At 41.0% G+C, this 71,749-nt stretch overlaps 3 protein-coding genes across 7 annotated transcripts; 2 read left to right on the top strand and 1 right to left on the bottom strand.

Moving 5' to 3' along the window:
- The first annotated feature begins 1,558 nt into the window (after window positions 1-1,558).
- LOC122027320 (SPX domain-containing protein 1-like) lies at window positions 1,559-3,936 on the top strand. Of its 5 annotated transcripts, none has more exons than XR_006124364.1 (5): window positions 1,568-1,919; window positions 2,029-2,214; window positions 2,542-2,750; window positions 3,565-3,635; window positions 3,745-3,936. XR_006124364.1 is itself a non-coding variant. In XM_042586264.1 (3 exons), the coding sequence occupies exons 2-3, from the start codon at window positions 2,142-2,144 to the stop codon at window positions 3,909-3,911; spliced, it is 420 nt and encodes a 139-aa protein (XP_042442198.1). In that variant the 5' UTR covers window positions 1,559-1,919; window positions 2,029-2,141; the 3' UTR covers window positions 3,912-3,936. The 5 variants fall into 5 exon arrangements, 1 of the variants encoding a protein (XP_042442198.1); XR_006124365.1 differs by having other exon boundaries at window positions 1,570-1,919; window positions 2,582-2,760; XR_006124363.1 differs by having other exon boundaries at window positions 1,574-1,919; window positions 2,681-2,750.
- Window positions 3,937-29,628: 25,692 nt separating this feature from the next.
- Window positions 29,629-37,274, bottom strand: LOC122026390. Its single transcript, XM_042585097.1, has 8 exons — window positions 36,866-37,274; window positions 35,906-36,250; window positions 35,431-35,690; window positions 33,742-33,883; window positions 33,168-33,539; window positions 32,899-33,030; window positions 32,253-32,381; window positions 29,629-32,127 (listed from the first exon to the last, which is right to left on the bottom strand). Exons 1-8 carry the CDS (start codon window positions 36,977-36,979, stop codon window positions 31,081-31,083), a joined length of 2,541 nt encoding a protein of 846 aa, XP_042441031.1. The 5' UTR covers window positions 36,980-37,274; the 3' UTR covers window positions 29,629-31,080.
- A 2,604-nt stretch (window positions 37,275-39,878) lies between these two features.
- Window positions 39,879-49,556, top strand: LOC122026860 (extra-large guanine nucleotide-binding protein 3-like). Its single transcript, XM_042585577.1, has 8 exons — window positions 39,879-40,978; window positions 41,328-41,465; window positions 44,668-44,772; window positions 44,860-45,045; window positions 47,045-47,228; window positions 47,392-47,636; window positions 48,539-48,690; window positions 48,877-49,556. Exons 1-8 carry the CDS (start codon window positions 40,049-40,051, stop codon window positions 49,454-49,456), a joined length of 2,520 nt encoding a protein of 839 aa, XP_042441511.1. The 5' UTR covers window positions 39,879-40,048; the 3' UTR covers window positions 49,457-49,556.
- The last annotated feature ends 22,193 nt before the right edge of the window (window positions 49,557-71,749 follow it).

Below are 71,749 nucleotides of genomic sequence, written 5' to 3'. Positions count from 1 at the left end.
ATGACAAAGGTTTTTAAAAAACTGTTGTCTAATGTATGTCAAAGACAACGATTTTTAAAAAATTGTTGTCTAATGTATATCAAAGACAACGGTTTTAAAAAACTGTTGTCTTTTAGCGTTGTTTGCATGATAATATACAACAGTTTTATTAAACTGTTGTCTATTGAATGTTGTTGAATCCCAAAAAAATAATAGTTTTTTTTAACTTCACAAAAAAAAACTCACGAACAAAGAGTTTTTTTGTTCGCGTGAGGTTAGGTCACTGATAATGAGCATTTTTATTAGTTATTTTGGCTCTTAGACTTAGTATTTTTACCTTCTCACAAGCTTAATTTGGTGTTTATATTATATTTTGTGAGTAGGAATTCATTTTGGACTTAATTATAAATTTTCTATAAATTGTGGAATTTAATTGCATATTTTGATGTGATTTTGTAGGAAATTCAAAGAGTCATGGATTAGGGTTGAACCGGATCAAATTTGGCTTGATTTGGAGGTCAAATGAGAAAAATCAAGCTAAATTAATGTGGACCGTTGATCAAGATCCAGTGAAATCCTGCCCCTTCATTCAGATCTAAGTGATCTAGCCTTTCATCATGATTTAAAGCGATCTGGACCGTTGATCAACTTACCCTTAACCCAAAACCCGAACCCATTAAGAAAACCCACCTCCCCTTTTCTTCCTCACGCACGGAACAGAACCCTGGAATCCCTCTTCTCGCGCAATTCTCTTCCTCGCGCCAAGCTAGGGCAGCGGCGACAACTCCCCACACCACGCCTCCTTCTTCTTTCTTCTCTCCGGTCGGCGGCTTCTCCTTTGCTTTCACTGCCGCCGGCCGGCCAGCCAATACAGTCCACTCTTTTCTTCTTCTCAGATTCCAGCGATGAGCGGCAGCAACAACTCGGCAGGGGGCAGCAACCTTCGGCGACAGATCCGACCAACTCCACCTTGCCGGAGGGGTTCTCCGGCAAGAACCTTCACCTCCGGACGTTCTTCCTTCACTCCTGCCTTCTGGGGTTCAGGCGGTAGCAAGAAGAAGGCAGCAAACGGATTCATCTCCATTTCCGATCAGGTTCCAGCAGAGGGGTTCTCGCTGGAGGATTCGTTCATCGTCCCCATTTGTGTCGAAGAGTGCAGCGACCAGCACCACCACAATAACCTCCCTAGCCCTCCGAGAGAGATATCAGATAGGGCTCGAGGGTAAGTTGTTTTTAGTGCTAGATTTGTGTGGACTTGATTGTATACATTGTTTGGGATGTTGAGTTTGGTTGTGTGATCGTTTATTACAGATCCGTCCGGCCAAAAAACATATGCTTCCTTCTCAACCGCCAGCCGCAACTCCCCCACCGCGCCCTCACCGAGAAGTACCCTGACGCCTCCTCCGCCGACGGCGAAGACGATCCCCTCCACTTCTCTGTGACTCTTCAACAGTCTTTATGCTGCCTATGCTAGAACTGATAACTTCCATTAAAATCAAATGATTTCTCCCTTTTGCAGTAACATCCATTTAGTTCTTCGCTTCTGACTGATTAATATCTTTCTAGTTCCTTTGCTTTTTGAATTTTGGTGTATATGCAAGATCCAATGATTTTAAATCACATTTTCAGATTTGACTTAATGTGTAGTGTCCATCTCCATTCAATCCCTTAGTAGATCAAGAATGTCATGCTATAGAATGTACCTCTTTTTTATTGGAGAAGATGATTCTGTTTCCATTTTGATATCAGGTTCATAAGCAGGGTGTTGCACTTGGAAGATCTGTTGACTTGACAAAGTTTGATGGTTATGACCAATTAATCGAGGAGTTAGATCAGCTATTTGAATTCAAAGGAGAATTGATGGCTCCAAATAAAAATTGGATGATTGTATTTACTGATAATGAGGATGATATGATGCTTGTTGGAGATGACCCTTGGCAGTAAGCATGCTTCTACATTCCTAATGTTCTTCTCTTATGTATATATATCTTCCATTTTCTATGTATAAAGTGGATATGTTGACAACTGGTGTTGTATAATTTTCTGCAGGGAATTTTGTGCTATGGTCCGTCAGATTTTTATATACACAAAAGAGGAGGTCCAGAAGATGGATTCAAGTACCTTGAACCCAAAAAATGAAGATTGTCCTGATATGAAAGAGAATGTCAAGGAAACAAAAGGCAGTCAATCTGCATCATCATCTAATTCAAAAAACTCATAGGCTTATCCTGCAATGTAAGTAGGAATCTCTTTTTGTTTAATATAAATTACCGTGATAATCATTTTATCCCATCATTTCCCAGGTTATTGAGATGTTTTATTTGAAAACTATGATAGGTTAGGTCCTTCTCCATTAATTCGACATTTGAAAGATAACTCCAACAGTTAATCCCCGAGTACTTCATACTCATATTACAGCTAGTCAAGTATTTATACAACATGTTATCTGTCAATGAAAATTAAACTGCATCCTTTGCAAGAAAGACTGACAACTAGAAAAATAGTTCAATATCGCTACTAGTATTTCATGTTTGGAAATTGATTTAAGCGAGAAGTTTGCAGGCTGACGACATCTTTGCCATGTGCAATTCAATCTTTGTAGGATCTTGAAGCACAAACAAAGTGATTGTTTGAGCTTTATCTAAGTGATTGTTTGAACAGTTTTATAGCATGCATCTTGACAATTAATATAATTTTGAAGATCACTATCAAGGAAGAATGTTCAAAGGAAAGTAAAGGCTAAGGAGAAGATCACGTAATTAACTACACGGGTAGGTTTCCGTAAGAATTCAACTTTTTCTTGATCTATTCTTATGTAGTCCATGGTACACATTAAAGATTTCACTGTAGCTTATTTCCAGTATTCTAACATGTAAATTAATACACTTCTGTGGATCCTCCAAACAATCTAAGTTGTGATGGATTGATATCCCTTTATGTTCCAAACCTTTGTTTTTTTTTTGGAGCTTGTAATTTTCATTGCAAACAATCCATATGGTGTATGAATTACATTCAGTCCAGTATAAACTTAGCACTTTCGCTTCAGAGGCAATTTATGGGTTTTATTCTACAATCATGTTTACTAATTGATCAGATTGATTAAGAAGAGCGTTGGAGTAGCTTGGTAAATTTGTTTTGCTAGGTTATGATAAATTAGCATTCAGCAGAATAGATGTTTGGATTTCTTCTTCAAATCACACAGTAATATTTCTCTTGTCATTGGTGAAACAATCAATCCACTCTCATTATAACTTCCACAACAGAAAATTTTATGTTATTTGCCTACTACCAATGCAGTTTAATTGATTTTACATTGACTGAACAAGGTTGATTTTATTTAGGTATCAAACTCTCCCATTTGTTTTAGATATTACATGTCTTGTTTGTTAATTTCTCCAAACCATTATTTCTCAATTTGTTAACAAGGAAACTCATGTTAGCATAGTCATGATCAGAGCCTAATTATAGTTTATAATTATCTGAGTGTTATTGATTAACTGTTCTGTCCTTTCTTTTGGTTCTTTTTTTTAAAAAAATTTGTGCACTCATTTAGATGGTTTATTATTCTCGTTGTGATGAATTCAGGTCTAGTGAAAATACTGAAGAAGTATGACAAGAGAACAGGAGCACTTATCAGGCAGCCCTTCATCGAAAAGGTGCTGCAGCAGCCAATCTTTACAACTGATCTCCTATACAAACTCGTGAAGGAGTGTGTGGCTATGCTCGACCACCTCTTCCCCAGCAACAACCTGTCAATTTCAGTAGAATGCGACGGACAAAATGGAGTGCCAAAGCCGGCACAATCAGGTGGGAGGGTTCCGGAGTTGGAGGAGATTAAATATATGCAGAGCTTATACATGAAGAGCACTGTAGCAGCGCTGCGGTCCTTGAAACAGAATAGGAGCAAAAGTTCAACAGTCAAAACAGATTAGAAAATCTCGTGTTATATTGTTCTACTTTTGCTTTAATAGTGTTATCATTTTGTTGGTTGCTTATGAAATTTTGTTGGTTGCTTATGAAATTTCTTCAGAATGTTATAGATATTATTTTTGAATGTTAGAAAATTGTATATTAAATTTTATTTTGAAATTTAGTATTTTGAATGATTTATAATATTGGAAAATTGTGTATTAATTTTTTTTTTTTTATCTAAAAAAGACAACGGTTTTTCACCGTTGTCGTAGATAGTTTAAAACTGTTGTTGAAGACCCTGTTATTAAAGGTAGACGCTCAAAGACAACGATGAAAAACTGTTGTCTTTGAAGGAAAAGACAACGGTTTTTCACCGTTGTAAAACTGTTGTCTTTGCCTTCAAAGACAACGGTTAAAAACAGTTGTCTTTGGGCACCCCTTTTAACAACACGACCTTTAACAACAGTTCGAAAGGGGCTACGACAACGGTGGAAAACCGTTGTTGTTAGGCTTTTTTCTTGTAGTGTTTATGGCTTTAATGACACAAGAGAAGGTAGAAGGATCTAAATCAGAGTTAGAACAAAAGTCAGAATATGAATCTGAGATGACGGTAGACGAGGAGGAGAATCCTAACAAGGATTCTAAAGATAAACTTGTAAATTCAAAATTCAAAATTAAGTAAGTGTCCCACCTATAAGACTCGAACCACACAACCAGAGGTAAAGGAGAAGTCTACAACCAAAGTTCAAAAAGGGAAGGAGCATATACAATGCTTCAAGTGCAAAAAGATGAGTCACTACAAATTTCAATGCCCAAAAAGAAGACCCAAGGATTTAGAGGGAGCAAAGGTTAGTAAGTTTACAATACATGACAATCCAATTTTTTCTACACATGTTAGTAAATTAGATAATTATCATTGCTCTAGTTTAGATTTACCTCAACAATTAGATATGCATGCTCAACCAAATAAATTAACCAATAAAAATCTAAACAATAATTTAGAAAACAACTCTTTAATATTTAAAATTTCATATTCAAGGTTTAGGAAATTAGAAAAAAAAATCAATCTTTTAAAAAATAAAATTCGTAAACTAGAAAAAATAATTAATAATCCCACCAAATCATTAAATCTAGACTTGAATTATAAGTCTAAACCAAATTTAAATTAAAAAAATAAGATATAATCAAGTATCTCTTGATTATGAAATTAATCAACAAATGTAATAACAAACTGAATCTAAATCAGAAACATAAATTAAAATACATAAAATCTACATTTAACTCAATTAAAATACTTAAAACTTAAATATTTAAATAAACTAAAACGAATATTCAATAATTCAGGGGAGACTTCAAATTAGTTAACACCTCCAAAATAATAAATTACCCCGGCTAGGGATGTAAATGAACCAAGCCGCTCGTGAGCTATTCGAAGCTCGATTCGATAAAAGCTCGTTTAATGAGGCTCGTTAAGATAAACAAACCAAGCTCGAGCTTCACAATACTCGGCTCGTTAGCTCGTGAACACGTTCGTTAAGCTCATTAATCAACTTTTAAATTAAAAAAATAATAATTTTGATATTAAATTTATAAATTTTATACTCTATTTATGAAAAATATAGATAAATATATTAAATTTATTTATTAGAATAAAATTATAAATTTTGATAAGAATATTATAATTTTCTCTAAATATATAATTTAATTTTTAATAAATATTTAAATTTATAATTTATACTTATTCAGCTCGTTTAGGCTCGATAAAAGCTCGAATAAGCTCGTGAGCCATGAATATATTTGTTAAATAAAGCTCGAGCTCGGCTCGATTATAAACGAGCCAAGCTCAAACATTCAACAGTTCGTCTCGGCTCGGCTCGATTACATCCCTAACCCCGGCTGGGTAATTATGACTAGTTTAAATAGAAACAATAGTTTAACTTTACAAAAGTACTGGTGAAGTTTTGGATAATAGTAAGTTAGGGAAACTCTGTCTATGCATGTCTAGGAAGAATGACTTCGACCTGGTGCATTTGATTTAGTGGAACTAACTGAAACTACCCCTTACGGATCCTAACTAGTTAGACCAAAGTTTTGTACTAAGCTCAGTAGATGAGACTATTTGGAAAACCTCGAGAGCATGGTTACTCTAATGATGTCCAAGTGACTCACCATAGCCCAGAAGTTTATCCAAAGAATATTTGTTTGTTGAACCTAAAACTAAACCTAAATCTAACACAAAGTTAAACCAAACCCTGAAATTGAACTTAATTCATCTCACAAAATTATAAGATTTCTTGATTGAAAACGTAGATGGGGGGAGATGACTAAAAACTTAAAATTTAAAATTAAACTTAAAAATTAAAAATTAAAAATTAAACTTAAATTTAAAATTTAAAATAAAAAAAATTAAAAATAAAAATTAAACTTAAAATTCAAAATTAAATTTAAAATTAAACTTAAAATTTAAATTCAAGATTAAACTTAAAATTTAAATTCAAAATTAAACATAAAATTTAAAATTAAACTTAAAACTTAAAATTAAAATTTAAAATTAAAATTAAATTTAAATTTAAAATTTAAAATTTAGAATTAAACTTAAAAATTAAAATTAAACTTAAAATTAAAAATTAAAATTAAAATTAAAATTAAAATTAAAATTAAAATTAAAAATTAAAATTAAAGTTAAAATTTATAATTAAACTTAAAATTAAAAATTAAACTTAAAATTTAAATTAGACTAAATTAAATTAAACTTAAAATTAAATTAAAAATAAATTAAAATTAAAATTAAATTTAAATTAAATTAGATAAAACCTAATATGGATTTAATCAAAACCCTGAAATCAAAATTTAATTAAACATATGTAATTAAATTATTACATAAAAATTATTTACAAATTATGCTAAAATTCTTTTAAAATTATTTTAGAAATCTTTTAAAAAATTATTTAAAAATCCTTTAAAAAAATTATTTTCTTTTAAAAAAATTGTTTTAAAAATTTCTTTATAAAAATTATTTTAAAAATTCTTTAAAACTTATTTTTATATTTAAAAACAAAAAAAAATTAAGACTTATTTTTTCTTCTTAATTTAAACTTAAATCTTAATTAAATTCAAACATAAATTATATTTAAAATTCAATAAATGTTCATCTTAGTTAATTCAAAATTTATTAACTTATATGAATTAAGTTAACTAATAATCAATTAACTCAAATTTTAATTAGTTAGTCCTAATTTAATAATTCATTTAATAATATGAATTTTAATCACTCTGATCAATTTAATCAAACTTAATTACTACTGTAAATTATTCAACTTAATGACTTTCAATAATTAATTCAATATTTACTATTAATCCAAAAATAATTATAACTTATTTATTGATTAAATTATATTAACTTATAGTTAATCTGAATTAATTGGAAATTTAGCTATTACATCAATCTTAACATAATAACTAATCAATTAATTCGCTCTAAAAATAATTTAACTAAATCATTTAATGCAAAAACTATCATAAATTTAACTTAAATATAACACAAGATTAATCTAAAATTTCATACTTAAGTAATTTTTAAAATACATGTTAAATTATCTCTCTAAACACTTAAGATTACCATGTTTGAAAATCTAGAATGGTTGAGATGTTAGGAAAAGAAAATTAAGTCAAATACTATTGCTTATATAGGTCTCAAAGACATGCAGCCAGTGTCTAAATCCTTCAAAGTCAATCGTAAACTTATAGACCCTTAGACATCTGGGTAGAATTGCCTATGGTTAACAACGATAATCAGGTTAAGGGGAGGTGTTTTTGAGAAATATGTTTGAAAAATCTTTTGAAAAATTACTTTTGTAAAAATATTTTTTAAAAATATCTATAAATACACTTGAAAATATTTTAAAAAATCTTCTCAAACTTTATTTGAAAAATATTCTTAAAATATTTCCAAAATTATTTTGCTTTTTGGCAAGTGTATTGAAAAATATTTTAAAAATTCACCTTCAAACTTAGTATTCTTTTAATTTAGATCAACCCCCTAGACACATAGGAAGTTTTACTTGTGATTAACAATAATTCCTAAGAATGTGTTAAGTTAATGGGGAGTCCTGATTGAAAGATTAAATGTAATTTTTAAAATTCATTCAAAAATTAGTTTTGCAAATCCTTGAAACTGAGTTTGAAAAATTATTTTCAAAATCTTTTATGAAATACTCTTTGTTTTACAAGTTTTTATGAAAACACCTTGAAAAATATTTTTGAAAATTCATTATAAAGAGTTACCTTGACAACCAACTCTGAAAAATCAGTTTGCAACACTCCTTTGAAAACACTCGATTTTGAAACACTTAATTATATCTTTCAAATGTTATTGTTGGTGTAAAACCCAATCAAGAGTGATCTTAAGTTTATATATTTTTTTGATGTGTGCCAAAGAGGGAGAGTAATCTTAAGTTAGAAAAGTTAAAGGGGGAAAGTGACTAATCTCTCAAATTTTGAGAGAGAACCTGGTATCGTAATATTAAGTTAGAAAAGTTAAAGGGAGAAAGTAACTAATCTCTCAAATTTTGAGATATAACCTATAAAGACTCAAGCCTAACTTAAGAAAATTGTCAAACATAAAAAAGGGAGAGATTGTTGGTACAATTGACCTCTAGGGTTTCGATGTTTGACAATGCACCTAACTCTGGTTAGTTTGACCAAGGGTTAATCCAAACAGAACTTGATGTTTGGAAGAGAGTAGTCTGGTCAAGACTAGATGACTAGCAAGGGTAAGTCCTAACCGAAGGATAGGTAAGTGAGAAGTCCTAACTAGAGGTTAGGTAAGTGGAAGTCCTGGTGAGTGAAGCCGGGCCCTAGTGAGTGAAGATAGGTAGTGGAAGTCCTGGTGAGTGAAGTCGGGCCCTAATGAGTGAAGCTAGGTGGAGAAAGTCCTTATGAGTGAAGCCAGACAATGGAAGTCCTAGTGAATGAAGGTAGACAACCCTAGGAAGGTAACCATAGGTAATATGTAACCGACTAGTTTCTGGTCGACCACAAAATATGTTGACACTATTTTACTTTACTATTTTATCTATTGTACTAACCTAGTGTGCAGGAGTTGACAGGTCTGAGGGAGTCCAGCTAGGTCAACGGACTGACTGGATAGCTGACATGAAATCCAGACAGGTCGACGGCTGACCAGATGTCTGACAAACTAGTAAGTTAAGGTAAGTTACTGAAGGAGAGTGACCAAGTGAGGACGCGTCCCGGTTAAAGGGGCATTAGACATCGGTCTAGTTTAGGTCCATTTGGGATCCCTAAACTGAGACATTGACTAGTTCCTGGTCTAGGAAGGATAGGAACTAATTACTATTCTTTAATTATAATTATGCTAACACTTGTCTTACAGATTTATTGGACTACCATTATTTTACAGGACAAAAGAAGGAAGTTGCCTTAGGGTGAACAGTGCCCGAAGGCGCCTTCCATGGCTATGGAAGGCGCCTTCACACTGTTCATAGAAGGCGCCTTCCATGGCCATGGAAGGCACCTTCTGCAAGATAAATTTGAACATCATCGCGGATAAGAGCTGAGCCGTTTGGGATAGAGTTTGACCAGTTGAAGGCGCCTTCCATAGCATATTTAAGGTTGCTCACCCAAAGCTTCTTAAACAACTGATATACAAGCTTCTACGCATCTGATTGAGGTTCCGACTACTTCGACCTACTGTTGTGACTCTGCTACGATGTTGCTGCACTTGACTACTGCTAAGGAACTAACCAACACCGAGCCTAAGCTGACAATCTTCGAAGGTGTTGGGTAACGAACTGTAATTTGCATACTTAATTATTTGAAATAGGACAAGTGCAGGGTGTTGCACTTGTTCCTTCTTTCTATGTGATTCTCTCTTCCGGAGGTACCGGAAGAGGTTTATAGTGATTTATCCATCGATAGGTCCACGGGACCTGGGTCTTGGAATAGGAGTCGCCGAAAGCTCCAAACCAAGTAAACCGACCGTGTTTTTTTGGTGTCTGCCTTCTTAATTTTCGCTGCGCATACTTGTGATTTTAAAACCGACAAAATGAGTTTTTGAAAACCACGTAATTCACCTCCCCCCTCTCACATGCGTATCAATCCAACAGTCCGGACGCCTAGACTAGGTGGTCTGGGCGCCCACCCAGACTAGTTGGTCCGAGTGCTCGGACTAGTCAACCCAGCTGACTCGTCTGGAGCCTTCTCCAATTGTTGGCTTCATCTCCGATTGCTTGGGTGATCCTGCGGCTTTTCAGAGTTGAGCTCACCCGAACTCAACTTCGTTCTTCTCCTCGAGCAATCTTTTGCTCCTGCTTCTCATCCCTCAAAAAGGTTGCCCGCATCCTTCTCATTCTACCGACGTACTCTTCTACGACTTCTCATCCCTCAGATGCACCAAGCCCGTCGACTATATTCTCATGTCATCCTTCTTGTCTGCCATGTCTTCCGCACGACTTCTTATGTTCCTAAGTCTCTGCACATTCAAATGCAAGGTATCAAATACACAGAGTCTAACTTGACTTGGTTGATCATATTAAAATCATCACAGGGTACTTATAAAATATTCTTATTATATAATTTGAAATATGATTAATAATTTAATTTCTACTCTATTTTTAGATTAAGATGTGTATAGAATAAATTATACAGTATTGAATAATGATGTTTAATTACTTGATAATAATATTTATTTTATATAATGTATATATATTCATATATTATATTACATACACGATACAGTATCATGAGTGCAAATGCATGATGATTAATATTTATTAATTAGTGTTAATGTAACCATGGCTTAAGTATTCAAATTTGATTTTGATATTCGTGCAAAAGATTTAAATTAAATTTTTTACGGTGTATTTGACATATGTGTTTAATATGTGGAGCAATGATATGCTTAAGGAAAAAAAAATTCAAGAAAAAATTTAAGAATAGACACATAAGGTCACGATCCATCATTTCATTTTTTGTGGGCCCCATCACTTTATGTGTTTATCCTTAAATTTTTTTTTGAGTTTTTGTTCTTAAACATATCATTTTTCTAATTTGGGTAGGAGTAGCCTAATGAGTTGACCAGGTCAAATGAACTCAAAGTGATGAATGATGATTTTTTAAAAAAGTAAAATAAAATAAAATTCTAATGGATTTTTAAAAAATTGAATTTTACAAAAAAAAAATTGTCATAAAAGAGAAAGTCACGTAGTGACAATGAGAATCAGTAACCATATTATATGTCTACTTTAGCATTGTGATATGTTTGATTCATTGTATTTAATTTTATTTGCCATCTTAAGTGATGGCCCTCTAGCTCATACAATCATATACATTCAATCTTAGAAATAGTAAGTTTACAATACATTTAAAATTATAATACTCACAATATGCAGTTTAAATAAATAATAATAATTTAAAATTTAGAGATAAATATTAAGGACCTAAGTTTATTTATAAGTAAATTGCAATACATTTATTTTAAAAAAAACTAATTGAATTGAATGATATAATTTTGTTGAGCCAAATTAAACATCTCGACCCCCCTTCATCTCCTTTCAACTACATACTCTTGTGGCTACCTTAGTTAGTTCATGTAAAATATTACTATCAATAAATTTGAGTATCTCAACGGATATAGATTACTCAATTTGTTGCATCAATCCCTTTTTACATATATAATTCTTTGGGGAGGAAATCCTCATGATTTACCTACAGTAGAGGCCATCCGAGCCACCGAGGTGATATTACCAACTACAATAATCTTATGCATGGGACAGTGATAAAATGGTTTGACCTTTTAAAGGATAATCAAAGACCCTAAAATTCAAGTCTTATCTCCAGTATACTGTAGGAGATTTTTATAATGAGAAGTGGATATTATTGGAGTAATATGAATATCTTATATTTTGATATTTGGATAAATATTTAAGTTAAATTTATTATTATATTTGATATGTATTGTGAGTGTGTAGGATATAAGTACAATAAAGAGAGTCCAAATGTGATATTGGCAAATGAGGAAAGTTCAAGGATGAGTTTTGACGGTGTAAATCTAAGCATATAGTTTTGGCAACGTAAGTCCAAGTGTGACTTGACAATGGATAAATCCCAGAGGTGCGGTCTCTTGGCAAAGGAAGACCCGACAACAATGACAAACCAATGGAAGCTCCAGAAGGTAAAGCGCGAAGGATGGGGAGGCATCCGAGGGACGCGAGGCTGATGGAAGAGACTAGAAAGTTAGGTCTAGGTTGTGTGGGCAAGGACGAGTGCATGAGAGACTGCACTCAGGGTAAAATTTCAAGTTACTATAGCAACTCATTATAGTGTTATTGTAGCAATCGACTGGTGTTTTCATCAGCCGACTCGTATCGAGTCATTAGTGTTGGTGCAACCTTAGGTCAAGGTTGACCTGGGTGACCCGACTCGAGTTGACCTGACTCGAGGTATATTTTGATGTTTGACAAGAATAGAGAAGTTGTATTTTGATGTTTGACAAGAATAGGAACTTGGGGGATTGTGGGTGCAACCTTTGGTCAAGGTTGACCTGGTTGACCCGACTTGAGTTGACCTGATTCGGGAAAAGTCCAAGTATGGAGACTTGGCACGGAAAGGTCCAAGCAGGGAGCTTGGCACGGGAAAAGTCCAAGCAGGGAGCTTGGCACGTGGAAAAGTCCAAGTATGAAGACTTGGCACGGAAAAGTCCAAGCAGGGAGCTTGGCACGGGAAAAGTCCAAGCAGGGAGCTTGGCACGGGGAAAAGTCCAAGTATGGAAGCTTGGCATAGGAGGTCGGAGAGGGCTCGGTAGCTCGTTCTCCGGACTAGGTCAGAGAGGGTTCGGTAGCTCGTTATCTGGACCGGACGAAGTCGGAGAGGGCTCGGTAGCTCGTTCTCCGGACTAGGTTAAAGAGGGCTCGGTAGCTCGTTCTCTGGACTGGACGTGGAAGTCGGAGAGGGCTCGGTAGCTCGTTCTCCGGATTAGGTCAGAGAGGGCTCGGTAGCTCGTTCTCTGGACCGGACGTGGAAGTCGGAGAGGGCTCGGTAGCTCATTCTTTGGACTGGATGGAGTCGGAGAGGGTTCGGTAGCTCGTTCTCTGGACCGGACGAAGTCGGAGAGGGCTCGGTAGCTCGTTCTCCGGACTATGTCAGAGAGGGCTCGGTAGCTCGTTCTCTAGACTAGGAAGACGTTAGGATTTAGGGCTGGGAAGCTCTAAAACCAACAGAGGCATTGGATCGATCTGTTGACCGATCCAGTGATACTTTGGCTGTCTGGATCGGTCTGTCGACCGATCCAGTGATACCTGAGTTATCTGATCGGTCTCGTGAATGATCAGTAACCACACAGTAGCTCTCTGTGGGTTATCTGATCGGTCTGGTGATCGATCAGTAAGAAGGGTTTAGGGTTGATTGGTCTATAGGCTGATCGGTCTGTGGACCGATCCATCTATAGGCTAATCGGTCCACAGACCGATCAAGGATCGCACCCAACTCTCTGTGAGAGTTGGGATCGGTCTGGGGACCGATCAGCGTAGGGCCTGATCGGTCCCCTGACCGATCAGATCCATCCTGGACCGATCAGGGTGGAGCCTGATCGGTCCAGGTCTAGCCGTTGAGACACAACGGCTAGATTTCTTCATTCTTTCTTCTTCTTCGCAGGTTCATATAAATCAAGGGCCTCTACAGTAGAGTTATCGTTCTGCTTGCTACTTCTTGTTCCTTGCGATCAGAGCTTTGCTGAGCTCTCCATTTCTGAAGCTTCGTGTGAGCTTCCCTCGGCTGGACTCCAACTGATCAGTTGCTGCTGTTGTTGGCGTGAAGTTGCTGCTTCATCAACAGTCGACAAGAAGGCAAGCAAACTAGTGTTTTTACATTCATATCGTTCTTGGCTTCTTTCTGTATTTCTTGTACGTTGATCTTGCTGTTGCAAGAGAGATTGTGGCGAGGTTTCTCCACCCAGAAGGAGTTTTTATTAGCCGGTTTTCCGGGGTCTCATCCACCGACGGATTGATAGGATTCGTCCACCTTACGGACACGCCGAGGAGTAGGAGTATCATATCCGAACCTCGTTATATCGTCGCGTTTGAGGTTTGATCTTCTCCATTTTCGTTTCTATCTTTTATTTCCGCTGCGCTAACTCAAATTGTAGGAAGAAACGTGAATTTGGGGTCGGCTATTCACACCCCCCCCCTCTCTAGCCGCCATCCGAAGGTCCTAACAAGTGGTATCAGAGCGAGGTCACTCTTCGTCGGATTAACACCCGGGGGAGCACGAGCTAGAGAATGGATCAACTTGGAGAAGACGTCACGATTCCACCCTTCTATGATCGCGACGACTTTGCGTATTGGAAGGTAAGAATGAAGTATTTTCTTATGACTAACCTAGTAAATTGGAATTGTGTACAAGTAGGTTTTATTCCTCCGGTGGATAAAAAAAGGAGAACCTCTCGAGAAGAAGAAGTGGACGAAGGAACAAATCCACCAATCCATAATCAACGACGAGGTAACGAAAATCTTTGAATTTTCATTACCTAATGATATCTTGTGTAAGATAGGTGGATACAACAATGCCAAGGAGTTGTGGAACAACTTGGCTAAGTTCCATGAGGAGAGCTCCAATTCAAGTCATGAAGAGGAGTCAAGTGAGCCAAGTAGCTCACATCATGGAGGTATGGAATTAGAAGTTGAGGGTTACTCAACGTCTAAGGAAGAAGAGGAGGAGAGTTCTTCTTCAAGACTGGAGCAAGAAGAAGAAGCCTCTACCTCCGGAAGGGATGAAGGGGAGAGCTTATATCCATCCTCAACCCTAGGTAACTCAAGCAACTTAATTTCAAGTAAATTACATATAATGTGCTTTGAGTGTAGGGAATATGGGCATTACAAAAGTAAATGTCCAAAGAGGATTAGGAAGACTCCACCGGCACCAAAAGTCAAGGAAGCCGGAGTCCCGATACGCAAGGGCAAGGGCAAGGAGCACGTGGTGTACTTCCAATGCAAGCAAATGGGACATTATAGGAGTCAATGTCCAAGGGAGAGGCAATCTCACAAGGACAAGAGACCAAGCACATCTATGGGGGGAGCTAAGGCAAACCCTAAGGTATCCTTTAAGGCACATTTTTGCAATTCTAATAAGACACATACTAGTAGTTTTATTGCAATTGTCAATAATGATAAGCATGATAACCATAGAAACCGATACATGTGCTTAGGTGCCAAACATGTTAGCCTAGATAACGACAATGCTAGAAATGCCAACCCTAGAGTTAACTCATCTAAGGTTAAGGAAAACCTAGATAGGAATCCCAAAACAACTAGACATATGCCTAGGAATACCTCAAAGAAAAATGGAAAATTAAAGCTTGAGGTATTAAAGAAGGAAAATTAAGTCTTGAGGTCAAGACTTGACACTTTAGAAAATGCTCTTAAGAATTTGGAAAAGTCAACTCTAGGGTCTAAGGGTCAAAAATCAAAGCCCAAGGACATGAGAGGTTTGGGTCACAAACCTAAGTCTCAAGTGGTCAAGCCCGTTTATCATAATGTTCCATTCGATTATGGAACAAGACCTAGGGCTAAGAAGACCATCACCAAGGTCACAAGGGGAGTCACCCCTAGAGTTAATCTTGATGAGTCCCAAATGACCAAGGCTTTAAAGCCTAGGAGGGTCATTAGGAGGGTTGCTAGGGAAGTCATCCATAGTGAATATTTAGTGAACCCAATGAGCTCAAATAGGTATTGGGTTCCTAGAAGCGTGATTCCTTCACGGTAGATGGTTTAGGGTGTGTCAACCTTAATTGGATAGGTAGTTAACCTACTCATGGCAAAAGGTGGCATTTTAGGAATTTTCAAGGTGTAATCAAGCCTTGAAAATGAAATTAAAAATTATTCCTAAGGTGATTAGTATGTACCAACCACATTTGAGGAGTTTTCTAGGGTCAATCTAATTGGCACATAGTAATTTAAAAATCTTTAGTATATGATTTTAGGTATATTACACTTAGGAATATAGAATTTATGGTAAAATGACCAAAATTATCAAAAATGGCAACTAAGGCTAGAATTAGGTATTTTCTATACCTTTATATGTTATTTTCCATACATTGTTTGTCATATGCCATGTCATGACATCATATTTAACTTATTATCATTTGAAATGTCATGATAATACTTAGGTTAGTTATATGTCATGCCTTATTTAAGTTTCATATTTTATGTCATGACATCATGACATTGGCACATGTTTCCACTTATGATATTATTTTTTTTATGCCATGTCATCATCTCTTGCATTTATGATCAATTAATTTGATTTAAGGATAGAAATATAATTTGATATGGAGATCAAATTGTTGTTTAGAAAATGCATGAGAACTTAGCATAAGATGACCTAAACCCATATCTCACATCAAAATTGACTTGGATGTGTTTGATACACCTTAGATGTGTGTGAGATATTAGGATTATGAGCTAGGATCAAAGTGCATAGTTCTTGTACCTAGATGAGCCTAATTCGAATTTGAGGATCATAGGGAAAACTTGTGTACAAGTCATGTACATTTAGCCCTAAGATTGTGGTCCTAAATTAAATGGTTTAAGATCATTTCAAAATTGATTTGAAAAACCTTGATGAAGCTTTTCTAGTGATAGCATTCATCATTGAGCAAGTTGATACAAAGATGGATTAACTTTGAGCTATTTCAAAGTCTTTCGAACCTTGTATCAAGATTAAAAAATGGAAGTTATTTTCATAGAAAACTATTTTTCCATGATAATATATGTTATGAGGAATGTATCCTCAAAATTTTACAATTTTTGGAATTTTCTGTAATTTTTTAGGGATTTCTTAATTTCGGGAGAAAAAAATCAGAAATCTTATCAGAGAGCCGTGGACCGATCAGAGGAGATCCTGATCGGTCCAGGGAAGACTGGATCGGCCACTGGACCGATCCAGGGCAGTGTGGATCGGTCTGGTGACCGATCCAGTGGAGGCCTGATCGGTCTGGTGACCGATCAGAGCGTGCCAAAATGCTGATTTTCGACTGTTGTCTGAAATTTCAGCTGTGGAAGTTGGTGTTTTAGATTTCTAAAGGGTTGAAACTCTCCAAGACATTGTTGGTGCAATGGTTAAGGAGGAGTTGACCTTTAGAGGGAGTTTTACCTATTGGTCAAGGGGGAGTTGACTTTTAGGGAGAGTTTTTACTCGTCAAGATTTCTGAGGATGAGTGATATGGGATTATCACTAAGTTGATTGTTGACTTTAAGTATCAAGGGGGAAATTAAGGGTTTCAATGAAAGGTATGGGACTTTCATTAGGAAGAAACTCTTGATCTTGATTCATTCTTTTTGATGTGTGTCAAAAAGGGGGAGAATGTCCAGAGAATGTTCAAGGAAGAACATTGGAGTTTGGGGAGAATGTTCAGAGAATGTTCGAGGAAGAACATTGGAGAACTATTGGAAAACCTTAGTTAGGTTATCGGGTTAACCTAACTTGATTATGTTTTTTGTCAAACTTCAAAAAGGGGGAGATTGTTGGTGCAACCTTAGGTCAAGGTTGACCTGGGTGACCTGACCGAGTTGACCTTACTCGAGGTATATTTTGATGTTTGACAAGATTAGAAAAGTTGTATTTTGATGTTTGACAAGAATAGGAACTTGGGGGATTGTGGGTGCAACCTTTGGTCAAGGTTGATCTGGTTGACCCGACTTGAGTTGACTTGATTCGGGAAAAGTCCAAGTATGGAGACTTGGCACGGAAAGGTCCAAGCAGGGAGCTTGGCACGGGAAAAGTCCAAGCAGGGAGCTTGGCACGTGGAAAAGTCCAAGTATGGAGACTTGGCACGGAAAAGTCCAAGCAGGAAGCTTGGCACGGGCAAAATCCAAGCAGGGAGCTTGGCACGGGGAAAAGTCCAAGTATGGAAGCTTGGCATGGGAGGTCGGAGAGGGCTCGGTAGCTCGTTCTCCGGACTAGGTCAGAGAGGGCTCGGTAGCTCGTTCTCTGGACTGGACGTGGAAGTCGGAGAGGGCTCGGTAGCTCGTTCTCCGGATTAGGTCAGAGAGGGCTCGGTAGCTCGTTCTCTGGACCGGACGTGGAAGTCGGAGAGGGCTCGGTAGCTCGTTCTCTGGACTGGATGGAGTCGGAGAGGGCTCGGTAGCTCGTTCTCCGGACTAGGTCAGAGAGGGCTCGGTAGCTCGTTCTCTGGACCGGACGAAGTCGGAGAGGGCTCGGTAGCTCGTTCTCTGGACTAGGTCAGAGAGGGCTCGGTAGCTCGTTCTCTAGACTAGGAAGACGTTAGGGTTTAGGGCTGGGAAGCTCTAAAACCAACAGAGGCATTGGATCGATCTTTTGACCGATCCAGTGATACTTTGGCTGTCTGGATCGATCTGTCGACCGATCCAGTGATACCTGAGTTATCTGATCGGTCTCGTGACCGATCAGTAACCACACAGTAGCTCTCTGTGGGTTATCTGATCGGTCTGGTGATCGATCAGTAAGAAGGGTTTAGGGTTGATCGGTCTATAGGCTGATCGGTCTGTGGACCGATCCATCTATAGGCTGATCGGTCCACAGACCGATCAGGGATCACACCCAACTCTCTGTGAGAGTTGGGATCGGTCTGGGGACCGATCAGCGTAGGGCCTGATCGGTCCCCTGACCGATCAGATCCATCCTGGACCGATCAGGGTGGAGCCTGATCGGTCCAGGTCTAGCCGTTGAGACACAACGGCTAGATTTCTTCTTTCTTTCTTCTTCTTCGCAGGTTCATATAAATCAAGGGCCTCTACAGTAGAGTTATCGTTCTGCTTGCTACTTCTTGTTCCTTGCGATCAGAGCTTTGCTGAGCTCTCCATTTCTGAAGCTTCGTGTGAGCTTCCCTCGGCTGGACTCCAACTGATCAGTTGCTGCTGTTGTTGGCGTGAAGTTGCTGCTTCATCAACAGTCGACAAGAAGGCAAGCAAACTAGTGTTTTTACATTCATATCGTTCTTGGCTTCTTGCTGTATTTCTTGTACGCTGATCTTGCTGTTGCAAGAGAGATTGTGGCGAGGTTTCTCCACCCAGAAGGAGTTTTTATTAGCCGATTTTCCGGGGTCTCATCCACCGACGGATTGATAGGATTCATCCACCTTACGGACACGCCGAGGAGTAGGAGTATCATATCCGAACCTCGTTATATCGTCGCGTTTGAGGTTTGATCTTCTCCATTTTCGTTTCTATCTTTTATTTCCGCTGCGCTAACTCAAATTGTAGGAAAAAACGTGAATTTGGGGTCGGCTATTCATACCCCCCCTCTCTAGCCGCCATCCGAAGGTCCTAACAATTAGCCTGTCATGGTCGAAATCCACGAAAGCCAGTCGACTGGTGGCGGGAACATTTCTTGGATGTTTGCATCCAAGCTCTATTTAATGGAGTTTGATATGGTTGAGAAAGGTGATGAAATTAGTGGCGGTTAACCCTAATTAGAGTCTCCAAGTGCTCAAGTGATCTAGTGTGGTCTCGTGTGAATTATGGTGAGGTTTCTACACCCACAAAGAGCTACGTGAGCTAGCCGGAAGTTCTCCGGGGAATCATCCACAGACGGATTGGGATCGTCCACCTTACGGATAGTCATGGAATAGGAGTAAGTGATCTCCGAACCACGTTACATAAATGTGTTAGAGGTTTGATTGTCTTAGTTATTGCCTCTAGGTTTAACTTTCTATTTGTTAGTTTTGTTTTGTATTTCGCTGTGCACTAACAAGAGTAGGAAGCGACGATTTGGGTGACGAACTATTCACCCCCTCTAGCTACGTCAAGGTCCCAACAAGTGGTATTAGAGCGAGTCACTATAGACTAATCGCCGAGGGAGCAAAATGCTAGAGGAAGATGGACTCTGAAGAACCTCTTGGATGAGATATTCGGATTCCACCCCCATACGAGAAGGATGATTTCAAGTATTAGAGGAAGCAGTTGAAGATTTGGTTCTAAATGGATTGAGACCATTAGACTGCATTAGAAGTTCTGTTTGAAGCTCCGATGGACAAGAAGGGGAAGTGTCTCCAACCTCGATATTGAACCAAGGAGCAAAGGAAACAATCGGAGACGGATAAGGAGGTAACTAGAATTGTATTAAATCAATTACCTTCTAATATTGTGTCTCGTGTAGGTCAGTATAAGTGTGCTCATGAGTTTTGGAGTAAGGTGATTGTGTTCCATGAAGATCCTATACAACTTCAAGGAGTGGAGGAACCCAAGGAGAAGGATTCATTGGTCCAAGGGAAGGACCAATCGGACGTTGAGGAGGGCTCAACATCTGAGGAGGAGAAGGAAGATGAGGAAGTGTTATCCACATCTTCAAGGGAAGAAGATGTGGAATCGTCCACATCTTCGAAGGAAGAAGAGGAAGAGAAATCCAAGGATGAGGAGGCCTTAGAAGCTCAACCCTCAATCTTAATTACCAAGAAGAGCGAGAAGAGCCACATCAAATGCTTTGAGTGTGGTAAGATGGGGCACTACAAGAGTAGGTGTCTTTCGCTCAAGAAGGTAAAGGAGGTAAACTCTAAATTCACTAAAGTTAATTTAGAAACTAATGTGAGTTGTAGAAAGAAAGAGAAGAAACATATTTGATACTTCACGTGTGGTGGATATGGTCACTACCACACTAAGTGCCCAAGGAGAGGAGAGCTCAAGAAATTGGCGCACTTGAAGAAATGGGAGAAGAAGAGGAGCTCAAGTTAAGGGGCAGCTCCAAAGGTAAAAGGGAAGATAATCTCTATTTTAAAATTTAATCCAAATTTAAATTCCTACATGTTTGTCAGAAAAAATAAAAATTATGTACCCATACATAATTATGGATTTAGGTCTAATGATAGGAATAGAGTTAACATGATAGATAACTCTAGGAAATCATGTAATAAGGTTAGACCTAATAAGACTCAAATCACTTTGCCTAAGGGAAGAAAAGTGGGTCAAAACCTAGGCATTAATCCCAAGAAGAAGAGACACATGCCTAGAAAGGGTAGGTCTAGGAATGCCCATGATGGACATGTTAATTCTAGGGTTAAAAACTTAGAATTGGAAAATCAAGCTTTAAGAGAAAAGCTTGATAAGTTAGAGAAGTCCTAGATAGGTTCATTATTGGACCTAAAGGACTTGACATGTTTTTGGATGGTCAAAAAAAAAAAATCAAATTGGATTCCTCTAAGGCCAAGGAGAAATCATATGCTAGGGTGACAATTAATAATAGTAAGGGAGAGTCATCCAAGACCAATAAAAAGAAATATACTAGGGTGACATATAATTATGGTAAGGATAAGGTATCCAAGGTTAAGGACAAGAAGAAATTAACCAAAGATAAGGTGTCTAAGGTTAAGAAAGTAAGATTTATAGGCCAAGTGTTGTTGGATCGCGTCGGTCGTCTAGAAGGGGGGTTGAATAGCCCTGAAAAAATAAAAAAGACCTTTCTCGAACTTTCAACAGAACACTTGCATAAAAATAGACAAAAAGTAATAAACAGAAAGAGGCTCACAGACTTGACTTGGTTACAATCAAGGAGGTTGTTAATCTAAGGAATGAAACGTGCACTAGAATATCTCCTTCAGGCGGAGAAGTCTCTTACAGCAGTGAAAGCACAAAAAACAGAAGCTAGATTAGAAATGAAAGTACACAAGTGTTGGATTGCTAATTCTTTTGATGATTTGAAGCTTCAGGACTAATGCTGTATTTATAGTCTTGGTCGGGACGTCTGGAAGGGTTCCAGGTGCCTGGGAGGGGATTAACTTTTATCCCCTTCACAACGGATCACGTTTGACGTGATCCTGGTCAAAATTCAACTCCGGGCGCTCGGACCATCCGGGCGCAAGGAATGGATCCGGGCGTCGGACCACTAAAGTCAACCAGGTTGACTTTTTGTCCGGGCCCTCTGCTCCGGTGCTGCTCGCCTCGGTCTGGGTCTTCCGCTCCGGCTCCGCTCGCTTGGGTGATTTCAGCCAACTGAAATAAGGCTCACCTGAACTCAATTTCGGCCTTCTCGAGCAACCTTCCGCTTCGACTTCTCGTCCCTCGGAAACGTCGCGTGCCTCTTTCTCGTCCGCCCCATACTCTTCTGCAACGCCTCGTACCTCAGACGCACTGAGCCCGTCGGCTCCCTCCCGTGCCATCCTTCTCGCTAGCTGTGTCTTTTGCTCGACTCCCTGTGGTCCTAAGCTCCTGCACACTTAGATACAAGGTTAAAATACGACAGAACCTAACTTTTGTTGATCACATCAAAACCACCTTGGGGTTCCAACAAGTGTCACCTTAGGTGCATCGAAGTGGCCTAGTCATAGTAAATGAGTCACCTAGGGAGGTGGCTAAGGTTAAGAGCTCTAGGGGAAGCTCAAAAGTCTTTGAGACCTATGGTAAATAGATCTCAAGAGGACTATGCTTGGGACTCGAGATAGATCATTAAATATGTCAAAGTGGTTTGGAAACGGACTTGATTCTCAAACCTAGGGAATTAAGACTCAATATGTAAGGAAATATGAAATTTAATTCATATTGCATAAAAATTGGTTTTAGATATATAGATGTCATATAAACTAATACAAGGGATGCATTATGGTTTAGTATTGACAGATACATCAAGAGGAAGTCAAAACTAAGACTTTAGGTCAAGCTTCAATTGAACTATTTAGATAGTTTTGAATTTTGTGTTAATCTTGGAATCCATGATCAATATATTTTTTCCAAGTAGACATTGGTAAAATAAATCTATCCACAAAATTTAGGAATTTTTCGAAGTCTATGAAATTTCTGGTGCATTTTTTAAGTTGGGTAAGAAATGTTATTTTTGACTGAAATAATGTATCAGTCGACTGATACAGTTACCAGTCGATTGGTAACACTGTTCACAGGCACAGAATGTCTCTGTAAGCTTATTTTAAAGAGGGCAGTCGACTGATATAATTATTAATCGATTGATAACACTATTCATAAGGCACAGAATGTCTTTGTAAGCTCGTTTTGAAGAGGGCAGTTGATTGATATAGTCTGAAAATATTTTTAGCATTAGAAACTGACCAAAAAGATGGTGAATATGCATGTAATCTTATGGGGGATTAATATATAATGTTTATGGTCATTAGAGGTTAACGAGTCTAATAATTAAGATATTGTTGGAGCTCTTTTTGATGTATGGTAAAAGGAGAGAAGTGTTGGATTTAAGTGGGAAACCTACACACTTTTGCAAGAAATCCTAGCTCAAGGGGGAGCAATTGCTCACTTGTTGGCAAAGAGGGAGAAGTTTAACTTTACGAGAAATTCTAGCTCAAGGGGGAGCTTAAGTGAAGGGAGAGTCTAAGGTTAGTTTTCATGACTTATGCATGTGTAGATTGCATGTTTATTGCATTGTTATTGCATTATATGTTTCCCTAACTTAAACGGGTTGCCAAACATCAAAAAGGAGAAGATTGTTAGAGCAATCTGGGTACCCTAGGTTTTGATGTTTGGACAAAGGTTTAAGTTAGGATTATTGTTGTATTTGATATGCATTGTGAGTGTGCATGATATAGGTACAACAAGGAGATCCAAGTGTGATCTTGGCAAAGAAGAAAAGTCTAAGGGTGAGTCTTCGCGGTGTAAGTCCAAGCATGTAATCTTGGTAACGTAAATCCAAGTGTGACTTGGTAATGGATGAAGTCCAGAAGGTGCGGCCTCTTGGTAAAGGAAGATCCGACAATAATGACAAGGCCGATGGAAGCTCTAGAAGGCAAGGCATGAAGGATGGGGAGGCATCCGAGGGACGCGAGGCTAATGGAGGAGGCTAAGTCTAGGTTGTGCGGGTAAGGACGAGTACATGAGAGACTCTACTCAGGGTAAAATTCCAAGTTACTGTAGCACTTATTGTAGCGTTACTGTAATAGTGGACTGGTATTTTCATCAGTCGACTGGTATCAAGCCGTTGGCCTGTAATAGTGTAACGCCCCGCCCCTTCCTGCTTAAGCTGACGGGGGTTACTTATCTTTTCTTCTTAAAACAGCGGAAGTCTTATCTATAGTATATTTTTTTTTTCTTTTTAAACTTTTCTTTTACTTTTCAAATCATCATTGCTAATTACCTATCATATGAGTCACATAACATGCTTAACATAAATTTAACCCATAATACTAAAGAGCATGATGAAGTGTCATAGAGTCATAAAAGAAACAACATGAACATAATTCTTATTAACTAGAAACAGGTGTTTCTCTTTAGCCAAGTCACTACTACACACGTCCTCCTTGCCTCCTCCTGCTGCTCCCTTAGTACATCCATTCTTTTCCCTTATCTGTGGTACAAGGAAAGTAAGCTGTGAGCACTCAAGGCTCAGTAAGATCCTTTCCTACTCACGATAACCGTATAGCATAAATAAAGCTTCAAGGCATAAAGTATAAAGACAACTCATCATATCATGTATAGAAGCATCATATCATAACATAATCATATGGTATCATGGCATATCCTAATAAAGTCATAAAGTGCATTCTAGCATAACATAATCATGATCATAACATATCATAACATAATCATAAGGTTCATCCTAACATAACATAACATAATCATAGGCATCATGGTATATCGTAACATAATCATAATGTGTTATGCGAGATGACTTTCAAAAACATGATTCATGCAATAATATATGCAGCATGGTTAGGGCCCCGGCTTGTACCACATACATAAATGCGCGCGTCCCATATAGGTCCAAGGTAGCAAGTCTTGAACCCTACAAGGCATACATACTAGGCCCGTTTCTTAGTCCATCGACCTAGGGGCACTTACGAGCACATCCCTAACGAGGCCCGTTTCTTAATCCATCGACCCCGGGGCGCTTATGGAGCCCACCCTTGGTACAAGCTATATAAAGTAAAGTAGCATGTCATGCATATCATATCATGGTTCTTATCATTTCTTGCACATCGTATTTCTTATCATATCATACCATATAGAATTTTGGGCACACAGCTCATCATAATGGTATGTAAACTTTGGGCACACAGCACATCATAATACATGCATAGTTTGGGCACACAGCTCATCATAAATAGCATGTAAACTTGGGCACACAGCTCATTATAATGGTATGTAAACTTTGGGCACACAGCACATCATAATACATGCATAGTTTGGGCACACAGCTCATCATAAATACTATGTAAACTTGGGCACACAGCTCATCACATATATCATGCGTAAATTGGGCACACAGCTCATCATAAATAACACACAGCATAGCATAAGGGTTTCCATCATGTATAGATCACAAGTGTGCATAATTAAACATAGAAGCATAGCAATCTCATAAACATGGCATATAAGATACATGGGAAACATAATTAGATTTTCTAACCCTAATGTCTTATAGGGGCCGAAACATATAGATTGGGTTTTAGGTAAAAACTCCATACCAACATGTGAACCCTAAATAAGTATCATTTCCTATACCACAAGAAAACACCATGAGCAAGTTTAGGTAGAGTTCTAGGTTTCTTAAGCTTACAACTTATCATGGCCGAAACTTATCAAACATACATTGGGTTAAAAATTATCATTCAAGCTTGTGAACCCTAAACAACTTCATAGCAATTATTTCAAGGAACAACATGAGCATAGTTGAGTTAGGTTCTAAGTTTCCTAGGCCCTTAAACATGATATGGCCGAAACTTGTAGGGCTTAAAGCTAGGGTTCAAGTGTCATAAAAGCATGAGAACCTTAAACAACTTTCATAGCAAATATTTCAAAGAACAACATGAGCATAGTCGAGTTAGGTTCTAAGTTTCCTAGGCCCTTAAACATGATATGGCCGAAACTTGTAGGGCTTAAAGTTAGGGTTCAAGTGTCATAACAGTATGAGAACCTTAAACAACTTTCATAGCAATTATTTCAAGGAACAACATGAGCATAGTTGAGTTAGGTTCTAAGTTTCCTAGGCCCTTAAACATGATATGGCCGAAACTTGTAGGACTTAAAGCTAGGGTTCAAGTGTCCTAAAAGCATGAGAACTTTAAACAACTTTCATAGCAAATATTTCAAGGAACAACATGAGCATAGTTGAGTTAGGTTCTAAGTTTCCTAGGCCCTTAAACATGATATGACCGAAACTTGTAGGACTTAAAGCTAGGGTTCAAGTGTCCTAAAAGCATGAGAACCTTAAACAACTTTCATAGCAAATATTTCAAGGAACAACATGAGCATAGTTGAGTTAGGTTCTAAGTTTCCTAGGTCTTAAAACCTTGTGTGGCCGAAAGTTGTAGGGCATGTAACCAAATTTCCATGCAACAAACAAACATAAGAACATTAAGTTAGTTTCATATCATTTCATCAAGAAGGTCATGAGCATCTTAGACTTGTTTTAAACTCTCCTAGGCCTCAAATCTAAACATGGCCGAACCTTCATAGACATGAAATAAAGTTCAACTCAACATACAATCATGGGCATATCATAATAGCTTCATATCTTATCTTAGGGAAATCATGACATGCTTAGTTTTAAATTAAAGCTCTCCTAGGCCCTTAGTTCTACCATGGCCGAATATTCATGAGCCTGAAAATAAAGTTCCAAACAACATAACAAGTAGGAGAAAATGTTAACAATACCATTATCATAGGGCACCTATCATAAGAACAAAGGAGCATGTTTTAGTTTGAGGCTTAAGCTTACCTAATCCTTTTGTTCATGCTTGGCCGAAAGTCTAGGATCATGAATCTAAGTTCTAACTAAACATTCTAGCATAGAAACATGAAATAAATCCCTACCATAAAATACATGTTACAAGAAACATATCGAGCATGTCGAAATTTAGATCTTTACATTCCCTAGGTCCTTCCTTTGGTCTTATCTTGGCCGAAATTCTTCATGAGGTTTTCTTAGATTTTTATGTAACCGAATCTTCATAGAACACACAAAAGCTATTGTACCACAGGTGAGGGAAACTTACATCCTTTCGCTTGTGGTTTTTCTTAAGGAGAAAAGTATCCTAAGTGCCAAGGAAGGGGAAAGCTTCTTCTTCTTGTACCTCCTTTTGTTTCCTTTGCTTGGAAGGGCTAGGACTTGAGGGCTTATTCACGGAAATTAGTTTTCTTGGAGAAGAACTTAACTTAGCTATTAGAGTGAGGAGAGGGAAAGGTTCTTGGTTCGGTGAGGAATGAAGAAGGAAGAAGGAGGAAGAGAGAAAAGGACTTACTCTCTTGTTTTTCTTCTCCCAAATCTATTTATTCCTTTGTTCAATGAAACATGTCTTCATTCATTCCCTCAACTCTTTTTTCCATCATTCCTTTAATTCTCACGAAAATTGAGAGAGGGAGGGAAGTAGGCAATTCCTCTTTTGCTTGCTCCTTTTCTTAACCAAGAGAAAAGAAGGTAAGCCACTTGGTTTTCTCTTGCTCTTTTGTTTAATTTTATTTTATTTCCTTCTCACCTTTAATTAAATTTTTCATTCCTTTCCATCCAAATATTACTCCTTATCCTAGTGGTTATCATGCATCAATTTATCTCCATCATTTATGGGAGGTTCAAGGTTCAATCCTTGACCTCACCTCTTCTTATTCTATATTTTTTTGTTTTTATTTTTCCTTTTCTCTTATTCTTTTCATTTCTATGCTCTAAGGAAAAATAATATTCGTATACCTATCTTATAATTTCGTGGGTGTTACAAATAGTCGAAATCTACGAAAGTCAGTCGACTGGTAAGTGTGGCAATATACTGGTGGCGGAAACACTGCTTGGATGTTTCCATCCGAGGTTTATTTAATAAAGCTCGGGATGCTTGAGCAAGGTGACGAAATTAGTGGTGGTTAACCCTAATTAGAGTCTCCAAATGCTCAAGTGATCTGGTGTGGTCTTGTGCGAATTGTGGTGAAGTTTCTCTACCTATATGGAGCTACGTAAGCTAGTCGGAAGTTCTTCGGGGAATCATCTGTTGGTGCGGTTAACACTAACGGTCTAACTCAAGTTTTGATGAATGACAAAATAGGTTAAGTTAGTTTCATTGTTATCTAACACTCTGAACGAGTGTGCAGGAGAAGCCCAGACAGGTCGACGAGCTGACCTGATGTCTGGCACGAAAGCCAACTAGGTCGACGGGCCGACTGAATAGCTGGCACGAAGTCCAAACGGGTTGATGGGCTGACCGGACGTTTAGCACGAAGTCCAGCTAGATCGACGGGCCGACCGGATAGCTGGCACGAAGCCCAGACGGGTCGAAGGTCTGACCGGACGCCTGACAGGTAAGTGAAGGTAAGTCACTGGAGGGGAGTGACTGTGAGGACCCGTTCCCGGGAAGGGAACATTAGGCGTCGATCCGACTTAGATCCATTTCGGATATCTAAGTCGAGATCGTGACTAGATTTCGGTCTCGAGGAGACGACTAATTAATATTTTATTTGATAATAAACTGTGCTAACACTTTATTTTGCAGGATATATATTTGTCTCGGACTAACATTTTCTTGCAGGAAGGAAATCGCTGGAAAACAAGGGTCCGGGCGCCTGGAAGGGATCCGAGCGCCCGGAGGTGAATTTTATCCGCAACGTCACTTCGCCACGTGGAGCGCCCTGGTTGGCTCGGTTACGTCATATTCAGGACGCCCGAAAGGATCCAGGCGCCCCGAACCTCCTATATAAGGAGGGTAAAGGCTGGAGCTAAAGAACAACTCACAATATGCTCTTCTGTGCTCCTGCGACGCTGCGAAGACTCTCCGACAAGTTCATTTTCTGTCTTATTTTTATTGTCGGTTTTTCTTTTACTAATTAATTCCTGTATTTCTTTTTGTAACAATCATTCGAATTATTAGTCATTGCCTAACGAAAGTACTCAATGAGTGTGAGCCTTGGAGTAATAGTCGACACAAGCTCCGAACCAAGTAAAAACTACTTGTGTCATTCTTTCTGCTCTCAATTTTTCCGCTGCGTACTTTCGTTAAAATTTTAATAGCTATTCACCCCCCCTAGCGAAACTTATCAATCCAACATCATCCACCGACAGATTGAGATCGTTCACCTTACAGATGGTCGTGGAGTAGAAGCAATCTCTAAATCACGTTATATAAATGTGTTGAAGTTTGATTGTCTTGGTTATTGCTTCTAGGTTTAACTTTCTATTTGTTAGTTTTGTATTTTCGCTGTGCACTAATAAGTATAGGAAACGACGATTTGAGTGATGAACTATTCACCCTCTCTAGTGACATCAAGGTCCCAACAGATATAAGGACACTAGCCATTTGAATGGGCCTCTATGAATATTTCTTAATTTACTCTAATGACTGGAAATTTTTCATAGGATCCGATGATCTCAAGTTTAATAGGTTCATAAAGTTGAATACTTGAGGCCAAATTAAAAAATAAAAAATAAAAAATAAAAACTACAGAAAGTTTGTATCCCAGCGTCGTTCAAATTTCGGATGCGTCTCTCCGCAGTCCCTCCCGTTGAGGGCTACTAATGTAGTACATATATGAATCAGACTGAACTATTTTTCACCCATCATTTTTCACAATCAAATTGGCGGAAAGGAAAGATAGCAGCATAGATAGCAAAAGGTCAAGGTGCATATCCAAATCAGTGAGAGGAAAATAGATAGCAGCATAAGCTAGAAGCCTATAACCATGTAATAAAAAATATTTACACAGTGCAACGAAAACATCTGCAAAGCATTGTCAAAGTCTATTGTAATGTCCACATGAAGAAACAAATCTTGACTCGACAACAATGCGTGAAGAAATAGGTCTAAGAATTTAAAACTCAAGTAATAAATCAATTTTCATTCACGACGGAAAACTTATCTCAATACAGTACGGGTCTGAAGGAAGAAAGCAATAAAACTATATCACTCAAAGATTTCCTTTTTACAATCCGCAACGGGAAGCATAAACTGGAAACATCAACCAATGAGGATATGCTAAAACTTAATGCGGAAGATTGTTTTTCATTGGCTACAACTGATCACGCCTTCACAACTAGAGCAGATAAGTCTAAATAGTATGCTTGAACTGCATTAGAAGAATGAAAATCTTGCATCATGTCTAGAAGAAAATAAACAATACTGTTCAACCTTTATTTCTTCTTTTGAGCAATCCTGCCCCTGAGCTGCGGTTAAATTGGAGACTATGTGTCCAGTAATTTCATCTTTCAGAGAATGTGGTATTGCATTAAATCCGGCTGTGTTCCCATCTACTGGGCCACCATAGTGGAATAAAGAGAAGGGTGGATGTTCATTGTTTGACTTGGCACAATGTTCACCAATGCAGTTTTCTGCAGGAGATTTTGATGGCACTTGTCTATTTGAAAATGACCTCTCATGGCCTATCGGCTCAATAGGAGAGTGTGATTGTTGAAACCCACAGGACTGGTGATGATTCTTTTGTTCTTGAAAGGTTCCAACATCCGTTGTGTTAGCTGTTGGATACAAGAATTCTTTGTTTGCATCAAAAACAGATAAGGCTACAGGTTGCACAGGATTGTAATGAATAGCGAAATCAGATTGCCTGTTTGTCAATGGACAACATCCTAGATGATTTGGGAGCAAATAATGGTTTGCCTGAGGATATGTCATGAATCCATTACAAGCTTGTGGCCAAGGATTGATGTTCCAGGTATGGTAGCCCAAGGCTGGAGAGGGAACATATGGCAGATTCATACTATGGTTTGCTCCTGGCAATATGTGTTTAATTGGAGGTGCTATAACATATCCAGGTTGTCCATTATAGGATTCACTGGCTACAACTGATTTTTCAATGGGATGATCACATTCCAAACAGTTCTTAGATGGGCAACCTGCAACAGAGCTTGCTAAAGAATCATCTCCATTTGTCTTACCCTTGTTATCTGGAAATCCATCTAACAATCTTTGGAAAGAATCACTATTGGGTGTCGATGAATCTCTACCAGAAGATTGTTGGGAAGCATCTTCAGAATCTGAAGTTACTGATGACTCTGCATTTTGCCCACTTGAAGAGCTAGTGCTGCTATCTCCCTCACTAGGGCATGAAAAACAGTTATCTGAACTAGAAGAGCTCCTTACTGGATCAGAAGCAGTGATCTTGGCGGGGTTGAAACTGTCCTCTATATCATTCTTTGAATAATATTCTTTCTTTATTAAGAGACCAAGTTTATCATGACAATCAACATGAGTACCAGTATGAACGTTATCTAAATTATCCTGGCAAACATGAGCATCACAATTCATCATAGTAGCTAATTTTTCTGAACTGGTAGAATGGTCAGCTGAGCATACATCGCTAACCGATTCAAGTCTAATATGCTGCTGACAACGACTTTCACCTTGTCCAAAACCTGTTTCTGTGGGCAGTTGAGAATCAGTATGGTTTCTAGAACCCTTTTTCCGTGCATCCAGTGGCTCCCAAACCTGCTTCCTGGAAATCTCTTTGGCTGGAGAATTACTAACATGTTTCCCTTTTTGAAAGGAAAAATTCTCCGGTAAATAATAACCAATACCATATTTAGCATTCTGATAGGACAACCTGGGCATATGCACTGCATGTTCTGGTTTATCTGCGTCCCTAATCTACTCACTGAATCATGATACCCAGCTTTTTCACTGTAATCCTCCAGCTGATTACAGCTAGAAGATTGGTAGTCAAATCTATCTTGATCTCTCACCTTTTTAGCATTGCAGTTTCTATGATTATGCTTTGCAAACCCTTCTTTTGACATCCTGTGCAAACTATTTGTGCCTCTGGAGGAACACAAATGAATGCCAGCTTCATCTTGTTGATTGTTAATCTCTTTGCTCTTATAGCATCGGCGTCTATCATACCATTTGGATGCCAGATCTGAAATATAATCTTTTCTTGGTCTCGGTTTCCGTCTTGATAATTTTGAGTATTCAGATGCAGAAGTCTCATCATGAACATGGAATTTTTCATCAATGTCATATTGTTCGAAAGTTTCATGATTCAAACTGATGCCTGAGGACTTCTCAACCATATTCTCACAGGAATCAGGGTTTTGAATAATAGAATTATCACCTTGTTCACCAATAGAATCCCCAGAATGCAAAATGATAAATGATTCATCATGAGAACTGATAGATGATATACTTGAATCTCCAGGCAAAGAATCATGTGACTTATATTCAGTAAGCTTCGTTTCCCTCTCCCTAACTTTTTCTTTTAGCCTCTCTTTTCTTCTAAGTTTCTTTTCCCGTTCTTTAGTTTTTTTCCTCTCCTTGCGTTCCTCTTCTTCACGTTTCTCTTTCTCTTCTTCCTCAAGAAGTTTAGTCTGAGAAATAATCAATAGTTTCAAATATAAGAACCTGAGAAATCAGTCTTTAAGCCTTGCAATATTTGGTAACAGAAAAAAGATTTAAATTCTTAACTATCTAAGATCCAGAAACAATGAATTACCTGCTTTTCTAAAGTAATAACTTCTTTGCAAGCAACATGAAGGCACTCTTCAAGCATTTTTAGGGCAAGACAAACAAATATACAATGTGCATTTTGTCGTGCGGTACCTTCTCTGAATGCTTTTTCAACCTGGAAAAGTATTGTCATTTAGTTACAGGACGAAGCTTGAATATTGTTTGTAATTTAAAAACTACATATTTTACACTGCTTCTAATTCTTTCTTACAGGGCTACTTCAAGGTTGTGATTCATTGTGATTTTAATATGGATCTGATAAGGCAAGTATGATCAGCAATAAAATTCAAAATGAGAAAACTTTTTCAAAAGAAAAGAAAGAAAAAATTAAAATGAGGAACTCATTTCACAATCAATATTATAGCTGGGTGCCAGGTAGGCTTGTGCCAAATTTTATGCAGCACAGGTTTGTCCCAACAAATTGAGGTGTGGCAGATCATGTTAGGTATATTCTCATAATACCAGTATCATCTAGATATGAAGCTCGAGAGTTATCATAGTCATTATCAGCTATATATAAAATTGCAACTCAGGAAAACTACTGTAAACATCTGTAATAAGTTCCATTGTTAACAACTAAATTATAAGTGTGATTAATGCAACAAGTAAAAGATAAATGAACCCAGAGGCACCTGTTCTTTGAATATAACAGTTGCAGCATCTAGAAGAAACTCCCTAGCCAGTTCAGGACTCTTAGCATGCTTCTGTGATCGGGAACCATCTGTGTCAAGCTCATTTCCATCTTTCTCCATTGCATCATCATCCTGTTTTAGTAAATAAATTAAGCAAAAAATAATATAAATTGATTAAAACAATTTCATGAGCAATAGTCCAAATGATCTCTTCGATGATTACATCATCCTTGTAAAGCTCATAAACAACAATTTTCAATCACAAATACCTCTTCTTCATCAGCTTCCTCAGCATGTTCAAAGAAATTTCTAACGCTAACCCCTTCTGTGACTGTCACAAAACCATCACCTACTATCAGCCTGTGATGAACACAATCTCGTCCCTTAAGTGCATGAGCCTTTACAGAGAGTTCAGTGCAACGGCCGTCAAGTTTCCAAGCTCTAAGTGTGATATAGCAAGCATCAAAACTACCAAGATCAAGTCCAGTTACTTGGACCTTTACATTCAAGCCAACATCTTCAAAGCCTAAAATGTCAGTTTGTCCTTCTCCAGTGCCAATTGCCCATTCAAAATGGTGATAAGCTCCAATTGCATCAGGAAAAGCCTGCTGCCAGTCAGCTTGAACAGAATCTTCCATTACCTGAGAGGTGAATATATCAAGGTCATCTGTTAGCTTCCACTTTGAATAGCACTCTCCATAACAGATTTACTAGCTGTTTAAAAGTAGTTCCCAATAGCTGCTGCCTTGCCACTCAACATTTTCACATTAAAAAAAATGTTAAAAACAAATTAAGACACTAAATATTGCGATATTAACACAGATAACTCTAGCATAATCAAACCTGATAATGGAAAGCTGAATCTGCAACACAAAACCATCTAGTGCAACAAGGCTCTTTGTGCAGACGCTTCAACTCCTTTAACTCTTTGAATTCACGAATAACATTTCTTCTACAATCTCTGCAAAACCGCTTGCTGTCAAACCTGCAACATTCAAACTGAATTTTACAATCATTGCAAAATATAATACATGTAACCAACTCAAGTAGTCGGGACTCGCAGCTCATTGAAATATTAGTATATAGATATGAGAAACAACAATTTCTGTAAGTTAGGCACTTAGGTGACTAAATTTTGGAAAAATACAGAGGAAAATGATTCACTTTCAATCAAAACCTTGCCATATTTCCTGGATTCAATTGATTAACATGGTTCAGATATCATGACACCACAACTATTCATTACAATTGTTCAAATGTTAAATGGGCATGAAACTCATCTTTTTCAAGCACAACAAATGAAATGAGTATTATGTGAGGGATTAATGTGCAACTTATTCTAAGAGGGATCAGAATAATGTTTGCTATGCTCGAACGTTTGTTGTGTACTGTCATATATTGGCTAAGATTCTCCATGTACATTTCTTTTGTCATAGTCTATCAGCATCCTCAACTTAGATAATTAATTGTAATGATGAACTTTAATGCAGATGATATATATTCTGTCAAATATAGCAACTACATCTTCAAATCTAATTGCACTGCCAATCACACAGTCCCTGTTAAGAGCAGTCATTCTAGTGCCACATCTCCCTCTGATCTCTATTTGAGACAACACAACAAGCACCCTTAGCTGCTCTCAGTTCTCTCGATATCATACCTCAATTTGTTATTGTAGCATTTCCTCTTACTGTCCTAATTTGTTTTTTATGAGATTCCTTTTCTTTGTTATCCTATATGCCTTGTAGAAAATCAAGCATTTCCATTTCTTTATTAGATAATATCAGATAATTATTCTCACTAATTAGTCCTAACTACCAAGATGGAAAAACACTGGAATAAAACAACTAGTTTGTGAGATTCTAGAAAATCTGCTTGTTTATTCATCTGCAGGAAAAATTACAATGCGTGCAGTATAAGAATGCATAACTAATTGTGCCCTAAACGACTGTTTGTAAAGTATAAGAAAATTTACATTGCAATGTAAATAGTTGTCTTAAAATATAATAATACAGTATAAACTTGATGGTCACTCTAGAACAAACAACCACAACTGTTAAGCAACAATCTTTCCTTTTTCATTCCCAAAATTATTACATCTATCCTATATACATGTGTTTTTTGTTGACAGGACTTTTCTTAGTAGTGTAGATGGACAGTTATTTGAATCAACATCATGCCAATCAAAGAGGCAAAAATCTCCAGCTTAGAAACTTCTTTTTCTGATAAATACAACTATAAACACACACTTAGACACTAAATAAACAAACAGACTGCAAGTTTGATTTGAAAGTTCCGTCCTTTTTCTTTTAGTTCCTATGCATCTAAGATTTTGTGATAGAAGAGTAAAGAAAGATATTCCAATAGATTTTATATGATGTGGGATTCTTCATTCTTTGCTTTGTGTTAGTTAAAATACTTAAAATGTAAAGCCCATTTTTTTTAATATTAATACTAGAATATCACCTTTATACTCTAGAAGATGTTCCTATAGAACAAGTTGACACTATGCAAAAACAAAAAAAGCTTCACCTGTATATAAGTCTCTCAATAAAATCCTCCTCCTTCATCCGTAAGAGAGATAATCTGGTTTCCTCACCTAAAGCGGACCAGAAGTCCACAAGTGTATCACAAGAATGTCGAGCAGTATGCAAAGCACATGTCTCTCTTGATCCATGTCCTTTACCATAATTAGCAATCCCTTGGCTAATCCAACCCCTGCCTCCACCTCCACAAGCATCGGGATAAAGTAATTCACGTTCGTGTTCCCTAGCTTGAGCACTATCAAACGCCTACACAATTACAAAAACTTGAAGCGTAAAACTTCAAGAAAACAACAATCAAGAAAATAATAATTAAGAAAAATAATAATGCATCAAAAGACTTATATCTATATGGACAGGAAAGCATGAGGGAAAAAAGTGAGAACGAATATGAAGAGTATAAAATGAAAAGCATGAGCATTTGAAGTCCTTGAGATATGATAACAATAGCAAGAAAAACATACATTTTGCAGTGGCTTCAGTGACCTTGCCCCAACAAAGCAGTTAAGAACTGTGAGAGCACCATGCTTAGTTGTTGTCAGACCACCCCAAGGATGCAGCGATGGATCCTGTACCTCATCTATGTCACCATGGTTCTGGGATTGGCAATTCCCAGCTCTATCTGAAAGTTGAAAATCAGAACCTTCCTGTTGCATTGACTTCCCATAGTTTACAATTTGCGAGAAGCCTTCCAGAAGCAACCCATTGCATCTGGAACAGTAGAGGTTCCTCCTAGCTTGTTCAAATAAAGTCTGTTTATCGAGCCTCAGGAACTCCTTTCGAGCATGAAGGGATAGATCACTCCAGAACTAATTCATTTACATTGTCAACAAGATTAACATTTGCCATGTTAAATCATTTGCAAGATATAAATCAATGACTATAAAAATAAAATACGCAGACTGTGAAGAACAAATGAATTAAAATGTCATTCACGGATAGACATCCATATGAACAACATTTAAATTAAGAGATTTAACATTGTACCCTTTGCATCAATCAATAAAACAAAGAATTCTGGAACCCAATTCACTTGTCGAGAGCCAATACATGCAATACAAGAAATATCACTGACCTTTGATCTAAATTTATGATTCTCAGGTAAATATGGATTAAACAGGTCAAGATATGCTGCCAAACTAATAGCTAGGCCTCAAGAATCTGCGCCAACATTTCACAGATCCAAACGAAATTGCGAAAAACACATTATATGGAAAATATTGCCGTAAATTCTGGCTAAAATCCGATTGAAACAAAATGTTTCCACTATGAGTGAACTACCGGATCTACAACCAAACAAAAGGGCTAACCTCCAAGAAAGATCAAGAAAAACAAGAAAGAAAAATTGCAAATCAATAACTATGTAGAAAAAAACGAAAAGAAACCGAATCAAGAAACTAAACCAATCCATTCCTCCAATTTACCTTCTGCAGCTGATCAAATGAGATGCTATCGCGGTGCCTGGACCAGATGCCGTCCGATGACGCGGATCGGGCGGGCGACGATAATTCAGCGCATCTTGTTAAGAGTCCAGGCATCGTGTATCACCACACTCTCACTCTCCTTGGCAACAAATCCTCGCAGATCCGCCTGCGTTCGTGTTCGTCATCCACCGCGGCGTGGAGATCAACGACGGAGCGGGGTGGAGGACGGCGATCGATGAGACGTCGGATGGGGATCGGATTGGATTCTTACAGGCGCCGGGAGCGATCGTAATCGGGAGGAAGAGGACTCGGCGAGGGTGGGAGAAGGGGGTTACGAGGGGTCGAAATGGCACGGACGGCGCGGGGGAGTCTGTTGATGCGATCAGATCTCGTCCCTTCTTCTATTCCTCCTCATTACTGGTCTTTACGTTAAATAGGCAAGGCGTAAATCCATTCCGTAAGCAGTAAATCGCAGTGACGAGCTAGTGATATTTAATATATGTAAAGGGCTTCTCTAAAAAAACATACCAGAAATGAACTCCCACAGATTTCGACACGTCTATTGTGCCGCGAACTCGTGAAGGTGGATTTGATTATCCTTAAAATTCTCTGCTCATATTTTATAAAGTGGATTTAATTAAAAATTGTAAGGATATGATATTAAAATTGGGAAAATACGATATTTAATCTATTTAAAGGGGTGTTTGTGAAAAAAAACAAATGTGATGCCATCGTGTATTCATATCCATTTAATTAATTTAAATATATCTGCAAAGTATATTTAATAGCAAAAAAAATATGTCACATAGTAATTTAAGCATCAAATTTACCATTTATATTCAAAAAAATAATTATTGTATATAATTTTGATTAGTGGGCGTCTGAAATTCGACTAAATACTTGATATATTGATAATACGAGACATTTAATTTGATACCTAATGGCACCGGATTAAATAGGTAGATATTGTCATTTCATTTGGATAAATTTGCTATGGTAAAAATTACAAATTAAAAATAAAAAAAAAATGCAAAAGACCAATCAGAATATCGCCCCCAAACATATTAAAGGGCAAATGAATATTTATTCTTTCTATATTACTAAGAAAGAATATTAAAAATTAATTAATATTTTTTATTTAAATTATCAGAGATAATGGTACCATATGGTCCATAGCTCGATCGACTCAATTCTATCCACGATTTAGTCAGTATAGTCTTCAATCTGTCTTATTTGAAAAGTCAAGATAGTGTGATTCATGTATAAATTTAAATTAGAATAGTCAACTCATAGTCAAACTTAGTTTGGGCCAATTTGAGTTACATCTAGATTGAGCTGTCAAGGACACGACTATTACACAAGTAACTAATAGTCCAATGGGATATAACCGTTACACAAATCGTCAATGATCCCAAAAGATACAATTGTTATGTAGGCCAACGATAGTCACAAAGAATATAGCAATTTACAGCAAAATACTAGTTAAAGAAGATGAGATCTTCTAGGAGAGAGGAAAAAGATTCATCCTTTAAAGATCAAGATATCACTTCATCATTTATATAAGATAGTAGTCTTTTAGGGGAGAGGGAAGAGATTCATCCTTCAAAGATTAGGACACCACTTCACCATCTATATAAGTAGAGTAATGATATGCTCAAGGAAAAAAACTCAAAGAAAAGCTCAAGGATAGACACATAAAGTCATGACCCACTATTTCACTTTTTGTGGGACTCATCACTTTGTGTGTCTATCCTTGAGCTTTTCCTTGATTTTTTGTCCTTGAATATATCATTTTTGATATAAGTAATAGTGACCGTGTTAAGAAATACACAAGGAAATAATATTTTACTATTCTCTTTTTACTACCATCTTTCTTCTTCAATTTACTTTCTCCTAATCTAATTTGAGTATCGGATAGGTACATTAATATATACTTTAGCTTTCTTCTAATATCTTTTTAATCCTTTCAAAAGTTAGCGTTGAAGATCTTTGTTCTAATCTATACGATTATTTGATGCAGCAAAAAATAACCCGACAATAATTGTCCTAACAAGAATTGATTTAGCGAAAATCAACTTGACACATAACCGTTCTACTTAAAAAATTCAACCGTAAATACGTAATGGGATGCTCTTAGCTTCTAATCTTATACCATCATATCATATATTAAATAGGTAAATTCTTATATATTATAATTTATCAAAACTTATTTATTTTTTTAAAAAAATTATGTTAGATTTTTATTGGGATAATAATATTTTGTTTAAAAAATATATTATTTTATAAAAGAATAATTCATATAAAGAATGAGAGGCCACTCCTCGTTGCCCTGCTCCGAAGACCACTCTATCGTTTGTTTAACTGCTTCTATTTATTTCATTAATTTCAATGATGTAATTTACTCGCTAAACCTCTTCTGCAACAGTCTGAAAGTAGGAACTCGGTCTCGTCACGTGCGACGACGCTGAGCTCTTTGAGTACTCAGACAATTTATGACGTCAGTGCGTTCGCCACGTCGATTCATCCTTCGAATCGAAGGGAACGAATAGCCTGCCTCATGTCTGGACCGGTCCGTCCAATCTCCCCATGAGAAACGGGACAGTCCTTCGATCTGACGACTGACGTTTTCCTGCCATTCCGTACCCACATAATTGGACGGCTCTGATTCTGTCGCCACGGACCTTCACCCCACCTCCTTGCTTTTCCACCGTCCTCCGCACGTCTGCTGGGCTCCTGCTCCAATCGCGCCGTCAACTCTCGGCAAGTAAACGGCGACACGACACGCGCGACATCTGCCACCCTCATCACTTCATCGACAGCGTATCCAAAGCTCCATTACCAATCGTGGGCTTGACATTTAAATAATTTACCAATAATTTTCGCAGCGTGAGTGCGAGAGGGTAAGGGTATTATGGTCATTATGGATGTCGATTTGTACTTTTATTAAGTGAAAAGTCGATGTCTCCTGCCGTTAGTAGCCGTTTCTGTCGAGCCTCAACGCCGTTAAATGACCATACGTTACTGCTCCAACTCCCCGCATCGGCTGCTCTGCTCGCGGCCGCGCTCGCTCGCTCGCTCGCCCGCTGGATCGTCGCACCCCCTCTCCGAGGTGCATTGATGACGCCGGCCGGCGGCCTTGGACATTAACTTTCCGCGGGACCTTCCGTAGAGACGTAAGCGCAGATGTCGCCTGCAGCGGAGGAGGTGAGGGAGGTGGAGAGTTCGTGGGAGGTGGCGCTCCGAAGGTTGATACCTCCCGGAGCGCCGATCCCCGATGAGGAACATCTGGATTACTCCATCGCCATCGGGCATGATCTACCGCCGGATCCCCGCCGCGGTCACGAGGCGGAGATTTTGGACCTTCACGGTGCGTCTGGTTCTTCCGTCTTTGATGGATTCGGCCACTCCAACGTAGGAGGGACTCGGTTTAACCGCCGTAGGAGCAGCGACCCGCCACGGCGAACGCCTGCTGACAGGAATAGGTCTTCCTCCGTCGCTTGCGCGCCGGCGGAGCCTGTCGACAGTGCTTTGCATTCCGAACCTAGGACATCCTCGGCGCGTCGTGCTGGATCCTTCTCCGGCTCCCTGATTCATCCGCCATCCGGGGAGGTCGTGCTTGGAGGGGAGACGAGTTCGGAGGAGGACGTCGCCGGCAGCGCCAAAGCTGCATCTCCAGCTCCTTCGCCGGTGAAGGAGAGGAAAAAGGGCGTTTGTTGCCGATGTGGAAAAGGTAACATTTTGAAGGACAGGGAGGCTTGCTTGGTGTGCGACGCGAGGTACTGCAGCAACTGTGTTCTCAAGGCCATGGGATCGATGCCGGAGGGGAGGAAATGCGTAGGTTGCATTGGCCAGCCGATTGACGAATCTAAGAGATCGGGTCTGGGTAAGTGCTCAAAGATGTTGTCCAAGCTTTGTGGCCCGTTGGAGATCAGGCAGGTCATGAAGGCGGAAAGGGAATGCGCCGCGAACCAGGTCAGGCCCCAACAATTGGTTGTCAATGGAAGACCCTTGCGGCAGGAGGAGCTTGATGAGGTATTGGGGTGCTCGATGCCACCGCAGAAACTCAGACCTGGGAGATATTGGTATGACAAGGATTCAGGGTTCTGGGGGAAGGTAAAGTATTTGCCCCTTATCTTGCCTTGCTACTTTATCATTAATTTATTAGAAGCTGAAACTCGAGGACTCAAGATATTACAATCTCAAGGATTAATGAATTGTGCTATGGTTTAGATCATAGTATTTCATAGCCCAGCAACCCTTTTTACCCCAAAGGGTAAGTAGAGTAGAGGATAAAGCATTAGGCCAAATATATATCTTTTTAGTTATTCTTGTCATTTTTGAACTTCCTGGTTGTAGAATGTTGCTCAGTTTGATTACTTTCAGGTTCCATTTGTGCAACTTCTCTTTCTTTTTCCTGCTGTGCATCCATTAGAAAAATACAATTTTTGTTTCTATTTGGCAGGAAGGTGAGAAACCTGACAGGATTATTAGCTCGAAACTTAATGTAGGAGGTAAGTTGCAAGTAGATGCAAGCAATGGCAACACACAAGTGTATATAAATGGCCGAGAAATCACAAAATTGGAACTGAAAGTTCTTAAGGTAAGTGTTCTCTGCCCATGTGGTCATTGAAATACAAAAGTTTTGGCCACTTTTTTTTTCTTATCCTTTTTCATGTTAATACTGACTACTTTTATCTTGCTGTTATGCTTTAGGTTAATAAGTATTTCCATATGTTGCATGGAACTAGTTGTGTCTTCATGTGTTAGATACATGGATAGACAACTACGAAAATAATTAGGGAACCAAATTAAACAAAGACTGCAAAACATTTATGTGGCTAAGTATGATGTGAATCACAAATCTCTATCAACCTTACCAAGTGACCTCAACAAGCAGTTGTTAGGGTCTTAGGTATAAATACCTATAAAACTTGTTACTGCAAAACTCAGGGCCTACTTCAAAACACAAACAAGGATCACGTGCGTGTTAATAGTAAAATGTAATGATCTGAAAATCAAATTTCTATTGTTTTACTACTCTAATAATCAAATGTGTCTGCATGCTAGTACATGCCCAGTGTAGTTCCCTTGTAGCTGTAAGTATTTCTAAGTCCAAAATTGGCCAGTGTTGAAACAAAGTATATAACTGTGAGCATGCTATATACATAATATGCTTAATGGCTAAGTGAACAAATAAAACGAATTCTACATTAAGACCTAAACTAGCTCTCTCGATAACATTATGTTAGCTAGCTCAGTCGGTAGTAAGTGTGCGAAGTACAAGCGTTATGATAGTTGTACTCACATTTGATCGAATGTGGCATACCTCCGCATAATGTTGGAGAATAGTGGAAAACCCATAAGTCCAATGATATAAGACAAGTGTAATACTATCGAAGTGATATATATGCTTAAAGATGGTTGGAAAATAATGATGAATCTATGTTGGTAAAGATCAATGTTTAGCAAATGAGCAAGGGTGAAAAATGGCAAGCTCTAGAAGCCCAACTATGAGATTTAGAGTGGCTTATAGTGATTTTAGATGGGACTTTGGCTCATTTATATGCTAGTTGAGGCTTTGGCCAAGTGTACTGGTCATGACTTCAACCCATGTACTAGATGATACACTCTTGTTGTTGGGAGTTTTGTTGAATAGATAACTTGCTTTAAAAGATAATAAACTGTGATAACCTAAAGTTTATAATTGATAACTACGTAAAGTTAATTATGATTCATATTTATGTTTAGAGAAATCTAAATTCATGCACAACTATTATTGACCCACTTATCAAATTTGTGCTTATTCCCCCTCTTTATTATTTATTTGGCCTCTAGTTACAGAATGATTACTGAGTGGCATCATTGGTTTTGTTGTCTCCTTTGAGGCATGTTGTTTAATTAAGTTATTTTGCTCTAATATTACTGATCCTGTCCGAAAACGGGAAGGTGGCTAGCTGGGGATGTGGTTACTGCGCTGACTAGAAGTAGACCGCGCCCCGCTCTGCAAAACAAGCAATGTCAGTGTCGAGCCAGGGAAGGGGTCCTCGGCGTTGGCCCTCCGACGCTCAAGTCAGTCACCGAAATTGTAGAAGAAAGTGGAGCAACAGTAGCACAAGCTCAAACCGCACGCGTACCTCCGCTGGTGTATGGACCTCTTTTATATAAAGTCCTGGTGGGCGACGTGCACGCTCTTCGAGATATGAGCACATTCTCCAATGTGTCCTATAAAAGGACATGTCAGGACAGTGTCTCTAACAGCATACCTTAATAGGGTATGCATATCCTGACAAGACAGTAGAAGCTTTCGCCGTACGATCCACTTGTTAACCATGCCTCGTGTCAGCGACACTATCTCCCAAAAGGATATTGAGAGATACGACAATGGTCCCGTCGCTTGGCCGAGCGGGGTAGCCGCTCGGCCAGGACTCCTTCGCTCGGTCGGCTTCGGCTGCTCTTCCTTGTGGTGACTGGTAGCTTGTCCCCTCCCGATCGAACAAGAGCTCCGGTCTCCTTAGCGTTCTGCAGCACCGCACTGAGTGTCTGACGATCTTACCATATTGTTCCGAGCTAGACGAGTGGTCAGTTCGGACAAACCTCCTGTCGATCGGACATTGCTTGCCCCGACCGGCCTTTGTAGTTGACCTCCGTTCGGCCACCATAGGCGAGCTCTTTGATAGACGTTGACCACCTTGACTTTGACTTCCACCTTGGTAGCTGACCTGTACCGGGCGGCCCCCCTTTATCGCCGTATCAATTACTATAGACTATGCGTCAAGCGACGTTTGCCTCCGAATGAGTCTAGTCGGAAGGCATGCAACAACATTGATATCAAAGCAAAACTAATTCTAGACATTGTAAGGCATTAGAAAATTGTACATGCATGATGGTGTAGCCACGATTGGGCCTCAGCATGCCACCGATTAAGGAGGATTCTGGGCTATAAGTTTAGAATTCTAACTTAAGTAGTGAGCTTGGTAAACATAGACGGGTTAGCTATTATTAAGTTTTGCTTAAACATTTTGGATTGGTGGATGGATCTAACAAGTTAATGAAGCAATTCTCTCATTTAAGTGAGTTGTGACTTTTTGTATGCCACTACTTAATTGATTGGTTTAATGCAAAATATTTAGAGCTACATATGGTCATTACAATAACACTACATTAAAATTGCATAATAAGGTTAATAATTTTGAGGCTCATATGTTGACCAACAAGGCTCACCAATCTAAATGTCCACAACTTCCATACTTATATTGGCGTTCTATGTCATGTTTATGAAAATCAACCAGAAGAGGGTGATTCTAATTGATGTGCTATTTGGATTTGTTGATGAATTAGTGTAGGGTAGAGGGGCTAATGCACCATCACCAGCTAGAATTCCATGGAAGTCTAGGCATGCCTTTTGAGTTCTTAGCCTGAACTGAAATTTGTGTTGTCTTTTACTTCTCTTATTATGTACGACTAGAAGTTATATTCTTGTTTAGGATCTTTCTTGAATTTAGATGATCACCTTGATCACCTGTGTCTAGCAAGAGGCTATAGTATATAGTGTGCCTTGTTGAAAACCAACACCTAACTCAACCTCATTTGAGACGCTCACGCCATCGCCTCTAGTATGGACGCTTGTTGTTTTTCTGTTTGGAATAATTATTCTTCAGTTTTTTATTCCTTCTAGGTTGATGTTTAATTGCAACACTTCAACTCCATGCTTTGTTCTTTTTTTTTTTACTTTTCTATTGATGCTTAGGCTAAGCTATGTTATATGTGAATCTTATTGGATCTTTTTTTGACTTAAAATTTAGTTGGCAAATGTGCAATGCCCGCGAGATACTCATTTCTGGGTATATGATGATGGTTCTTATGAAGAAGAGGGTCAGAATAACATTAGGGGAAAGATTTGGGAAAAGGTACTACTTTATTCAATTTGTTGTTTTTTGTACTATTGCTTGCTATCTTTTCTCCAAATAGTTTTTATATGTAACTGTACCATGTAGGCATCAACTCGTCTCTTATGTTCATTGTTCAAATTGCCTACCCCTCCTGAGAACCCTCCTGGATCCAAGGAAGTTATATCTACTTATTCAATTAGATCGGTGCCAGAGTATCTGGAGCAAAAAAGACTGCAGAAACTTTTGTTACTTGGCTTAGAGGGTTCGGGGACCAGCACTATATTTAAACAGGTATTGTTACTTGTTACCCTATTCTAAAGTTCTATAGTATATGACCTATCCTAAGTGCAGTTAGAGCAGTTTTTAATGACTATTATAATCTGGCAGGAAGCATACCCATCCTTGAATAATAGTCATCTTGTTAAAATTCATTTGCTACTTTGCTATGTTCCTAAAGTGTCAAATGTTCTCTCATGCGCTAGTCACTATTCCAAAGGCTAGTAGCCACTCGTGATTTATCTCCTCCATGTTGGCCCTGGGACAGGTTGGCAGGGCGTTGGGGGCGAGCGTAATCTCCTTTTGCCACCATAAAGTGTCAAATGTTCCTTCCTAATAATATTGTTCTCTGTATGCAATTTCTTTTGATTTTCCATAGGTGCATATCCACCTTATGTATCAAACCTTCCTTATTAATATTGCTCTTTGTAGTTTCATTTCCTTCAAAAATACTTATACCTGATCATCCATGTAATTTTGTATTTGAATATACGCAATCATGTCCAAAAACAGAAGTTCTATTAACCATGGTCATTCATACAATTAGCTCGTGCAAGTGGAATGTCACAAACAAAGGAAAACAGTTTAAATGACTATTTGTGATTCTAACTATTGTTATGGCTAATTTAATCCATTTTTATATTCATCTTCCTTTGCATTCTGCTGAGACTTGGCAGACTTTTACTTCAATGGAGGATGGAGATACATTCTGCTTATTTCAATTGTGATATCTAATTTGCAGATATTAACCCTTATGTGAACTCATACCTAAAGTTTTTTCAGATTTTGATCATGAGGGGTTTTTTGCGTTGAAGAACACAATGTGTTAGTTCTTCTTTAATTAGTTAGAATTCTACTATTTTCTTATCAAGTAGTTAGCATTTACCTTTGTTTCATCGCCAAGGAATTAACCACTTTGCCTTACTGGATACATAACCTTATTTTCTTGTTTTTACTTGTTATGATAAAATCAAATGCTTTGAATTGTATCTGACGCAGATCCAAGAAATATCTTGGAAGTATTATTCCATGCTCATATCTAATCAAGGTTGGCAGGATGAAGATCCCACCTTGGAACATGAAGAGATTAATAGAATTTCAATCATAGGGATGGAGTGTAGGAATTTAATAAAAATATTTTAGAATTATATTTGACATTTATGATTTATCCTTTTTATTATTTACAATATATAGTAGTAGTTTGAATATTTTAACACTATCCTTCAGTATAGTGAAGTGTAAATTAAAGTATTTGTATACTAAATATACGAACAAATATCATTCTTAAAGGGTTCCATGTTACAAAGTAGCAATTTTTATAAGATGAATACAATAATTAAAGAGGATTATTCTACTTAAGTGTTAAAAATAATCTTATATAACTAAAAACTTAATCAAATGATTGACATAAGAGGTATTCTTGCTGAATATCAATCATTGAAATGCCTTGTTAAATGTAAATATCTTTTATTTAATCAAGGTTGTTGGCATTAATATTCTCGGTAAGAACAGTAAGTAGGCATATGATCAGATTTGAGGTTTGTAGGATCCTAACTCAATTTAAATTTGATCTGGATCATTTAGGTTACTTTAGCTATTAGGATCATAAGATCAGACGTCCAGTTTGCATTCTAGACTTTGATGTATCTAATAATGTTTCTTTTCCCAGGACATCTTATCGATCTGAAATTAACTTAAAGAACCAAAATATTGAACTTTGATGTCACATCCCATTCTTTCTCCATTTTGTGTCTGCATGTTTCTTACTATGGGACCTCCCTGTTTTCTTAAATTATGAAGGAACCTAAAGAAAAAAGTAAGTCTTTTTTTCCATATAAAAGACTTGCATAGATGGTAAATATCAAACGAATGAATTTTTCCTGATAATGAAGTTTTTCTTTTCTGGAATGAATATGCATCATAGATTTTGACTTGTTCATTTGCATCAGTATTTTGTGTCCTTTTAAGACGCTAATTCTCTTTGACTATATAAATTTTTTTATTGGTATAATAGGCAAAGTACTTATATGAGAACCAGTTCTCTTCTGAAGAAATAGAAAATATTAAGCTGATGATTCAAAGAAGCTTGTATAGATACCTTAGCACTTTGCTTGAAGGGCGTGAGCGCTTTGAGGATGAAGCTTTAGAGCGGAATAAATCTGAATCATCAAAGTCTACTATGCCTACAGATGGTTTAGGTAACATTTTCATCTGAATTTGGGGATAGCATTAGTGTTTGTGACTATTTCCTCATCTGCATATTTGTACTAGTATTCTTTAGACTGAGAACATTTTTACAATACTTTGATTCTCGTCATCCATAAATAAACTTGTGGAATGCTCATTATGTAATGAATACAGGTGGAGGCGGAAGTCAGAAACATAACCAAAATGCATATTCAATCAACCAAAGATTAAGACATTTTTCTGATTGGCTACTTCAGATAATGGCTATGGGAGATCTAGAGGCCTTTTTTCCTGCCGCAACTCGTGAATATGCATCAGTTGTGGAGGAGGCATGGAGACATCCTGCAATACAAGCAACTTATAAGAGAAAGAATGAGTTGCCTTTTCTTCCTGATGTTGCCAGCTACTTTCTAGATCGGGTTGAGTACTTAAGTTGACCTTGAGATAGTTTTATTCCTCGTTTTCAGATCTTAATTATTCCTATTTGCTAATTTTATAACATTTACTGAAAGCCTTTTCAGAATAAAAAATTGCATTTGTTTAATCTAGTGTTTTAATTCCTGATTTAATAGTTCTTGTGCCATTTTACAGGTTTTCATATTCAAACTGTTAGCTTAACAGGCTACATTTTCTAACACAGACAATCTATAGTGTAGTTCTTAATAAACTGATGTAAATAGACTAGAATTGGTGTGTCTGCAGTATCCACTGAAACCCAAAATAGCATAGGTGGTCTTGTGGTAAGCTGCCACAAGCCAGCATGTGCAATTCGAGTACCATTGGAGTCTGATACATGAGGCCAAGTAAATTTTCATTAACCATACACTTGCTAGTTTGTTAATATAGAAATTCTTGAGGTTTGCATTGTGGGGTGGGAGAGCCATGAGGAGTAAAAGGGGTGGAATTGAATGAAGCATGATCGATCAAATTTAATGATTTCCAAGATTGTTATTTGTTTATTGTCATATGGTTGTCATGATCAAGTCATATTTGTATATAGTTAATGCATCGTCAAATAGTAGTGCTGAATTACCCGCACATCTGGTGTACCTGAACATTAGCAGTCCTACAGATACTTGGTAGTGTCTCTGCCCTTGTCATTGGAAAGGGGATTATGCTCAAACCTTATCCTCGTTCTCTGTTTTCATGGAAATATTGAATGCTTTCAGCTTGTTTCTTCATTAAACATTCAACTGCAATATAAACCATATTTACTTTAGATACTTGCTCCTTCTTTATGATTATGAATAGTTTAAACTATCCAGACATGAGATTACAATTCCTAGTCACAGTTACTTGAGAACTTTGTCTGCTTGTGCAGGCTGTGGAAATATCTAGCAATGACTATGAACCCACAGAGAAAGACATTCTGTATTCTGAAGGAATTACCCAGTGCAATGGGCTTGCTTTCATTGAGTTTTCTTTAGATGAGCCATATGCCGAGAAGTTTGATTGCTCACATCCCCAAATAAAGTAAGTTATCTGATGTTAATAACCTTTTTCCTCCAAACAAGTTGTTGAATAACAGACAATAGCCCGGTTTGACCAGATCATTCTATTACTGATCTCTATCAGTAGCAATTTCATTCATAATGATCACTTGCATTTGTTTGCATGAACTGGGTGCTCATTGAATGAGATTCAAACTCTCTATTCCAGGTATCAGTTGATTCGTGTAAGTTCAAAAGGGTTAAACGAAGGCTGCAAGTTGCTCGAAATGTTCGAGGATGTGCGTGCCATCATCTTCTGCGTCTCTCTCAGTGACTATGATCAGATGTGGCCCCAAAGCTCGGGTGAATTATGCAATAAAATGATGGCAAGTAAACACCTCCTTGAGAGTATAGCAAGCCATTCTTCTTTCAGGGAGACGCCTTTTGTTCTTCTTCTGAACAAGTATGATGCCTTTGAGGCAAAGATCAACAAGGTGCCATTAACAGTGTGCGAGTGGTTCGCAGACTTCAGCCCTGTGAAGGCGCGAGATGCACACCAGTCACTTGCTAACCAGGCATACTACTACATAGCCGTGAAGTTTAAAGACCTCTTTGCCTCCATCAGCAATCGGAAGCTATTTGTCTTTCAGATGAAGGCTCGCGAACGAGCTACTGTTGATGGGGCATTCAAATACATACGAGAGGTCTTGAAGTGGGACGATGCAAAGGATGATAATATTTATGGTGACCTAGATGAGTCAATTTACAGTACAGATTTTAGCTCATCAGTGTATTTCAAATATGGATGATGATTCTGTTCAGGAATTAGTTCTGCTTCTTCTGTAGATAGTGAGCTATTCATTGTATTCAGATGCTTGAGTATCCTATGAAATTCTAATGTTCTTATTCTATAGTTGTGCAAGAAACAGGTGTTCTGCTGCAAATTTGACGTGGATTTTGCATACCATGCCACTATTTTTTCAATAGCTAGAGATATTAGCAGATTTTTTAATTATATATATATTTTAAAAGTAAATATATTAAAGGTAGCGTCTGGGTTTGGATTTAGGAGTGATAATTCGGATCGGATTTTGATTGGCAAGTTTAGGTTGATGGGATCTGAATCTGATCTGAAATTATCACAATCAAAATCCAAGTTGAATTCAACTTGATCTGAAATAATCTATTTATAAAAATATGTTCATCCTAATCTGAACTCAATTTGAAAAGATTAATTTTATAAAAATATATTTATTTTAATATGAATTCAATCATAATTCCATTCGAATCCGACTCAAAAATATTTATAAACGAATTCATAAATTATAATCGGATAATTTCAGATTAATTTAAACTCGACCTATTTATTAATCGTGCCCTATCGGAATCTAATAAAATTGATTTTCATATCGGTAAAAAAAAAAAAAATACCACCCCTAATGGGATCCGGATCGTCGGACCCGATCTTGAAGTTATTAGATTAAACATTCAAGTAAACAAAATTCTTTAATTAATTATATTCTTTAAATTACTTTTTTTTATTTCTTTAAATATCTTAATAATTCTTTTTTTTTTTCTCGTTTCTATGACATTACGCGTCCTATCCGCTCCTCCTTTCGTTGCCTCCGCTCTTCCTTCCGCCCTCTCCGCGGCCTCATCCTTCGGCTCTGCTCATATTAGATCTACATGTGGTGATCGAGATGCTCGGGAAGACTCTCTCGAATTTCCGAGAAAAGGAAAACAAAATTGTCCGTTTGAGAGAGGAGAACGACAGAATGTCTGAAAGATTGGCGTCAACAGAGGTCAACCGCTCCACCCTCTCCGCGGCCTCCGCTCCACCTTCCGCTCTCTCCGCTGCCTCCACTCCTCCTTCCGCCCTCTCTGCTTCCTCCGCTCCTCCATCCGGCGGCTCCGCGGATACATATGGGGTGACCGAGATAGTCGAAAAGCTTGTCTCGGATTTCCGAGAACAGGACAACAAAATTGCCCGTTTGAGAGAGGAGAACGACAGAATATCTGAAATATTGGCGTCTATCAAGAGGGAAGTCATCAGCCTCTACGACCGCCTGAGAGAGGAAAACGACTGGATTTCTGAAAGCCCGACATCTATCCAGACGGAGGCTAACCGCCTTCGTAAACTCACTGGGTTGTAAGCAAGCTTGAAGCAGCTTTGTTAGAAGCCACTGAAAAGGTTGTTTAAGTTTGATTTGAACTTTTTTTTTTTAATAAGGATGAGCTTGATTTAAATTTGATTTTGTTAGAAGATTGATTTTGATTACTAATAAAGTAAATAAAGCTAAAATGGCTATTTCAATAATTTTTTTTTAGTGAATAAAAAATTAATATATAATAAAGGGTTGGTATGATATGATGGAATGGAAGTTTTGACTCGTAAATGAGTTGGATTCATGAATACTGATCTTGTCCGAAAGTTGACGAGATGGAATGCTGGGGATGTGGCACTCCTACTGACTGCATGTAGACTCTGCTTCGACCTACAACACAGCTTGCATCAGCGCCGAGCCAGGGAAGGAGTCCTCGACGTTGGCCCTCCGACGCTCAAGTCAGTCACCGACGATGAAGTAGAAGCAACAAGAATGAACAGTAGCAACAACATACTTCCGCTGATGCTTGGACCCCCTTTATATATAGCTCCTGTAGCGCGCGTGCACACCTACGAAAGCGAGCATGCTTCCCCAAGTTTTCCCTGAAAAGACATGTCAGTAAAGTGTCCCTGACACAGTACCTTAACAGACCGAGCATATCTCTGAAGTGACAGTGGAAGCTTCCGCCGTACGATCTTCTGTCTGGCCATGCTGTCTGCCAGCGACACTAACTCCCAAAAGGATGTCGATGGATGACCCTGTAGCTCCGTCGTTAGGCCGAGCGGGCACGCCGCTCGGCCTGCCCTTTAGCGAACCTGGTACACCCGTCCGCTCGGCTGGCACTCCACCGCACATGTATCTCATCTGCTCGGCCGTGACTTCGCCGCGTCTATGCCGAGTCTTGTCGCTCGGCTCGAATTTTGCATATCTTTGACGTCCTTCTTTATTGAGCGTCGACTGTTCGACGTATTACCGAATCAAAGGTGATGTTGGATCAGACACACTTTCTCCCGGTCGGGCAACATGATGGTCCGACTAGCCGATGATATCTGAGCATTGGCCGCCTTGGCCTTGACCTCCACAATGTCATGATATCCTCCGCAAGGTGGGCCCCTCCTTATCCCCGCATCGCATGTCTCCCCCTCAAGTCTAGTCAAAGGAGGCTGCAAATCCGACTGACCGGACAAAATTGTCAGTGAAGCTTTTTCACCCGATCGGCTTCGACCTTCCCTGGCCTCCGATTAGACTAACACAGCCCGGCGATCTGCTATGTGACTGCTCTTTGCCGGTCGACCTATTGAAGATTGTCGATCGGTCATAGGTCTGCTCCCTTAAGCCGATCGGCACAACGAGCGTTCGTACTTGGGAATCTTTTCTTGGGCTTCTCTGGGTGAGCGCGATCCGAGCTTACGTCACCCAGATTTATGGGAAATCGTACAAATCCCTGCACATTAAGGCTGAGCGTACCCCCATACCTCTTTAATTGCTCTCATTAAATGTTGACCTGTGGCGAAGCGCCACGTGGCTTGCCTGCTGCCGTTGCACGCTTAACATGACAGGTGGATATCCGCTGGTGATGTGACGTTTGACGGTTCAAATTCAACAACCCGATCTCTGCCTAGGTTCTTGCGACCTAGATCAGATGGCTCCGGTTGGCCGACCTCGAGGCTTATAAGCCCGTCGCGTCGCCTTCCTCCTCTATGCTATCATCTTTGAGTGCTTCCGACCTTCTGTTCCTGTGCGACCTTCTCCGGCGACACTCCGTCCTTGTTCTTCCGCGCTTCTTCTTTCTCCGTTGCTTCCCGGCGACCTCCCCAGTAAGCCCTTTTCCCCTTCGATCGCATCTTTTCACTGTTTTCTTTGTTCGTTGCGATGGCGAGTTCTTCAGCACCTCCCACCAGCGTCCCTGGGCCCTGGTACACTTCTATTGAATCCAAGTTTGATGTCGGCGATGATGAGAGCTTGAAGGCCGCCTATGAATTTCTTCCCGGCTATGAAGTTGTTCTTCCTTCTTCCGATCGACCAAATTTTCCGTCTCCCGGCTGCATTTGTTTCTTTAGTGATCAATTTACCGCCGGTCTGCGGTTCTCCATTCACCCATTCATTGTCGTCGTTTGTAAATATTTTCGCATCTCCCTACCTCAACTGGTGCTAAACTCCTTTCGGCTACTATGCGGGTTCGTTGTTTTATTCCGCCTGCACGATATTCCTCTCACTCCTCGGGTCTTCCATTATTTTTATTATCCTAAACTATCCGAGGCGGGGATTTTCCTTTTCCAATCCCGAGTAGGTTTAGTTTTCTTTGACAAGATGCCAACCTCCAACAAGCACTGGAAGGAATATTTCTTTTTCATACGCCTTCCTGAGCGGCCAGGCTTCCTGACCAGTTGGCAACTCGAAGTCGCACCTCAGCCTCCCTTAAAATAGTTCAAAAGCCGATCGAACTACCTCAATGCAGCTTTAATGTTGGCCGGTCAGAAGTATGACATCCACAAGTTGCTGTTGGAGGGTGTCCTCTACATCTTCGGCTTAAGTCCAATCTGTACCCGACTTCCGTCCAGCCTAGGTATGAAACTTCTTCACTTTTTCCTTTGATTCTAACTGATTTCTCTTCCTCTTTTGCAGCTGAAGTCATGCTACGTGCTCGTCTGGTCGGAAAGGCTAAGCTTGTGGATGCCGTGATCAATGCAGCGGCTGCTGAGGAGCTGGAGGGCCGCGACTTGCAGTCGGTCGGCTCGCAAGAAGATCCACAAGACGAGGGCGGATCAGCTCCTGTCTTGGTTGTAGGTGCAGCGAGGACCGGCAAGAGGGGGGTGAATTGCCTGCAAATAAAAGTTACCCTCCTCAAAGCGTTTCAACTCTTAAATAATGCAACACTAAATAAAAGAAAGAGAAATGAAGACAGATTTTTTTAACCTGGTTATAACCAAGAGGGTTGTTAATCCAGGGCGATGGAAAGCGCAGTAAGAAACTCCTTCTTTGAAGGCGGAGAAGCCTTTTACACTTTGAGAGCACAGAGGTTGCTTAAACAGAGATTACAAGAGTTGGGTTTCGTATGAAATCGTTGTTCTCTAAAGCTGCCCGAGACCCTCTTTATATAGGGGTTCTCGAGCTTATTAGATCACCTGATCCTTCGGGATCAGGTTTGACTCGAGAGGGATCGGTCGACCGATCCCCAGGTTTGGTCGACCGAACCTGCTGTACCTGCCCAGTCTTCCGTCCAGGTGCAGTCTCTGAGGATGAGCTTTTGTTCGGTCGACCGCTCCTTATGTTTGGTCGACCGATCGGCCAACGGTCTCCAGCTGAGTTGGCCCGATCAGTTTGCTCGACTAAGTCTGTGGATCAACTTTGGTTCGGTCGACCGATCAGGAGGTTCGGTCGACCGATCAGCTTTACCAACGGTCAGCTTCTGACGTGTCTTCTGACGTGGCATTGGCGGTTGGCTGCTGATTGACTTCGGTTAATGAAGGGTTCGGTCGACCGATCAATAGGTTCGGTCGATCGAACCGTTGACAAGTCAACTCCAGTTGACTTGCTCCGGTTCGGCTCCTTGGGTGATTCCGGCCATCCGGAATAGGGCTCACCCGAACCCAGTTCCCGGCCTTCTCCTCGAGCAGGCTTCCGTCCAGCTTCTCGTCCCTCGAACGCCGCGCACGTTCTTCTCGCTCCACCGGAGTACTCTTCCGCAGTTCTCTCGTCCTTCGGACGCACCGAGCCCGTCGGCTCCCTTCCTGTGCCGTCCTTCTCGCTAGCTGCGTCTTCTGCTTGACTTCATGCGCTCCTAAGTTCCTGCACACTTAGATACAGGGTTCAAACACAACGCAGGACCTAACTAACTTGGTTGATCACATCAAAACTACCACGGGGTCCAACAATCTCCCCCTTTTCGATGTGCATCAACCCAAGTTCAAGTTAGGATAAAACAGACACAAAAAGTAATTTTAAAGAAAAATGACTAAACTAGCATTTTAAGCATAAGATTTGCAATAACATAAAATTGCAACACTATTTAGAAAAATATTAAAAATTTAAACTTTTAATTTTCCTAACTCCCCTAACTCCCCCTAAACTTGTACTTTTTTCTCTCCCCCTTTGATCATAGCAAAAACGGGGAAGCAAGTTCTTAAGATAGAAAAAAAAAACTTCTAAGTAAAAATCTATTTTCTAAGTTAAAAACATTTTTAAAAAAATCCAAAACTTAGAAAAGTAAAAAAAAAAATGTTTGTACACTTTCAAAGCATTTAATTTTACTTTTAATGCTTTTTTGGAAAGTTAATTAAATATTTTGTTTCAATATTTCAGCTTCAAGGTCGTGGCGAGGCACTAGGCCTTCTTGGTTATTGGAGCAACAACCACTTCCTTAGACAAAGCCTTCATAAGGAAAATGTTTAATTTTCTTTCTATAAAGCTTTTTAATTTAAAGAGCTTAGTTTAGCACAGATTTTGGAACCCAATAAAGGTTCCTTCCTACATGATTAGTCAAAAACTTAGGGGGTATATAATTCTTAGGAATTTTCCTAAGTTGACCCTGATGCTTCCTTATATACCAATTTAATTTTCCATAAATTTTAAGTTTTGATTTTGGAAAAGTATTTATCTTTAAGCATGCATCATATTTCAAATTTTCAATTTTCAATTTTAAATCTTCATTTTCTGATTTCAAATTTTCATTTTCTTTTTCTAATTTATCTAATTCTTTAGAAAGAGCTTTAATAAATTTAAAATATTGAGTCGGGGTTAGATTGCGTACCTTACTTACCTGGTCTGGTGACGCTCCCCCTTCACTGTTGCTTTCTTCTTTTGATGATTCTCCCCCTTCATGAATGCTCATTTCTGAGCTAGATGTTTCTTCTAGCTGATGGTTGGCCATCAGTGCTAGTCCTGAGAATTCTTCGACTTCTGACTCGGAGGATGAAGAGTCGTCCCATGTCGCCTTCAGATTTTTGTGCTTGGGTCGAGCTGGCTTCTTGCTTCTTTCCTTATCTTTCTGTTTGCTCTTCAATTTTGGGTAATCATCCTTGATGTGCCCTTCTTCGTTGCAATTGTAGCACCGGACTGTCCTTCCTTTTTGATGGCGTTTACTTGACTGCGATCTAAACTTGTTAGATTTAAAAAAACTTATTAAACCGTCTTACCATTAACGCAGCTTCGTTTTCGTCGATTGACGCTTTGGAGTCGAGATCGTCCTTTTCAGCTCGTAGGGCAATGTTGAGGTTCGACTTCTCTACTGGTTTTTTTGCAAGTCGAGACTCGTGAAGTTCGAAAGTTGAAAACAAATTTTCTAAACTACTTACCTCAAAGTCCTTAGAGATGTAGTAAGCATCTACTAAGGACGCCCATTCTGAATTTCTTGGGAAGGCATTGAGCGCGTATCTGATGGAATCCCGGTTGGTTACTTCTTCTCCAAGGTTCATTAGTTACGTTATCAGCATCCGGAGGATGTCGCGCCACGCCAGCTTCGCTTCAGAGGTACCTTCGTGAAGCTCCAGGAATTTCTCCCAGAGATCTTTTGTTGAATTGTAGCTTCCGATCCGACTTACCTCCTGAGGTGGCAGAACGCTGAGGAGGTGGAATTCAGCTTTTCCGTTGGCGACGAAATCAGCTTACTCCTTCTTGCTCCATGTGTTTTCTTCTTTGTCTTTAGGAGCTGCAAAATCATATTTCATAGTAATTAAAATATCAAAGTTTATTTTAAAGAATACCTCCATTTTTCGCTTCCATGTAGCGAAATCTTCGTCGAACTTCGGGGGATGAATGTTCGCACCGGCCATTGTCTTGATCTTAGTGCTTCAGACGGCGGTTAGTCCTTCTGAGGCTGTCAGACTCTGATACCACTTGTAGGTGCAGCGAGGACCGGCAAAAGGGGGGTGAATTGCCTGCAAATAAAAGTTACCCTCCTCAAAGCGTTTCAACTCTTAAATAATGCAACACTAAATAAAAGAAAGAGAAATGAAGACAGATTTTTTTAACCTGGTTACAACCAAGAGGGTTGTTAATCCAGGGCGATGGAAAGCGCAGTAAGAAACTCCTTCTTTGAAGGCGGAGAAGCTTTTTACACTTTGAGAGCACAGAGGTTGCTTAAACAGAGATTACAAGAGTTGGGTTTCGTATGAAATCGTTGTTCTCTAAAGCTGCCCGAGACCCTCTTTATATAGGGGTTCTTGAGCTTATCAGATCACCTGATCCTTCGGGATCAGGTTTGACTCGAGAGGGATCGGTCGACCGATCCCCAGGTTTGGTCGACCGAACCTGCTGTACCTGCCCAGTCTTCCGTCCAGGTGCAGTATCTGAGGATGAGCTTTTGTTCGGTCGACCGCTCCTTATGTTCGGTCGATCGATCGGCCAACGGTCTCCAGCTGAGTTGGCCCGATCAGTTTGCTCGACTAAGTCTGTGGATCAACTTTGGTTCGGTCGACCAATCAGGAGGTTCGGTCGACCGATCAGCTTTACCAACGGTCAGCTTCTGACGTGTCTTCTGACGTGGCATTGGCGGTTGGCTGCTGATTGACTTCGGTTAATGAAGGGTTCGGTTCACCGATCAATAGGTTCGGTCGATCGAACCGTTGACAAGTCAACTCCAGTTGACTTGCTCCGGTTCGGCTCCTTGGGTGATTCCAGCCATCCGGAATAGGGCTCACCCGAACCTAGTTCCCGGCCTTCTCCTCGAGCAGGCTTCCGTCCGACTTCTCATCCCTCGAACGCCGTGCACGTTCTTCTCGCTCCACCGGAGTACTCTTCCGCAGCTCTCTCGTCCTTCGGACGCACCGAGCCCGTCGGCTCCCTTCCCGTGCCGTCCTTCTCGCTAGCTGCGTCTTCCGCTCGACTTCCTGCGCTCCTAAGTTCCTGCACACTCAGACACAGGGTTCAGACACAACGCAGGACCTAACTAACTTGGTTAATCACATCAAAACTACCACAGGGTCCAACATTGGTGAGCGGAGGGGTAGCCAGCTGGACGCCCAGCGATGGAGCGGCTGGTGGATCACACCCTCCCTCCGAGCGGCGTACTGTCGCTCAGGCCAAGGGTTCGACCTAATCAAGAGAACCATTGATAAGGCGCAAGAGGCGCCGAGCGGAGCCTTCATCCCGATCTGCTTCCTCGGTGGTACGGTCCGCAGAGCGGGTTGAAACTTCAACCCCTACCGTCCAAGAAACTGCGACCCCCCATGTCCTCGAATCGGACGCCATCACTCTCTGGTCTGCTGTAGGGAACTCTTGCTGCGCCACCAATGTCCTTCGTGCCGCCACCATCGAAGGTCAAAAAATCTAGCATTCGCCTGACATCTTCATCCAGATCGTCCGGCCGAGCGGCTTCGGCCCAATCTGCCCCGAGTGGCCAACGCCATATAACAGCGATTCTTCTTCTCCTTACTGAGGAGTGGCGTGAGTCTAGCGCCGAGTCCCGAGCCCCCAAGCACCAAATTCATATTTAAGGGTCGCTCGTCAAGATATGGGGTGACGCCCGAGCCCGCGCAGCGGTCATGCCTCCTGGGGCGCTCGCGAACAGCCATACCCAGATGTCTACTGGGGTAAGTGTCGTACTTCCATTTATTTTTTTTACTTTACCTCTGATCGGTGCTTACCTTTTCCCGATCATTCGCAGTATTGAGTGGAGAGCCTGACTATGTGCCAGAGGTTGGCCTTTCTGGAGGAGGAAGTCAAAAAACTGAAAGCGTCGAGGGCCCATCATCCTCCTCTCAAGGGCCGATAAATGCTGAGGTGACCAAGCTGAGGGCCGATCTGGCGAAGAGAAATTAGCTTCTCGAAGCTGAGCGGGGGAAGAGCAAAGAGCAGGCCTTTTTGCTGGCTCGGCTCAACAAGCAAGTCACCACCTTCGACGCTAAGATCGAATATGCCAATGCGAGGAAAATTCGGGCCATTGAAGACTTGGACCTGAAGAATAAAGAAGCACGGGCCCTAGCCAAGAAACTCAAGGAAGCTGAAGACTTTTTGGTAGTTGAACGGAATAGCCGGTCGACCGAAGAAACTTCCCTCCGAGGCCAACTCTCCGCCAAAAATGAGGAGCTAGCCACTGTGAAGGATGAGTTGGAGGCCTCCTGAGTGGCTATGAAGACCAATCAAGATGCCGAGCCTATCCGATTTGAGGCTGTGAAGAAAAACTATATTCGCTCGGATGCTTTCAACGACAGGGTTGCCGACCAAGCGCTTCATCTCTTCAATTTGCCCATCGAAGGGACGTTCGGCCAACTACAGGCATGCAGCTATGTCTGTGCTTCCGTGTCGAGCAAGGTCATCAGTCGGGATAAGTTGACCAAGTCGCTGCCCGACGATGTCTTAGATTATCTGGAGTGACCATAGCTCGAGTGATCATGTACTCGCCTTTTTTGTAATCCTTTGAAGTATCAATGCATTATTGTCTGTTCGGCGTATTCTCATATTTTTCTCATCTTGACAGCACTAGCCCGTTCGACAATATTCTCGTATTTGTTCATCCTCTTGTTACCATTCGACCACTTTTGCTTTAATTTGCATTTTAGTTCATGCTTCCACGCTAAACCCTGAGCGGTATCCTTCCGATCGGTGACGAAAAGCCATAGTAGAATAGCCCCGTACGATTACCATAATTTGAAGATTTGAAGCTTTTAGGCCGGTTGTGTTTATGATCAGTCGTTCATCATTCTTGAGTTAAGATCGATGCTTCATCGCTTACCGAGCCAAGGGTTTAAGGTCGCCGCTCGACGGTTGATGACGACTTAGGTTTAAGGTCGTCGCTCGACCGTTTGGTGAAGACTTGAGTTTAAGGTAGTCGCTTGACCGCTGATGTCGACCAGGGTTTAACGTTGCCGCTCGACGATTTGACATAGACCAGGGTTTAACGTTGCCGCTCGACGATTTGACATAGACCAGGGTTTAACGTTGCCGCTCGACGATTTGATATAGACCAGGGTTTAACGTCGCCGCTCGATCGTTGATGAAGACTCGAGTTTAAGGTCGCCGCTCGACGGTTGGTGAAGACCGGGGTTTAAGGTTGCCGCTCGACCTTTGGTGAAGATCGGGGTTTAAGGACGCCGCTCGATCGTTGGTGACGACTCGGGTTTAAGGTCGCCGCTCGACCGTTGGTAACGACTCAAGTTTAAGGTCGCCGCTCGACCATTGATGAAGACTCGGGTTTAAGGTCGCCGCTTGACCTTTGATGAAGACTCGGGTTTAAGGTCGTCACTCGACCATTGATGAAAACTTGGGTTTAAGGTTGCCACTTGACCGTTGATGTGGACAAAGATTGAGGATTTAGCTCGAGTGACATACTTCACTTTTATTCATTTTTGTCCTACATTCATACACAAATACATGCGTTCACTCGTATGTATTCACTCGCGCACCTCTCATCCAACCTTGTAGGGTTTGAGATGATTCGCGCTCCACGGCCGCTTGAGCTTCCTTCATCCCTCCTCCAAGTAGTAGGATGTGACCAACTCTTCCTTCTGTTTGCTCTCCAGATCGGCTGCTATGAAGGTGGTAGCCTCCGTCCGGCTTGGGTAGTTCTGAACCTCCTCATTTCCCTCGTATATCGGAGTAGGAGGCTTCTCAGCGATAGCGTTTACCTCCAGGCGCGGATTCTTCCGAGCGACTTTTGCTTTGGACTTGTCTATCTCGACGTAGCATCTGTTGGATCGAGTAATTCGCTAGAGGGGGTGAATAGTGATTTAAAATTTATCGCAAGTACGCAGCGGAAAAAGCGAAAACACAACAATGCTAACACAAGTAATTTTTTATTTGGTTCGGAGCCTTCGTCGACTCCTACTCGTCAAGTGCTTTCGTTGGGAAATCCACTAGCAATTTGAAATATTACAAGTGAAATTACAATTGCTTTTAAAGAAACAATACCGATAATAAATAAGGAATGAAAAAGAAGCGCGTTGTCGGAGGAGCTTCGCAGCGTCGCAAGAGCACAACACAGTAGAGCAAGCTTTGGAAGATCTTGTTGTCAGTTGTTCTTTGCTTCAGGGCTCGCCCTCCTTATATAGGAGGTTCTGGGCACCTGAAATGTGACGTAACCCAGCCAACCAGGGTGCTCTACGTGGCGATGCGTGTTGAGGATAAAACTTGCATTTCGGGTGCCCAGACTCCGGGCGCTCGGATCCATTCCGGCGCCCGAACCTCTGTTTTCCATCAACCTGCAAAAAAACATTAGTCCGAGGCAAAATGCAAAACTACCATACAAAACAAAGTGTTAGCACAGTTAAAAGAATATAGTAGTAATTAGATTCAGTCTCACTGAGACTGGAATCTAGTCAAGATCTCAACTTAGAGTTCCGAAATGGTTCTAAGTTGGATCGACGCCTAAGTTCCCTTCCCAGGAACGCGTCCTCATAGTCCCTCCCTTCCAGTGACTTGCATCAACTTACCTGTTAGACGTCCGGTCAACCCGTCGACCCATCTGGACTTCGTGCCAGCTATCCGGTCAGCCTGTCGACCTAGCTGAACTTCGTGCCAAACGTCCGGTCAGCCCGTCGACTCGTCTGGACTTCGTGCCAGCTATCCGATCGGCCCGTCGACCTAGCTGAACTTCTTCTGCACACTTGGTCAGAGTGTTAGATAACAAATAAACTAACTTAACCTACTTTGTCATTCATCAAAACTTGAGTTAGACGCACCAATAATCTCTCCCTTTTTGATGCAATGACAACCTGGGTTAAGTTAGTGAAACATATGCAAGTAAAACAAGCAATTTAGTTTTTAAGTTAGTTAGCCTTATCTTATATTTGGTATTTTTGTGTTTAACTAACTTAAACCATCTAACCCTCCCCCTTTGGCATTCATCAAAAATAACATAAAACAAATAAAAATAAACAATTTTGAAAGGATAATAGAGAATCTGAATTAAAGTCAGATGCGGGGGAGTTAAATTAGGAAACATAAAATATTTTGTTTTAAACTTTATCTTTTAACTTGTTCAAAAAATAGCTATGTTAAAAAAATAACTAATTTAAAAAGATAACTTACTAACTTTGTAAAATTTAGAGTTAGTTTTTAAAGACAAATTTTGCAAATTAACTTTATTTTCAAAAAACTTATAAACTTAAGACACTTTTCAAACATAAGTTTTATAAAGGCTAATTTGCAAGTATACCAATTTACAAAAGTAGGATTATTAAAGCCAAGTCTATAAAATCCAAATTTCACCACTAATTGGATAAAATCAATTTTTAAAATTAAGTAAGATCCAATTTTCAAAACTAAGTTAAGTTTGAAAATTTTAATTTTCAAAACTAAGTTTGAAAATTTTAATTTTCAAAATTAAGTTTGAAAAAACTAATTTTCAAAACTAAATAAAATCTAATTTTTAAGTTTGAAAAATTCAATTTTCAAAACTAAGTTTTTTAAAAAAAAAAATCAATCTTTTAAGATCCAAATTAAAAAAAAAAACTTAGTTTTATAAAAGTTAGTTTTAAAAAATAGGTTTATCGAATTAGATTTGTAAAGATAAGTCAGATTTTTAAACACATTGAGAATATTTTTAAGAAAATATTTTTCAAAAACTAATTCAAAATAAAAGGAAAATAAGTATGAAAACAATTAATTCTCCCCCTGAACTTGACATAATTTTAAAGTAAAGCTTTTGAAAATATTTGTTAAAAATATTTAAAGTAAGATTTTCAAAGTATATTTTTTTTAAAAAAAATTGAGGTGAGATTTTCTAAAGAGATTTGAACGAGAAATTTGATAAAAAAAAAAAATCTAAGAAATTTTTAATAAAAAATTTTAAAAAAATAATTTTTTAAGTAAATATATTAAAAAATTTGAACTTCCCCCTGAATTTGATACCCCATTGATTTATTACTCTCAATTTATCTCTCCTCCTTAAGTTAACACTACAGTTTGGGTATGTTAACGTTCAAAGCCTTAATACAATTTTTTTTACCTAAGTATTTAGGGGATTTAAGGTTAGTAACACTTATGTTTATAAAGTATATTATTCACATAAGTATTTTTATATACTTGGTGATCCCGTCCGAGAGACGAGTTGACGGATGCTGGGGACGTGGTGCATCCTGCTGACTCCGCGTAGACTTCCAAGTGATGTGGACCTCCGGCGAGAACCTGCAAACACAAGCTGATCCGGGAAGCGGTTCCCGGCGACAACCCTCCGACGCTCAAGTAAGATCACCAGAGATGAAGAAATGAAGAGCAAGTGGAGCAACTATAATTACAGTAGAAGATTTCGCATATCTCCGTCGAAGTCTGGGGGTCCTTATATAGGACTCCCGGGAGGCGCATGCACGCTTACCAAGGCGTGCACGCTCCTCAAAGCATACCTGGATAGGCTGTGTCAGAAAAGCGTGGCTAACACCATACCTTAACATCCCGAGCATATCTCTGACGTGATAGTAGAAGCTTCCACCGTACGATTCTCTGTCTGATCCGGTCGCCGACCATGCTGCCCGTCGGCGGCGCTTGTCTCGAGGAAGATGTTGCCAGCTACTCCTTTTGTCTGTTATCTGGCCGAGCGGGAGAGCCGCTCGGCCAACCTATCCGGATGCCACCATGGCCGAGCTGATCGAGAAGTCCGCTCGGCGGACAGTCCGCTTCCCACTACTGTGTAGGGGCCATGACTGCCCAATCGGGGCTAGGTCCACTGTTCGGTTGAGCCGGGTAGCCGCTCAGCCTTCATCTTCCCATACTCAAGCCTTGTGAGCGACGGAAGCTCGACGCTTAGTCGAGTTGTTGTAGATCTGGCTTGAGTGCTACCCTGGCCGATCATCCAGGTGGGTCATCCTGCTCAGCGAACCCTGAAGGTGTTGACCACCTTGACTTTGACCTCCATGGCGCCCCTGACCACTGTCCGGGCGGGCCCCCTCCTTTTACCACCAGATCACGTGCCTCCCCTCAAGTCTAGTCGAAGAAGATTGTAAGTCCGACTGACTGAACTCCTAGTCTGGTGATTTGACAGCTGATCGGCCGTGACACAGGTGATCCTCCGATTGGCCCCTTGGAGGGTGGCGGTCAGCCCTTATACCACTCCTTGATGCTGACCGGCGTCGTGCACGTTAGCACTTGTAAAATTTGCTGTTTGGCATGGCGGTCCAAGGGTGGTCAATGCTGACATCCCGCGGATCTCCTCGAAGCTTATGTAAATCACCACCATTAAGACCGAGCACGCGGCCATGCCCGGTAATGGGGCTCATTTAATGACTGCCTGTAAGCGAACGCCACGTGGCGCCGCCGCCGTCATCCCGCGATCGAAGCGTCAGAGGTGATGTGACGTGTGGCGGTTTAAATTCAACCGTCGGATGCGTGCATCGATTCCCGTGACCTAGATCGGACGGCTTCGCTCGGCCGAGCCCGATCTTTATAAAGCCGCTATGCCATCTTCTATTTCATTGTCGCTGCCCTCGCATTCGTGTGCTCCGACGACTCTGTGCTCAATGCTCCGTCGACTGTCCGTGCTTAGTGCTCTGGCGATCCCTGTTCTCTAAGCTCTCACTTTTGTTCCTTCGTCCTCATTTCTAGCCTTTTAGCGTTCTTTGTCGTTACGCCATCTTGCTTGGTGAACTTTCTCCTGTCGATATGCTCTCTGATTTTTCCAGTGACTTCTTTTAGCGATCCTTCTGCTTCTTCATTTTCCGATCATGGCCACTTCCTCTCAGCCGGCTGACCCTGCTCCCGGCCCATGGTACACCACCATGGAGACCCGGTTTGACGCGGGCGATGCGGAGAACCTGGCAAATGCCTTTGACCTCCCTGAGGACCATGAAATAGTTTTGCTTCATCTTCCGACCGGCCACATAACCCGCCGCGCGGCACCATTTGTTTTTTTCGTGATCAGTTTGTGGCCGGTCTACGGTTTCCCCTTCATTCGTTCATCATTAAAGTTTGCAACTATTTTCGCATTCCTCTCGCCCAGCTTGTCCCCAACTCTTTTCGCCTTCTATGCAGTGTCGCGGTATTGTTCAAAGTCCACAATATTCCCCTCAAACCTCAAGTATTCCATTACTTCTACTACCCTAATCAGTCCGAGCTGGGCACCTATCTTTTCTAGTCTTGGATAGGCTTAGTCTTTTTTTGATAAAATGCCGACTTCCAATAAACACTGGAATAACTACTTCTTTTATCTGTGACTCCCAAAGCTACCACCTTTCCGAACCAAGTGGCAGGTCGGACTCCCTCCCCCGCCCGAGCTGAAGAAGTACATGACCCGCCCGGACTACCTTCACGCGGCGAACATGCTGGCAGGCTTGAAATTCGACATCCATAAGTTGTTGCTAGAGGGCGTGATGTATATGTTCAGGTTGAGTCCTGCCCGAACACAGCTCCCAAGCGGCTTGGGTAAGAATTTTCCTCAACTTTTTTCTTTGGGTCTAACTGATTTTCCTCTTTTCTTTTGCAGCTGACACCATGATGAAATCGGTGGCGCTCGGCATGATGAAACTTAAGGCTGCAGAGGTCGAGGCAGCTGCAACCAAGGAGATGGAGAGCCTGGGATTGGCGTCGGTCGGCTCTCATGAAGGTGAGAGCGAAAAAGCCCAGACTGTTGGCGAAGGGTCCGACGCTCGGGTTTCTCCCATTGAAGTGGCAGGGGAGGCCGCACCTTCTGGTGCACAGCCATCCACTCAGACAGAGGGGTCCGAGTCAGGTGACGAGCTTCCTTTGGCAGGTCGCAAGCGACGTCGGACGGGCACGCCCACCCGCTCAGCCACTTCGGCAGTGCGCTCGTTAGAGCAGACGAACGTTCCTCTCCCTGTCGCTCCCGAAACTGTGGAGGTCATATCCTCCGATCGTACCCTGTTGCAATGCGACCTCCCATCCGATCTGATCGTTGTTCAGCTGATCAGCGTCCTTTCCCCAGCTCGTAGGAGGGTTCTGTGGTTAGGAATCCAATCTGCTCCGATCGGCCAATCCTCCGGTCCGTCGGCATCTGCTCAATCAACCCCGAGCGGTCGACGATCAATAAAAGTAATTTTGCATCTTCCGACTGAGGAGTACCTATCGCAGGCTGATCGACCCATGGCTCTGGAACATCAAATAACCATTCGTGGGCCGCTAGCAAAGGTTTGGGAGGAGGCCCGGGCTCGGGTTGCGACAATGCCTCCGGGGTGCTCGGAAATAACCACCTATCCCATGCCACAGGAGTAAGTTTTTTATATCGAACTTATCTTAGTTTTACCTCCGTTCGGTACTAACGTTCTCCTGCTCGGCTGTAGTACTGGGTGGAGAGCGTGGCGGCGAGCAACCGCCTGACGTTCTTGGAGGAGGAGTTTAAGAAGCTCAAAATTTCCGGTGGAGCCCCTTCCCAAGGGCCTTCTTACGCCGAGCTTCAGGCCGATCTAGCCAAAACCAAGAAGCTCTTGGAGGATGAGCAAAAGACCTCCTCCGATCGGAAGATTATGATGGACCGGCTCGAGGCCAAGGTCAAGTCATACGACCAAAATATTGAGCTGGCCACCACGGCCAGGAAAAGCAAGGCCATCGCCGATCTGGAGACAAAGAATACGGAGGCTTGGGCCCTGGAGCAAAGAGTCAAGGAGCTGGCGGATCTGCTGGACGTTGAGCGGAACGACCACTCGGTGGAGGTGACCGCTCTTCGGGAGGACCTGAAGACCCTGCAGGACACCCTTGAAGCCTCCCGTGCTGTTATGCAGGAATACCAAGATGTCGAGCCGATTTGCTATCATGAAGTAAAACTATATCCGCTCGGAAGAATTCGTTAAAAAGGCATGCGAATAACTCGTCAACGCGTTCGAGCTGGCCATCAACGCCATGGTCGCTTATCTGAAGGCAAAGGGTCATCTCCCTGAAGCCATGACTATCCCTGCCCTGGGCAGCGCCGGGCTCCTTAACTCCATACTAGACGAGATCTTTGACTATTTGGAGTGAGTGATTTTGTAAGCTTGGGATGTATACCTTCCGCTCAGTAGATTTTTGTTATTAATGAACTTTTGCAGTCTTCCCATGTTTGCTTATTCTTTCGATAGATTGTGTAGGCCCGATCGGGCTACTTGAGCTTCGACAATTACTAGATTCGCTAGGGTCACCTCTTGACCTTGGGGCCACCGCTCGACCTTTGATTTTATATTTGCTCATCTCTTTTTGGGAGGACCTGAATTTAGAGTCGTCGCTTGACTATTAGCTTTACCGTTGTCGTTAAGCGACTTTCAAGGCGGGGTTTTATAGTCGCCGCTCGACTCTAGGATTTAACGTCGTCGCTCGACGGTCTTCCAGACAGATATTTAAGGTCGCCGCTCCGACCCTAGGGTTTATAGTCGTCGCTTGACTCTGGGGTTTAACGTCGCCGCTCGACGGTCTTCAGGGCAGGTATTTATGATCGCCGCTCTGACCCTGGGGTTTATAATCGCCGCTCGACTCTGGGGTTTAACGTCGTCGCTCGACGGTTTTCAAGGCGGGTATATATGGTCGCCGCTCCGACCCTGGGATTTATAGTCGCCGCTTGACTCTGGGATTTAACGTCGCCGCTCGACGGTCTTCTAGGCGGATATTTAAGGTCGCTGCTCTGACCCTAGGGTTTATAGTCGCCGCTCGACTCTGGGGTTTAACGTCGCCACTCGACAGTCTTCAGGGCGGGTATTTATGGTCGCTGCTCCGACCCTGGGGTTTATAGTCGCTGCTCGACTCTGGGGTTTAACGTCGCCGCTCGACGGTTTTCAGGGCGGGTATTTATGGTCGCCGCTTCGACCCTGGGGTTTAACGTCACAGCTCGACGGTTTTCAGGGCGGGTATTTATGGTCGCCGCTCCGACCCTGGGGTTTATCGTTGCCGCTCGACGATCTTTAGGGCGGGTATTTATGGTCGCCGCTTCAACCCTGGGGTTTAACGTCGTCACTCGACGATCTTCAGGGTGGGTATTTATGGTCGCCGCTCCGACCCTGGGGTTTATCGTCGCCGCTCGACGGTCTTTAGGGCGGGTATTTATGGTTGCTTCTTCGACCCTAGGGTTTAACGTCGCCGCTCGACGGTTTGATGAATAATCGCCGTTCGACGTTAAGTTCGGCTAACCTTCACTTTTGATTTTTAGCCTGCAATTGAAGGGCGCAGGAGAATGCAAAGATACATTGATATTAATTACATCAGCGCACCTTTCATCCAGCTCAGTACGGCTGAAGATGGTTAGCACTCCATGGGCGTTCTAATATCCGTCCGTTCTCATCTTCTAGGTAGTAGGCGCCTGAGCGGAGTTTTTCCACGATCCTGAAGGGTCCGGCCTAAGGAGCTTCCAGCTTGGTGACGTCGCCAACCGACTTGACTTTCTTCCACACGAGGTCCCCGACCTGAAACGATCTGGGTATTACTTGCCTATTGTAGTTTTGCTTCATTCTGTGCCGATATTCCATTAGCCGGACGATAGCCTTGGCTCGCGTCTCATCCACCAGGTCCAGCTCCAAGTGCCGCCGCTCGGCGTTGTCTTCGCTGTAGCTCTGGATCCTGTCGAATTCTACTCCGACTTCGACGGGGACGACAGCTTCTCCTCCATACACCAAGTGGAATGGGGTGACCCCAGTCCCTCCTTAGGTGTCATATGTATCGCCTATAGTACACCTGGAAGCTCGTCCACCCAGCTTCCACCTACATGGTCGAGCCGAACCCGCAAGATTCTCAGGATTTCTCGGTTGGTGACTTTGGCTTGCCCGTTGCTTTGGGGGTATGCTACGAAGGTGAAGGCTTACTGAATGTCGTAACCCTCGCACCATTCTTTGAGACCTTGCCCGATGAACTATCTTTCGTTGTCCGAGACGAGCCTCCGAGGGATGCCGAATCAACAAATTATGTGTTGCCAGATGAACTTCTTGACCATCTGCTCGGTTATCCTTGCCAATGGTTCAGCCTCGACCCATTTAGAAAAGTAGTCGACCGCTACGAGCAGGAATTTCCGCTATCCGGTTGCCATGGGGAACGACCCCACGATGTCCATGCCCCACTGGTCGAACGGGCAAGAGACTGTGGATGCTTTCATCTCCTCCGTCGGGCGATGCGAGAGATTGTGGTACTTCTGGCAGGACAGGCAAGTAGCCACAGTCCGAGCGGCATCCTCCTGTAAGGTTGGCCAAAAATATCCAGCCAGCAAGATTTTCCTTGCTAGTGAACGGCCGCCCGGATGCCCACCGCATGATCCTTGATGCACCTCCTTCAGGATATAGTCGACATCCTCCGGGCCGACGCACTTAAGCAAAGGCCTGGAGAATGCCTTTTTGTAGAGCTGGTCTCCGATGAGGACGAATCGACCGACCCTCTTGCGAAGCAGATGTGTCTCCTCCTGATCGGATGGTGTGGCTCCATACTTTAAAAACTCTGCTATGGCCGTCCGCCAGTCATTGGGGAAGGTGAGTCCCTCCATACGGTTGATGTGGGCCACTAGGGCTACCTGCTCGATCGGTTGCTGAATGACGATCGACGATATTGAGCTAGCGAGCTTGGCCAACTCGTCTGCTGCCTGGTTCTCCACTCGGGGGATCTTTTGTATGATAACCTCCCGGAAGTTGGCCTTCAGGTTTTCAAAAGCCTTCGCATAGAGCTTGAGCCGGGTGTTACTGATCTCAAATGTCCCCGTAAGCTGCTGGGCGGCTAATTGAGAATCCAAGTGGATCAACACTTTGATAGCCCCAACGTGCCGAGCAGCTTACAGTCCGGCTATGAGCGCCTCGTACTCTGCTTCATTGTAGGTCACTCGATAGTCTAACCGAATGGACAGATGCATCCGCTCGTTCTGGGGAGAGATCATTATTATACCAATCTCACTCCCTTGCCGGGTGGACGATCCATCCACATATACCTTCCAAGTGGCTTCGGGTTTGAGATTCTGTACCTCGGTGACAAAGTCCACCAAGGACTGTGCCTTAATAGTTGTTCGGGGTTGATACTGGATTTCAAACTCGCTGAGTTCCGTGGTCCATTTAATTAGCCGTCCGAATTTCTCTGGATTGAGGAGGACTCTTCCCAGAGGACTGTTAGTCATCACTATGATGGTGTGTGCAAGGAAAAATGGGTGGAAACTCCGAGCGGCGAGTACTAATGCAAAAGCGAGCTTCTCGAGACCAGTGTAGCGGGATTCGGTGTCTTCTAATATATGGCTCAAGAAGTACACAGGCTGCTCGTTGTTTGGCCTTACAAAAGCCGAGCCGACTGCGTGCTCGGTCGAGGACAGATAAATCTTTAGGGGCTCGCTGACCACTGGCTTGGTTAGCACAGGCAGGGAATTGAGATAGGCCTTGAGTTCCTCGAATGCCCGATCACACTCCTCGTCTCATTGAAACCTTGTGGCTCGACGCAAGATTTTGATAAAGGGTAAGCTCTGATTGGCAGATTTTGAGATGAACCTTGATAAAGCTGTTATCCGCACGGTAAGACGCTGAGCTTCCTTCAGGTTTCTTGGAGGCGGCATATCCTGGAGTGCTTTTACTTTGCTGGGGTTGGCCTCAATTCCCCGCTCGGTGACGATATAGCCGAGGAACCGTCCGCTTTTCGCGCCGGATAGACACTTACTTGGGTTCAGCTTGATTCCGTACTTCTAGAGCGTCTGGCAGGTCTCCTTTATATCTGCACAGAGATCGACAGCTTGGAGGGATTTAATAAGTATATCGTCAATGTATACCTCCATGTTTCGTCCGATCTGCTTCCAAAACACCTTATTCATGAGCCGCTGGTAAGTAGCCCCAACATTCTTCAGGCCGAGCGGTACCTGGTGATACCCTTGATATGCATCCAGCATGCATATCAACTCGAACCCAACAGTCGAGTCCATCATCTGATCGATCCTGGGCAGGGGATAGAAATCCTTCGGGCATGCTTTGTTCAAGTCCCGGAAGTCGATGCAGACCCGCCATTTGTTGGCCAGCTTTGAGACAAGCACCATGTTGGCGAGCCATCTTGGAAACTGAACTTCGCGTATGTGACCGGCCTCCAGCAACTTCTCGACCTCTGGCTGGATGATGACATTCTGTTCGGCACTGAAGTCTCTCTTTTTCTGTTTCACCGGACTAGCGTCCGTTCGGACGTGTAGCTCATGCTGTGCAATGCTTGGTGATATACCGGGCAGCTCGTGCGTAGACCATGCGAATACATCATGATTTTGTTGAAGACATCAGATCAGTTCTGCGTTCTGGGTAGCCTCTAGGTCGGACACCACAAAAGTAGTTGCCTCCGGCCGGCCGGGGTGTATCTGCACTTCATCTTTTTCTTCATAAACAAGAGTAGGAGGCTTCTTGGTTACGGCGTTTACCTCGATTCGAGGGGTCTTCCGATCGAACCTCGCTTCCATTTTGATCATCTCGACGTAGCAGCGCCGAGCAGCCAGCTGGTCCCCCTTTACTTCTCTGACCCGATCCTCGACTGGGAACTTGATCTTCTGGCAGTAGGTTGATCTACTGCTCGGAACTTATTGAGGGCTGGTCAGCCCAAAATAACGTTGTAGGCGGAGGGCGCGTCCACAACGATGAAGTTTGCAGTCCGCGTCCTCCGGAGTGGCTCCTCTCCAAGCGATATGGCCAATCTTGTTTGGCCGATCGTCTGGACCTCATTGCTCGTGAACCCTTACAAGGGAGTTGTGATCGGCAGCAACTCGGCGCGATCAATCTAAAGCTGGTCGAACACCTTCTTGAAAATGATGTTGACCGAACTCCCTGTGTCAATGAAGATGCGGTGAATAGTGTAGTTAGATATTACCACTCGGATAATGAGGGCGTCGTCGTGTGACACTTCAACTCTCTTGAGATCCCTGGGGCAGAAGCTGATCTCGGACCCACTTGCCCTCTCCTGGCTGTAGCCCACGGCGTGTATCTCTAGTCGCCGAGTGTATGCTTTCCGGGCCTGGTTGGAATTTCCACTGGTTGGTTCGCCAGCTATGATGTTGATTTTCCCTTGAGCGACATTACTTCTATATTCCTCCTCTCGAGCGGACGTCTTACCTCGCTCGTGTGAGGCTCGGGGGTGGTCGCCACTCCTTGGTTAATGATGCTGCCGCTTGGGTGACCGTCTGGTCTCTCGTCGCTCGGTGCTTTGACGCCCGTGTCGCTGGTCGAGCGATGA

This window comes from Zingiber officinale, chromosome 10A (genome assembly GCF_018446385.1).
Source record: "Zingiber officinale cultivar Zhangliang chromosome 10A, Zo_v1.1, whole genome shotgun sequence".
In the NCBI taxonomy this organism is placed as follows: Eukaryota; Viridiplantae; Streptophyta; class Magnoliopsida; order Zingiberales; family Zingiberaceae; genus Zingiber; species Zingiber officinale.
This window is presented reverse-complemented; position numbering and strand designations above follow the sequence as displayed.

Excerpts from the sequence above, each read along its gene's own strand:
- LOC122027320 (XM_042586264.1), top strand. The coding sequence starts at position 2,142 with ATGTCAAGGAAACAAAAGGCAGTCAATCTGCATCATCATCTAATTCAA. Across the intron at positions 2,215-3,564 it reads TCATAGGCTTATCCTGCAAT|GTCTAGTGAAAATACTGAAG; the intron begins GTAAGTAGGAAT and ends TGATGAATTCAG.
- LOC122026390 (XM_042585097.1), bottom strand. The coding sequence starts at position 36,979 with ATGCCTGGACTCTTAACAAGATGCGCTGAATTATCGTCGCCCGCCCGA. Across the intron at positions 36,251-36,865 it reads CATTTGATCAGCTGCAGAAG|TTCTGGAGTGATCTATCCCT; the intron begins GTAAATTGGAGG and ends TAAATGAATTAG. Across the intron at positions 32,128-32,252 it reads TTATTACTTTAGAAAAGCAG|ACTAAACTTCTTGAGGAAGA; the intron begins GTAATTCATTGT and ends ATTATTTCTCAG.
- LOC122026860 (XM_042585577.1), top strand. The coding sequence starts at position 40,049 with ATGTCGCCTGCAGCGGAGGAGGTGAGGGAGGTGGAGAGTTCGTGGGAG. Across the intron at positions 40,979-41,327 it reads ATTCAGGGTTCTGGGGGAAG|GAAGGTGAGAAACCTGACAG; the intron begins GTAAAGTATTTG and ends TCTATTTGGCAG. Across the intron at positions 47,637-48,538 it reads CCAGCTACTTTCTAGATCGG|GCTGTGGAAATATCTAGCAA; the intron begins GTTGAGTACTTA and ends CTGCTTGTGCAG.